Source organism: Oncorhynchus mykiss, chromosome 22 (assembly GCF_057628025.1).
Source record: "Oncorhynchus mykiss isolate SJ-2025 chromosome 22, ASM5762802v1, whole genome shotgun sequence".
In the NCBI taxonomy this organism is placed as follows: domain Eukaryota; kingdom Metazoa; phylum Chordata; class Actinopteri; order Salmoniformes; family Salmonidae; genus Oncorhynchus; species Oncorhynchus mykiss.
Genome location: NC_143043.1, coordinates 51,365,405 through 51,429,013, shown reverse-complemented (window position 1 = coordinate 51,429,013; position 63,609 = coordinate 51,365,405). Strand labels below are relative to the sequence as shown.

The following is a 63,609-nucleotide window of genomic DNA, read 5'->3' as shown; positions in this document are numbered from 1 at the left end:
GGGTACCGGTACATACTCAATGTGGAGGCTATATACAGGGGGTACCGGTACAGAGTCAATGTTTAGGATATATATAGGGGGTACCGGTACAGAGTCAATGTGGAGGCTATATACAGGGGGTACCGGTACAGACTCAATGTGGAGGCTATATACAGGGGGTACCGGTACAGAGTCAATGTGGAGGCTATATAAAGGGGGTACCAGTACAGAGTCCATGTGGAGGCTATATACAGGGGGTACCGGTACAGAGTCAATGTGGAGGCTATATACAGGGGGTACCGGTACAGAGTCAATGTGGAGGCTATATACAGGGTGTACCGGTACAGAGTCAATGTGGAGGCTATATACAGGGGGTACCGGTACAGAGTCAATGTGGAGGCTACATACAGGGGGTACCGGTACAGAGTCAATGTGGAGGCTATATACAGGGGGTACCGGTACAGAGTCAATGTGGAGGCTATATACAGGGTGTACCGGTACAGAGTCAATGTGGAGGATATATACAGGGGGTACCGGTACAGAGTCAATGTGGAGGCTATATACAGGGGGTACCGGTACAGAGTCAATGTGGAGGCTATATACAGGGTTTACTGGTACAGAGTCAATGTGGATGCTATGTACAGGGGTACCAGTACAGAGTCAATGTGGATGCTATATACAGGGGGTACAGGTACAGAGTCAATGTGGAGGCTATATACAGGGGGTACCGGTACAGAGTCAATGTGGATGCTATATACAGGGGGTACCGGTACAGAGTCAATGTGGAGGCTATACACAGGGAGTACCGGTACAGAGTCAATGTGGAGGCTATATAAAGGGGGTATATGTACAGAGTCAATGTGGAGGCTATATACAGGGGGTACCGGTACAGAGTCAATGTGGATGCTATATACAGGGGGTACCGGTACAGAGTCAATGTGGAGGCTATATACAGGGTGTACCGGTACAGAGTCAATGTGGAGGATATATACAGGGGGTACCGGTACAGAGTCAATGTGGAGGATATATACAGGGGGTACCGGTACAGAGTCAATGTGGAGGCTATATACAGGGGGTACCGGTACAGAGTCAATGTGGAGGATATATACAGGGGGTACCGGTACAGAGTCAATGTGGAGGCTATATACAGGGGGTACCGGTACAGAGTCAATGTGGAGGCTATATACAGGGGGTACCGGTACAGAGTCAATGTGGAGGATATATACAGGGGTACCGGTACAGAGTCAATGTGGAGGCTATATACAGGGGGGTACCGGTACAGAGTCAATGTGGAGGATATATACAGGGGGTACCGGTACAGAGTCAATGTGGAGGATATATACAGGGGGTACAGAGTCAATGTGGAGGCTATATACAGGGTATTACGGTACAGAGTCAATGTGGAGGCTATATACAGGGTATTACGGTACAGAGTCAATGTGGAGGCTATATACAGGGGGTACCGGTACAGAGTCAATGTGGAGGCTATATACAGGGTGTACCGGTATAGAGTCAATGTGGAGGATATATACAGGGGGTACCGGTACAGAGTCAATGTGGAGGATATATACAGGGGGTACCGGTACAGAGTCAATGGGGAGGCTATATACAGGGGGTATCGGTACAGAGTCAATGTGGAGGCTATATACAGGGGGTACCGGTACAGAGTCAATGGGGAGGCTATATACAGGGTGTTCCGGTACAGAGTCAATGGGGAGGCTATATACAGGGGGTACCGGTACAGAGTCAATGTGGAGGCTATATACAGGGGGTACCGGTACAGAGTCAATGTGGAGGATATATACAGGGGTACCGGTACAGAGTCAATGTGGAGGCTATATACAGGGGGTACCGGTACAGAGTCAATGTGGAGGATATATACAGGGGGTACCGGTACAGAGTCAATGTGGAGGATATATACAGGGGGTACAGAGTCAATGTGGAGGCTATATACAGGGTATTACGGTACAGAGTCAATGGGGAGGCTATATACAGGGTGTTCCGGTACAGAGTCAATGGGGAGGCTATATACAGGGGGTACCGGTACAGAGTCAATGTGGAGGCTATATACAGGGGGTACCGGTACAGAGTCAATGTGGAGGATATATACAGGGGTACCGGTACAGAGTCAATGTGGAGGATATATACAGGGGGTACCGGTACAGAGTCAATGTGGAGGCTATATACAGGGGGTACCGGTACAGAGTCAATGTGGAGGCTATATACAGGGTTTACTGGTACAGAGTCAATGTGGATGCTATATACAGGGGTACCAGTACAGAGTCAATGTGGATGCTATATACAGGGGGTACCGGTACAGAGTCAATGTGGAGGCTATATACAGGGGGTACCGGTACAGAGTCAATGTGGATGCTATATACAGGGGGTACCGGTACAGAGTCAATGTGGAGGCTATACACAGGGAGTACCGGTACAGAGTCAATGTGGAGGCTATATAAAGGGGGTATATGTACAGAGTCAATGTGGAGGCTATATACAGGGGGTACCGGTACAGAGTCAATGTGGATGCTATATACAGGGGGTACCGGTACAGAGTCAATGTGGAGGCTATATACAGGGTGTACCGGTACAGAGTCAATGTGGAGGATATATACAGGGGGTACCGGTACAGAGTCAATGTGGAGGATATATACAGGGGGTACCGGTACAGAGTCAATGTGGAGGCTATATACAGGGGGTACCGGTACAGAGTCAATGTGGAGGATATATACAGGGGGTACCGGTACAGAGTCAATGTGGAGGCTATATACAGGGTGTTACGGTACAGAGTCAATGTGGAGGCTATATACAGGGGGTACCGGTACAGAGTCAATGTGGAGGCTATATACAGGGGGTACCGGTACAGAGTCAATGTGGAGGCTATATACAGGGTGTACAGGTACAGAGTCAATGTGGAGGCTATATACAGGGGGTACCGGTACAGAGTCAATGTGGAGGCTATATACAGGGAGTACCGGTACAGAGTCAATGTGGAGGCTATATACAGGGGGTACCGGTACAGAGTCAATGTGGAGGCTATATACAGGGGGTATCGGTACAGGAACAACCAAAAACACTTGGCCTGATGGTTCATGCAGATACCGAGGAAGCAATATAGAAATGTATTGATCCCTTAAATTATTTTACTATTAAATGACCCATATCACAACACTCATACCTCTTCACAAAAATGTACCTAAATCAATTTTGGAGAAAGGATTTTACTCACATAATTTTCCAGTTAGAAATAGTAGGCAATGCTACTTTCATCAGAAAAAAAAACCCTCAAATGCACTATTGCATTTTGTAAGTTGTCTGCAGGTAGCTTGTGGTGAATGCACTCAAATATCAGGTTCTGTAAACTGGGTTCTAATATTCAACATAGAAGGATTTGTCTTCATGTACAGTATTATGAAAGTGATGCTATGAAAAGGATTCTTTCACGTTATTAAGCTCACTCGGACTGACAAATTACTGCCTATGACTGTGATTTAAAAAGAGCATATGAAACATTGTTTTTCATGAGGCCTACCTGTGCGCCTTCCTTTAAGTACCTCCGCTTGAACACCTCTCCTGTCCTTGATCCAAACCACATGCAGCCATTTGCGGATCTTTTCAGTGTCCATGTGAAAGATCGTTATTGCGAGGCTGCAACATTTGTTAACTTCAAACATTTTATTTTTATTTTTTTAACACGCATGTAAAATGAAGGTCTGCGACTCTTACAGATTTAAGCATGAGATGAAAGTAGACCGAGTGTGAGATATGAAGGTATAGCCAGTGGACATTCTGAACCTTTGTGGTCAGTAGGTCACATGACTAAGGAGCAATTTTAAATTTGAATGTAAAAGAAGTTTGTACTTTGTCGACGCTCCCTAACTAATTCAACTAGGAATACAAAATGCTGCTCGCATTTCCACATGTTTATTAGCTTTGGAAAGTGTAATGTCCAAATCGTGAAAATAAGACCTGTTGCAATGTTTCCAACATCATGGCACTTATTTGGAGTCTGTGGCTCAAGTGGTATGAAAGCTATTGAGGCTTGAAAGTGTGAATATCTGTCAAATATCCAACTTGAAACTGTCTACCTCGGTAAAATAAACGAGGGGGACAAAGTATGAGAATTTGCTTTGTTTATTGGCTATAGCCATAACATTCCTAATAAAGTTGTCAATTGAAACCTAGGTCCTACTTCTAGAGTGTAGACCTAATGTCCTTTTTTTTTGTTGTTTTTTTGTCTGTCCTCTGCAGGTAGGCTGGTGTCAGGCTGGAGCGGCAGCTGCCACGGCTGTGTGGAGAAATACATGTTCTTCAACATGTCTGTGCTGCAGCCCGTGGAGCAGCTCTCTCTGGCGCAGCTGGAAATAAAGTTCCAGTGGGACATGTTCCGCACACCAAGGTTCCTCCTGGGCCCACAGGCGCTCAGCGTGTCCCTGTACAAGGTGTTGCGTGCGACCCTGAGGGGAGCGAGCCACGAGGCCCACCGCAGGCTGGTGCTGTCCCAGTCGGTGCAGCTGGAACCAGAGGCCGGATCCCTCACCTTGGACCTCACAGCACTGGCACAGAACTGGCGTAAACCGGGTCATAACTACGGCCTGGTGTTGGAGCTGCAGTTACACCCTGTCCACACCCAGGCGACGGACATCTTCATGTCCCAGAACCTGGTGAACGCCGTCCCGTTAGGGCCGACCATAACCCTCCCAGAGTTCCATGCCTCCCTGGTGGTTGTATCCCTGAATCCACTCCAGTGCCGCTCTCGGCAGAAGAGGAGCGCCGTCTATCTGCCGGTTACACCCAGCAACGTGTGTAAGCCGCGCCGCCTCTACATTGAATTCAAGGATGTGGGCTGGCAGGACTGGATCATCGCTCCGCAGGGCTACCTTGCCAACTACTGCCACGGAGAGTGCCCGTTCCCACTGAGCGAGAGCCTGAACGGCACTAACCATGCCATCCTGCAGACTCTGGTGCACTCCCTGGACCCCCACGGCACACCCCAGCCCTGCTGCGTACCCATCCGCCTGTCACCTGTATCCATGCTCTACTACGACAACAATGACAACGTAGTCCTACGTCATTACCAGGACATGGTGGTGGATGAGTGTGGCTGCAGATGAAATGCATTCGGTGTGATGGCTGGTTGGTGGTGTGGATTGTAGAGAAGTTTGAATTGTTGTTTTTTAACATTTTTACCCGTAATAAAACGCTTATTCATTGATTCTCCTGTAATGAAAAGGCTTTGATATTATTCTGACAGATGATCTCTTTTCAGTTTGGCAGAGGCACATTTTCACCAAACACAAAGTTCAGATATAAATTGACTTTATAGAGGAGACCTACTTCTGTCATATACTGATGTAGGATCTTAATTTGTTCACGGGAAATGCATTCTTGTGCATTCACGGTTTACAAAGGCTTCTAAAGTTTGTAATTTCCACAGACTTGATTTGCTAATGAAAAAATGTATCAAACCCCAACAATTAAATGTTCTTGTTATCCACGTAATTCATGTCTTGTTGCTACATGATTAGCTTCTCCCGAGTCCGTAGGGGAGTTGCAGCGATGGAACAATACTATAACTACCAATTGGGAACAAGTGGTAAAAGTACAATGAAATAAAATGTCTCTTGACTCAAACTAGCGTTTTGGATTTGAGCTTAACATTTTCATATGAGGCAATGGTAGAGAATTTCATTTTTTTTTGTGTATTTTTTAAATACATATGTCTTACCATTTTAAAAGGAATACACTTTATGAATTGTTTTATGATGATACCATCTAGCGTTTCATATTTGTGCAAATCTTTCTAAAACAGAAAATGGGACACAATTCAATGGATATCAATCAACGAAGAGGTAAGACTATCTGTACTGGATGCAGATGACTGAACAGCTCACTTTTGTGTCTGTTTTGCAGGTATACAGACAAGGCGTTACAAAGGTATGTTATGCAGATCACATTTACCATCCACCTCTTCAATGAATATCCCATAGGCTATGAGGTGGGCTCTGCTGGGAGTTTAGCTCATAGCCTAAAGTTCAATGGGTATAAGCCCTGCTGACAAAAGCCTAGGCCTCCCCATCAAAATCTCTTTAAGCTAGAGATATCTGTTTTTTGGCACAGGCTGCATTTCAATCCACCGACGTCACATCTGTTGTGGAAGGTGGCAGAGCTACAGCGGTTTGTCAGACCAGGAGACATTCCGAAAATCAGTATTTTCACGACAATGTCTATAGCGTCTCGTCTATGCCCACAAGCTTCACGGGCCTTGTCTGAAGTTGGTACCTCCGATGGGAAAACTTCTGTCTGTAGCATCCGAACGGTTTGCACTACAAACTAATATGACCACACCGTCGACTCTCAAACTCCTACATGTTGGTTGTTTTGTATGATGCCCTCAAGACTCACGAAACTCGCCTCAAGGTAACCCCGAACCAGTTGTAAAAAATGAAGGGAAGTATGGAAATACTTTAGTGCCAACAAATAGATATAGGACAGACATGTATACATGTTTTTACCATGTATACAGTGCGTAGGGAAAGTATTCAGACCCCTTGACCTTTTCCACATTTTGTTACATTACAGCTTTATTTTAAAATGGATTAAGAAAATAGCTAAATGATCCATAGTATGACCATCTTAAAACAATTCCATGTCTCAGCTTAGAATCTTTGGAGGGTTCATTCTAGAACCCTCTATGTAGAGTTCCACCAGCCTTATTACCCCGTATTACCCCTTAATTAGTCCTGATAGACCCAGTCTGAGAACCTGCTCCGGAGCTAAAGTTCACCTTCCAACAGAACAACGACCCTAACACACAGCTAAGACAACGCAGGATTGGCTTCGGGACAAGTCTCAATGTTTTTGTGGTTTTCGATTTAAACCTGATTGGAGAGACCTGAAAATAGCTGTGCAGCGACGCTCCCCAGCCAACCTGACAGCGCTTGAGAGGCTCTGCAGAGAAGAATGGGCCAAACTCCCCAAATATAGGTGTGCCAAGCTTGTAGCGTCATACCCTGGAATCACTGGCAAATGTGCTTCAACAAGGTACTGAGTAAAGGATCTGAATTCTTATGACTCTCCAGAGAGTGGTGTGGTCTGCCCAACGTGTGACCAATAAAATATGATTTTGATTTTATTTTGTAGTGTATTAAAGGTAGAAACCCTTTAAATGTAATGTTCAAGTAATTTATGTATTTAGATATTGGTTCCCTTCCCCTGTAAGCAGTCTTTAAGCTGCTCTTAGTCTGTGCCACTCTGACATTGCTCATCCATATATTAAAACATTCTTAATTCCAGTCCTTTACTTAGATTTGTGTGTATTAGGTATTTTTTGTGAAATTGTTAGATATTGCTTCACTGTCGGAACTAGGTGCATAAACATCTCGCTACATCCGCAATAACATTGGCTAAACAAAAGTTTTTGACAAGTAACATTTTATTTGATTTTTACTGAGTGACTGCAATCCATCACTGCCAAGAAACAAGACTTATGGTTTTCAGACAAAACATATTACTTCCTTCAGCACACCACTGGTCACTGTTCAAAATGGTCACTGTTCACTGTTCAAAACATTTATAAAGAATAGTCTTCACTTCAGGGGAAAACGACTTTACTAATGAGTATTAAATGGTAAAAATACATTTATTTCACATCTTTGGTTTGATCTTATGAATCATTATGTACTATAAAAGTTTTTTATAATTACATGAATTACCAGTTTAATAAAATAAATATTGGATAAATGACAAGTTATGAATAAACAATTTACTTATAAATTATTTAGTGTGATACCCACTCTTTATATTCATTCAGAGTAAACAGCATCTGAGAGAGCTGCTCTGGTGTGACCCCTGACCTGGCAGCAGTGATGTAGTGAGAGTAGTGGTACTGTTCATACCCAGTATGTTGAGGTTGAAGTGTTCTGCTCTGTTGTGTTGAATAATTCATGTATATACTGTAGTAGTTATTTATACATGTCAGAATACCTAGCTGAATAACATTTAGCATATGTGGGCTTAATATTAAAATGTGAGCAGACTAATACATTCTTTACAAATGGTTTATTACTGAATGTTATTATAAAGTGTTACCCATAATTGCATATTCTTACATTTTGCCATCAACTACTTACACAATACAGAAGTTATTTAGACCTGGACGTTATCTGATATCATGCAGTATTGTACATTTCAACTTTACTACACTTGATGAAGAAGTTGTGTCACTATTGAGCCACTAGAGGGAGATGTTAAACAACATGTAGAATGACTCATGACGTCCTCAGAATGTACTATCAGAATACTTAGTATTTATCATTAAGTATCACGGAACAACCACAGCCTTAGGTATTTGGAGTACACAATCCACAATGACTACAATGTCTTTTATAAAAAACAAGCTTATGCCTTCTCCAAGTCATTCCATTCCAATCCAGGCAAATCATTCTTTATCAACACCACATGTACCTATGATGACAACAGTGAGATGAGACATGTCAGTGTATTGTTACGTGAAATAATTACAACACCTGTAGAACAAAACTATATCAAACCTATGTTTGCAGAACTAGGGAATCATATTATTGGACAAATTAACGTCTTAATATAAGTTTAGCTGTCACTTTAAACCATGGATAAAGGAAAGCATAAATTATTGGATTAATTAAGGAATTAACAAATGACAGAAAACGGATGAAATATGATAATAAATTATCAATTAAAACAGAAAAGAAAAAGAAAACAAATAGAGATGGAATCCAAGAAATGAAATAGTTGAAAACAACAATAGAAAGAGTCTTTGTTGCTTTTCTCTCAGACTTATTTGCCTGTATAGTTTTAACACCAGACACACTGACAGCCTCTTTTGAAAATACCTTTCTGGCCTGTGATCTGGCCACAACAAAGATTTTCACATAAAGTGTAATAATAACAGAGCACGGGACAACCATTGTAATAACAAGGTCAGTGATATTAACCCAGACTGACCCTTCAACAGTAGTACATTCTTTCAAACACCTACTTGGTACCTGTACATTTACAAAAAACTGTACATTAGCAGCACGGTATATGATACAACAACCCCAGGTAATGGATATACAACACGTGATTCTTGTTGTTGTTATTTTAGAGTGGTACAATAAGGGATCACACACAGCAACATAGCGGTCAATAGATATCAAGACCAAATTGCCCAGAGATAAAGAAGAACATAAAGAAGTAATGTAGGCTTGAAACACACATAAATATTTCCCAAAACCCCAGCATGATTCCATTGTTGCTACAGTCATTACTGGTATCACAATCAGTCCCACCAGGAGATCTGACGCAGCCAGAGAGAGGATGAGCAGGTTGGTTGTAGTGTGGAGCTGCTTGACGTGAGAGATGGAGATGATCACCAGTAGGTTCAAACATACTGTAACTGCTGAAATCAATGAGAAGAAGATGTACAGTGTTATGTAGATAGATGTCGATAGCAAAGCCTTTCTGCAAGAAGAGTTTCTGTCCTGAAAACAGTATTGAACATCTTCATGTTTCTCCATTTGTAATAAAAAGTTTAAATGCTGAGGTCCTGCTCCTGCTTGGTCCTGTGTGTGACACTGTCAGGTCCGCCTTCTGACAAACTCTGAGCTCTGCCTCTCTATTTATCCCTGAGCTACTGACAGAAACTCCCCTCCCTGGAGTCTCTCTGCACACACACACAAACACCCACCACCACAAACACCAACAAAACATACACAAGTGAACACACAAATGAGCAAATGGTTGGATAAACAAATAATTTGTGATAGCATGATGTAACGTATGACAGGATTGGATGTTGCTGTGACCACCTAGCCTGTCATTCAGCCTTACTGATCGTTAGAGATGAGAGAAAAGGTACATTTACTCAACTGAGCATTTTAATGAGGAAAAAATAGCATGGGTGATGTTTTGGTCTCTCAAAGGCTTTTTTACATTTACAAACTGTGTAAGACTAACTATTTTGGGCGATGTCAGAGCTCAGTTTGGTCCATAATCCACAACCTCAGGACACATGATGGCACGCCACATGTCAGCTGGTCAGTGTATAGGAAAGTTGAAAGTAGGGAAATTGATGAGATGCTAATAGCAAATGCAATCAAAATAGTGGGATTCCATAGGAACATTCCATAGACCATAAAAATGTCGATCTGAACTGAATTATTCATAAATCCCGTGTCTGAGCCGCTGAATTGCGACTCCACTTTGTCTCTCTACTGACATTTTGCCTGTTTGTGTCACACCCTGATCTGTTTCACCTGTCTTTGTGATTGTGTCCAACCCCCTCCAGGTGTCACCCTTTTTCCTTATTATCCTCTGTGTATTTAAAGCTGTGTTTTCTGTCTGTCTGTGCCAGTTCGTCTTGTTTGTTCAAGCCAACCAGCGGTTTGTCTCAGCTCCTGCTTTTCCCCAGTCTCTCTTTTTCTTGCACTCTTGGGTTTGACCCTTGCCTGACCTGTCTCTGAGCCTGCTTGCCTGACGACTCTGCCTGACCCTGAGCCTGCCTGCCATCCTGTACCTTTCCTCCACTTCTCTGGACTATTTACCCCTGCCTGCCTTAACCTGTCTGTTTGCCTGCCCCTTTGGGATTTTTAAACTATTGGTTATCCAACATGGTCTGAATCTGGGTCTTACCTTCATATGTGATAGTAGGAATTTGCCCTGATTGACCCAGCAGACCCGGACCAGCTGTGCAATGACATCTCCTCCCACCTCGCCTTCTAGGCATCCTGGAAGTTCCCGACTGTTCCGTAGCCGAGAGCACCCAAGGTTTCCGACTTTCCTCGAGAGTCACCGAAAAGGGCAGAGGCACTGTTTCCCGACACCATGCAACTAGGCAGAGCTGGGCTGTCGCCAGCAGAATGGCAACACAGGGTCAGCATAAGGAGATGTCTGTATTGTGCAACTTTTGGTCATTTTGTATTATCGTGACCGGTACAGGACCAGGCTCTCCAGGGAGCGAGTACTCTGGTGGGCCATATGGAGAACTTTTCTGCTTCCCTTACTCGCACCCCTTTAAATGTCGCTGTGGGGGAACCAGTCCAAATCTCTTCGGGTTCTCATTGACTCGGGGGCCGATGAGAGCTTTCAGGATGCCACACTGGCTTGCGAGCTGAACATCCCCACTCAGCCCCTCTCCATTCCCATGGATGTTAGAGTGCTGGACGTGCGCTCTCGAGGTCGGGTCACCAATAACACCATTCTACTCATAAACTGTTCTACGGGTGCTATCATGGGCTGGAGTATCTTCTGCCATGCCCATTGTCTGAAGTCGGTGCAGTCTGCCCCGGGACGTCTTCCGGGGCCCTCGGAGGTGGCTCCAGAATTCTCTGCCATTCCCGTGGAGTACCAGGATCTACTGGGAGGTGTTCAGCAAGGCCCAGGCCACTTCCCTTCCGCCGCACCGTCCCTGTGACTGCGGGATTGACCTTCTCCGTGGCACCACGGCGCCCCGGGGACGTTTGTACTCGCTGTCGGGACCAGAGTCCAAGGCTATTGATGACTACATTGGGGACCCCTAGCTACAGGATTTATCTGTCCCTCCTCCTCTCCCATTGGCACAGGGTTCTTCTTTGTGTAGAAGAAGGACAACACCCTGCGGCAGTGCATTGACTACAGGGGACTCAGTGATATCACTGTGAAGAACCGTTATCATCTAACACTCATTTCCTCAGCCTTCGAGCTGCTCCAGGGGGCCACTGTCTTCTCCAAGCTGGATCTATGAAATGCCTACCAAATGTATTGGTCACATACACATGCTTAGCAGATGTTTATGAAAGTGTAGCGAAATGCTTGTGTTTCTAGTTCCGACTATGGAGTAATATATAACAAGTAATCTAACAAATTCACAACAACTACCTGATACACACAAATGTAAAGGGATTGATAAGAGTATGTACATATACAGTATATATATATGTATTTTGCAATTTGCAATGAAATGTGTGGTTTGTGTGTGTGTGTGTGTGTGTGTGTGTTTGTGTGTATATGTTTGTGTTTGTATGTATATATATATATATATATATATATATATTCCATGTCAGATATATATATTTTCCATGTCTGATTATATTTTCAATTTTTTCATTCAAATGAATGGAGTAGAACAGCAAACACAGACATGGCCACTGCTTCTGCTACTCCTCTCCATTTCCATATGAAATAGCCAATTGGGTGCTGTTCAGGGGAGGGCAGGCCCACAACAATGGCCAGAGTTGAATGGAACAGCACTTCACCTTAGTGACTGTTCCCTCTGCTCTATACAATACATATCTGTTTATTTTATGTGATGATAAAAGGCTCATACAATACAAATATTTTTTAAATGTTTTCTTCCACAGTGATAGCGACTCCGACTGGGAGCCCCCGGTGCCAAGCTGCCCGCTCTACCTCTGCCCCAAGTGGTGTTCCTATACCACAGTTCATTACTGCAGGCATGACTGTGCCTCAGGGCCAAAAGGGCACAGCATGGAGGCGTCGTTGTGTTCTGTGTCGCATGAACTGAACCACTTGTTCAGTTTACCTCTGCTTTACATCAGAAAGAGACTGCTATGGGACATGGCACAGGCAGCAAAATATTGTGTTAGAGGACTTCCAAAGGGTGTACTGTTTTTTTTTTAATATTTATTTTCTAATATTTTTTTAACTCAAAAAGCATTGACGCCTCGACACCATCATGTTTCTGGGCTAACAGCCCATTTGGCCAAACCCGTGCTCACCGAGTTTCATCTTTGAAGTATTTTCCATTTAGGAGAAATGGCCATGTCACATTGGTGATGTTTTGTCCATTTGCATTAAGCAGCCTCTCCCCATTTGGAAGAATTTTCCCGAACAGCGGGAAAATAAATTAAAATAATAGAATGGAAATCAAATGTCCGAGAGACTTCATTCGATGACTTCCCTGTAGATCTGGCCCTGGGGCACGGCTCCAGGATGTCAGTCTATTTTAAAAACATTTGCGGACGTCTAGTAAGAGACTGTACGTTTGCGATATGGAGATCCTCATCCATCATAGAGCAAATGCCGAATAGTGCCCTTCATATGTGAAAATACCCTCAAATAAAAGGTGACATTCTATAATGTCGCCTCATATTAAACATTTAAAAAAAAATGTTTTCCTTCAGAGTAAAAAAGAGGACAGGTATTACTTTCAGTATGTACAGTGGCCAGAGTAAGGCAGTATAATTCACAATCTGTGACAGAGGGATATCTTGACTTATTCTATACTGAACAAAAATATAAACGCAAGATTTTACTGAATACAGTCATAAGGAAATCAGTCAATTGAAATGAATTCATTAGATGGATTTCACATGATTGGGAATACAAATATACATATATGGTTACACCCCTTCATATTTATGGATTTGGCTATTTCAGCCACACACGTTGCTGACAGTGGTATAAACTCAAGCACACAGCCATGCAATTTCCATAGACCAACATTGGCAATAGACCAACATTGGCAATAGAATGGGATTACTAAAGAGCTCAGTGACTTTCAACGTGGCACCGTCATAGGATGCCACCTTTCAAACAAGTCAGTTCATCAAATGTCTGCCCTGCTGCCCCTTTCAGCTGTTATTGCTGTTATTGTTTAATGGAAACATCTAGGAGCAACAATGTCTCAGCCGAGAAGTGGTACACAAGCTCAAAGAACGGGAAGGCGGGAGTCCTCTGTCCTCAGTTGCAACACTCACTTCCGAGTTCCAAACTGCCTTTGGAAGCAACGTCAGCATGAGAACTGTTCGTCAGGAGCTTCATGAAATGGGTTTCCATGGCCGTGTAGCTGCACATTGGCCTAAAATCACCATGCGCAATGCCAAGTGTTGGCTCGAGTGGTGTAAAGCACGCCACCGTTGTACTCTGGTGCAGTGAAAAACGTATTCCCTGGAGTGACAAATCTGAATTTGGTGGATGCCATGAGAATGCTATCTGCCCCAATGCATGTTGCTTGTAAAGTTTGGTGGTGGAGGAATAATGGTCTGGGGCCGTTTTTCATGGTTGGAGCTAGACCCCTTAGTTCCAGTGATGGGAAATCTTAACACTACAGCATACATTGACATTCTAGACTTTGTGACAACAGTTTGGGGAAAGCCCTTTCCTGTTCCAGCATGAAAATGCTCCCATGCACAAAGTGAGGTCCATTCATAAATAGGTTTGTTGAGATCTGTGTGGAAGAACCTGACTGGCCTGCACAGAGCTCTGACCTCAACCCCAATGACCACCTTTGGGATGAATTGGAACGCCGACCGCGAGGCAGGCCTAATCATCCAACATCAATGACAAACTTTACTAATGGTCTAGTGGCTAAATGGAAGTCTCAGCAGCAATTAGCCATCATCTATGACAAACTCCGTATTATTGCCCATGATTTTGGAATGAGATTTTCAATGAGCAGCTGTCCACATACTTTTGGCAAAGTAGTGTCTAAGAAAGTTAAGAAAAATCTACGAAACAGAACTAGAGAAACAGGAAGTTGGCATAGAACGCTGGTAATACCTGACAAGACAAGACAAACTGGCAACAGACAAACAGAGAATACAGGTATAAATACGCAGGGAATAACGGAAAGATGGGCGACACCTGGAGGTGGGTGGAAACAAGCACAACGACAGGTGAAACAGATCAGTGTGTGACAATCCCACCTGTAATATCACAAACGGACATGGCAGTTTCACCGATACAAATTCCATCTTTAAAGGGAAATGTCACTCAAAAACAAGAACCAAAGTGTCGACAGCCACATCATCATGATGAAGCAAAAGATTGTATGATGCAAAAGGCATCATCATACTGTGTGATGCTGTGGCCAGTGACACTTTGATTCGTGAAAGTTCAATATCTTGAAAAGTTGACATAAGACATACAAATCATTTTGGGACTGTATCAACAGTGGACTAGTAAACAAAATAACTAAAGATGGTTTTTGAGTTTAATTTCCCTTTAAGGGCATTATTGCTAACCTCTTGGCAACTCCACATTATTAGCCACATCCCAGTCTCCCCCATTATCTGTGGTCAGAACCAGGTCCCAGAACATGTGATTGTGGTGGTGAACAACCCTGTGTCTCTAACCTGTGACATCCCTCTTCCTGTTATCACCTGGCTGAACGATGGAAACACAACAGAGCAGGAGACACTTCAACCTGCTGGGTATGAACACTACCACTACTCTCACTACCACTACTCTCACTACCACTACTCTCACTACCACTACTCTCACTACCACTACTCTCACTACCATTACTCTCACTACCACTACTCTCACCACCACTACTCTCACTACTACTACTCTCACTACCACTACTATCACTACCACTACTCTCACTACCACTACTCTCACTACCACTACTCTCACTACCACTACTCTCACTACCACTACTCTCACTACCACTACTCTCACTACTACTACTCTCACTACCACTACTCTCACTACCACTACTCTCACTACCACTACTCTCACTACCACTACTCTCACTACCACTACTCTCACTACCACTACTCTCACTACCACTACTCTCACTACCACTACTCTCACTACCACTACTCTCACTACTACTACTCTCACTACCACTACTCTCACTACCACTACTCTCACTACCACTACTCTCACTACCACTACTATCACTACCACTATTCTCACTACCACTACTCTCACTACCACTACTCTCACTACCACTACTCTCACTACCACTACTCTCACTACCACTACTCTCACTACTACTAGGCTCTGGAGCAACGAACCGCCCTTGCTGTCTCTGCCTGGCCTGTTCCCCTCTTTCCAATGGGATTCTCTGCCTCTAACCCTATTACAGGGGCTGAGTCACTGGCTTACTGGGGCTCTATCATACCGTCCCTGGGAGGGGTGCGTCACCTGAGTGGTTTGAGTCACTGATGTGATCGTCCTGTCTGGGTTGGTGGTTGAAGGTATCCCTCTAGTGGTGTGGGGGCTGTGCTTTGGCAAAGTGGGTGGGGTTATATCCTTCCTGTTTGGCCCTGTCCGGGGGTGTCCTCGGATGGGGCCACAGTGTCTCCTGACCCCTCCTGTCTCAGCCTCCAGTATTTATGCTGCAGTAGTTTATGTGTCGGGGGGCTAGGGTCAGTTTGTTATATCTGGAGTACTTCTCCTGTCCTATTCGGTGTCCTGTGTGAATTTAAGTGTGCTCTCTCTAATTCTCTCTTTCTCTCTTTCTTTCTCTCTCTGGGAGGACCTGAGCCCTAGGACCATGCCTCAGGACTACCTGACATGATGACTCCTTGCTGTCCCCAGTCCACCTGGCCGTGCTGCTGCTCCAGTTTCAACTGTTCTGCCTTATTATTATTGGACCATGCTGTTCAAATGTTCATAAATTACCATCTTGGCCATGTTCTGTTATAATCTCCACCCGGCACAGCCAGAAGAGGACTGGCCACCCCACATAGCCTGGTTCCTCTCTAGGTTTCTTCCTAGGTTTTGGCCTTTCTAGGGAGTTTTTCCTAGCCACCGTGCTTCTACACCTGCATTGCTTGCTGTTTGGGGTTTTAGGCTGGGTTTCTGTACAGCACTTTGAGATATCAGCTGATGTACAAAGGGCCATATGAAATACATTTGATTTGATTTGATTTGATACTACTCTCACTACCACTACTCTCACTACCACTACTCTCACTACTACTACTCTCACTACCACTACTCTACTCTCACTACCACTACTCTCACTACCACTACTCTCACTACCACTACTCTCACTACCACTACTCTCACTACCACTACTCTCACTACCACTACTCTCACTACCACTACTCTCACTACTACTACTCTCACTACCACTACTCTCACTAACACTACTCTCACTACCACTACTCTCACTACCACTACTCTCACTACCACTACTCTCACTACCACTACTCTCACTACTACTACTCTCACTACCACTGATCTCACTAACACTACTCTCCCTACCACTGATCTCACTACCACTACTCTCCCTACCACTGATCTCACTACCACTGCTCTCCCTACATCACTGCTGCCAGGTCAGGGGTCACACCAGAGTCTTTCGGCATGTTAGATATGTCTATATTGACCCTGGATGTGTCTATATTGGATATGGATATGTCTATATTGACCCTTATATATGTGTTGATCCTGGACCATGCCCAATGAAATCAGGATGTGCCAACTCAGAGAGGCCAGGTAAAACAAATGTAATTTCAGTTCTGTACTTGTGAAAATGTCTTGTTATTTGTCAAAGACACTACAGAGAGGGTGTAGGCTTGAGACTTGAGTGAGTTTAGGGGGAGGTTTAGTCTGAAAACCTACCTCTTCATGAGTATCTTTATCAATGCCACAACCCCCCCCCCCCCCCCCATGTGCTAAATGACTATAATGTAAAATGTGTAGCAGAGGTGAGTCAGACTCATGGTAAACTGATGAGACCTGTTTGGGGTTGAGGGTTGTATTGAGGCTGAGGCCTAATGGAAGTTGTGCTCATGTAACCGGTGTGAAATGGCTAGCTAGTTAGCGGGATGCACGCTAATAGCATTTGAATCGGCGACGTCACCCTCTCTGAGACCTTGAAGTAGTTGTTGCTTGCTCTTCAATGGTCGCGGCTTTTGTGGAGCGATAGGTAACGATGCTTCGAGGGTGATGTGTGCAGAGGGTTCCTGGTTCGAGCCCAGGTAAGGGTGAGGAGAGGTACAGAAGGAACACTGTTACACTCACACAAACGACAATAGAGCTTTACTTAGGTTCACTTTGAATGTTTATGCTGTATTGGGGCCTTATTAGGCCCTGGAGGAAAGCATTTGTGTGTCTCCAACACCTTTAATTGGTAGAATTCCTTAGAGTTTTGGACCTCATTGTACCTGAGCCTTGGATACATTGGATAACAGGACCCTCTGGTGTCAGAAACTTAAAAAAGTAAAACTAACATCATTATAGAGTTGTTCGCTTACCCAGTAGAGACAATATAGTCTCAGTGACATCAGTCACAGAGAACAGATTGAGTTTTGCTGATGCAACATGCTCTTTGAGAATCATGAGAACTAGAGAGGTGAAATGACAGTGTACTAGATGAATGTTTGCATGTGTGTGCGTGTGTGTGTGTTTGTTTGTGTCTGGCTGACTTTGTGTGTGTGTGTGTGTGTGTGTGTGTGTGTGTGTGTGTGTGTGTGTGTGTGTGTGTGTGTGTGTGTGTGTGTGTGTGTGTGTGTGTGTGTGTGTGTGTGTGTGTGTGTGTGTGTGTTCTTGTTCGACACCTTTAATTGGTAGAGTGACGTGTCATTATTACAGAGCCTTGCATATTAGTGCCAACAGGTCCCTCTTGAATCTGAGGTAACTAATTAGACAAAAAATATGATTCGGTCAGAATACTGCAGAGTAATCTCTGGCAAACATTATGTGTCCCAATGATGTAACTGTCTCCCTCAACTTGAATAATTATTTCATAATTCAGTTCAGATGGACATTTGTACAAGTCTATGGAATGTTGCAGTGAAATGTCATTGCAAAAATAATAATTTACCAACTTTTCGACAGCCAAGCTGTCTTCATCAGGGTACAATCACAAACACTGCAGGATGACTCGTTTATATAGTGTCAAGACACACAGGTGTCTGTAATCATGGCCAAGAGTGGCCTAATATCATTGGTTAATTTCTCAAATATTAAAATGGCATAGAAAGAGCAGCATACAAACAACAAATGGAGAGCATACGATCATAGATTCATTTTAGACTACACAAGCTGACAAACAATTACAATGGCAAAGTCACAATCACAAGATCAAAGTCTACGTTGAGACCGAAGGGAGCAAGGGTCTTTAAGTTAAAGATCCAGGCAGCCTCTCGTTTTAACAATAAATTATCAAGGTCACCCCCTATCCTAGGGAGGGTGACATGTTCGATGCCAATATAACGCAGAGACGAAATCGAGGGGCCTGCCTCCAAAAAGTGGGCCGCAACTGGGTAGGTCAAGTTTTTACATCTAATGGTGCTACGATGCTCTGAGATACGTACTTTTAATTCACGCTTTGTTTTACCCACATCATTTTTACCACAAGGACAAGTTATAAGATAAATAACTTCCTTAGTGGAGCACGTAATAACACCTTTGATTGGGATCGATTTCCCTGTTTGTGGGTGTTTGAAGGATCTACATTTATAAGTGTCATTGCATTGAGCACAGCCATTACACTTGTAATTTCCATCCAGTAGGGGCGCGAATAGACATGGTTCAGGAATATCTTGGGGTGGTAAATCAGAGTTGACCAATTGGTCTCTGAGATTTCTGCCCCGCGAGAATACGACCAAGGGAAGGTCCGAAAACACATTACCGAGACTATCATCGGATTTGGCTTCTAACGCTTGCCATTCGTTTTGTATCTTCTGATAGCAGGCTTGTTGGTTTCAACTAGAACCTTACGATCATGTCCCTTCTTGAAACACATGTTGAATTTCCAATAGTTGTTAATTATTTTCAACTTGATGTTTATTTTGGAAATAACCCAACTCTACCAGACAGTTGAGAAGTCAAGAGGGTCATACCAGCGATGCCATTATAGAATAGCAATTTGCATAGCATTTTTACTAATCTCAACAATATTGCAAACATTGCTTTAGGTCTGCTTCCAATGGATTTGACTCTGTATGTAGTTAAGCATGGTTCAAATTGAATGAGGACTGATGTCAAATGTGTATGAATTATGTTAATTGCATATGTGTGAATGAAATGAATCCATGTTCAGGTGGTCTTGGTTTTCTTATATTTCAATGAATCCAGGTCCTTCCACCATGTTTCCACTATGTTACCATATTCCTACGGTTCACGGTCTCTACTTACATTAATGGTGCTATATTCATCCCTCACCAATTGAATTCCTGACTTTTATCCAACATCTTCTGCCCCTGAACACGCAGTTAACCCACTGTTCCTAGGCAGTCATTGAAAATAATATATTTTTCTTAACTGACTTGCCTAGTTAAAGAAAGGTCAAAAATAAATCAATAATAATCTTTGGTGACAGATTTGGATTCTTATAGCCCTCTGAATGGGAAAGGTTCATGTTAATTGATGCAGGAGGGTTAGGGGAGTTGACCAATCAAGTTCACGTGAAGGTTTGTTTCATATCCAATAATAAATCCATTGTCAAAACAGGCCCTACCATCTAGCTGAGAACAGCGTTCAGTAAAGGGTAGAACCTTAACAAAGTGTTCAATAGTTCACCAAAAAGGGATCTGCGATAGTTACGAGATAAAGAACTCTCAATTGGCACCATACAGAACCATCTGTTTTTAGTGTGCAGATACACACTTCAGCTGATCACTGTATCTCTTCTACATCTGAAGAGCTACCCCCTTTGTTTTCTGGAGCTTAGCTGTTTGAACTGATCATTGAGTGGATAGAGGGCCTTCTTGGCCCAAAGCTTATTTTGGCGTGGACAGCACCATTAAGGGCTTTCACCATTTTTTAAAAATGTCTGTCGCCAATTGGATGAAAAACCTTGCTAGTGTCACCCAAAAGTCTCTGGCAAGTGCGCTAGTCTAGTGTCACTTTGATTATGCCTGTACATGACAGTTCACCAGCAGCCCCAAATATCGAAAGAATAAGCTACAGACCAGCCAAAGAGCTTGTAAGAATTGTACTTAAACTCCCTCCCACCTCATTCTCATCTGGAAGTCAAGCATTTTAAGCAGCTAAGCTGGCCATCTGTGGAAAAAAAGAGTAGTATCAATTTAACTTTGTCTGGTCCACATAATTATCACAGACTCAGCCCCCAGGTACCGATATAACTATTTTCCATTTGTAAGAAAGATGTCCACCATCATAAAACCTGAATGACCTACTGAATGAGGACATCTAGTGGAAGACATAGAAAGTGTCCCCAGATCCATAGCTGGTTGGGAAGGGTGGGGGCGATGGCGTCAAAGTTGCCCCAACTTTCATGATCCCAAAACTAGTTTGGGAGATTGCCTGCCCTGTGAGTTCTGCTATACTTACAGACATAATTCCAACGGTTTTAGAAGCTTTAGAATGTTTTATATCCAATAATAACTATACGCATATATTAGCAATTTTTGACAGATTTTGTTTCAGTTTACTATTGGCACGCAATTCCTCCAAAGGGGGCAGTTTTAAAGTTTTAAAGTTTTAAACCTGTTAGGGGGGCAGCCCTAACAGGTTTTAAATGGCTGTGGAGGAGCTAGGAGTCAGCTTACCTTTTCCACGTTTTCCCCAAGGTGTCTGCAGCATTGTGACGTATTTGTAGGCATATCATTGGAAGATTGACCCTATGAGACTACATTTACCAGGTGGTCGCTTGGTGTCCTCCGTCGCAATTATTGCGTAACCTCCAGCTGCAGTATTTTTCAGTTTTCTTCGGATGAGAAGCCAGCTGCCACCACTGATAGATTATCGAATAGATATGTGAAAAACACTTTGAGGATTGATTCTAAACAACATTTGCCATGTTTCTGTCGATATTATGGAGCTAATTTGGAAAAAAGTTTGCCGTTGTAAGTGACTGCATTTTCGTTTTTTTTTCTTAGCCAAACGTGATGAACAAAACGGAGCTATTTCTCTTACACAAATAATATTTTTGGAATAACTGAACATTTGCTATCTAACTGAGAGTCTCGTCATTGAAAACATCTGAAGTTCTTCAAAGGTAAATGATTTTATTTGAATGCTTTTCTTGTTTTTGTGAAAATGTTGCCTGCTGAATGCTAGGCTTAATGCTATGCTAGGCTATCAATACTCTTACACAAATGCTTGTGTAGCTTTGGTTAAAGCATATTTTGAAAATCTGAGATGACAGTGTTGTTAACAAAAGGCTAAGCTTGTGTTTCAATATATTTATTTCATTTCATTTGCGATTTTCATGAATAGGAAACATTGCGTTATGGTAATGAGCTTGAGGCTATGATTACGCTCCCGGATACGGGATTGCTCGACGCTAGAGGTTAAGCCAGTACATGTCCAGGCCCATCTGAAGTTTGCTAGAGAGCCTTTGGATTATCTAGAAGAAGATTGGGAGAATGTCATATGGTCAGATGAAACCAAAATATAACTTTTTGGTAAAAACTCAACTCGTCGTGTTTGGAGGACAAATAAAGCTGAGTTGCATCCAAAGAACACCATACCTACTGTGAAGCATGGGGGTGGAAACATCATGCTTTGGGGCTGTTTTTCTGCAAAGGGACCAGGACGACTGATCCGTGTAAAGGAAAGAATGAATGGGGCCATGTATCGTGAGATTTTGAGTGAAAACCTCCTTCAAGGGCATTGAAGATGAAACGTGGCTGGGTCTTTCAGCATGACAATGATGCCAAACACACCACCCGTGCAACGAAGGAGTGGCTTCGTAAGAAGCATTTCAAGGTCCTGGAGTGGCCTAGCCAGTCTCAAGATCTCAACCCCATAGAAAATCTTTGGAGGGAGTTGAAAGTCCGTGTTGCCCAGCAACAGCCCCAAAACATCACTGCATGGAGGAATGGGCCAAAATACCAGCAACAGTGTGTGAAAACCTTGTGAAGACTTACAGAAAACTTTGATCTCTGTCATTGCCAACAAAGGGTATATAACAAAGTATTGAGATAACTTTTGTTAATGACCAAATGCTTATTTTCCACCATCATTTGCAAATAAATTCATTAAAAATCCTACAAAGTGATTTTTTGTATTTTTTTTATCACTTTGTCTGTCATAGTTGAAGTGTACCTATGATGAAAATTTCATGGCTCTCTCATCTTTTTAAGTGGAAGAACTTGCACAATTGGTGGCTGACTAAATACTTTTTTTCCCCAACTGTATATACACTACCGTTCAAATGTTTTGGGACACTTGTTTTTGAAACAAAACATTGTTAATTTTGTAAATTACTATTGTAGTTGGTAACGGCTGATTTTTTTAATGGAATATCTACACAGACTCATTATCAGCAACAATCACTCCTGTGTAACAATGACACGTTGTGTTAGCTAATTCAAGTTAATCATTTTAAAAGGCTAATTGATCATTAGTAAACCCTTTTCCAATTATGTTAGCACAGCTAAGAACTTCTATTCTGATTAAAGAAGCAATAAAGCTGGCCTTCTTTAGACTAGTTGAGTAATTGGAGCATCAGCATTTGTGGGTCCGATTACATGCTCAAAATGGCCAGAAACAAGTAGCTTTCTTCTGAAACTCGTCAGTCTATTCCTTTTCTGAGAAATGAAGGCTATTCCATGCAAGAAATTGCTAGAAACTGAAGATCTCGTATAACGTGGTGAACTACTCCCTTCACAGTTTCAAGCAGACCACCATAGTCCCTGTGCCCAAGAACACAAAGGCAACCTGCCTAAATGACTACAGACCCGTAGCACTCACGTCTGTAGCAATGAAGTGCTTTGAAAGGCTGGTAATGGCTCACATCAACACCATTATCCCAGAAACCCTACACCCACTCCCAATTTGCATACCGCCCAAATTGATCCACAGATGATGCAATCTCTATTGCACTCCACACTGCGCTTTCCCACCTGGACAAAAGGAACACCTATGTGAGAATGATATTCATTTACTACAGCTCAGCGTTCAACAGCATAGTACCCTCAAAGCTCATCACTAAGCTAAGGAACCTGGGACTAAACACCTCCCTCTGCAACTGGATCCTGGACTTCCTGACCGGCCACCCCAAGGTGGTGAGGGTAGGTAGCAACACATCTGCCACGCTGATCCTCAACACTGGAGCTCCCCAGGGTTGCGTGCTCAGTCCCCTCCTGTACTCCCTGTTCACCCACAACTGCATGGCCAGGCACGACTCCAACACCATAATTAAGTTTGCAGACGACACAGCAGTGGTAGGCCTGATCACCGACAACGATGAGACGGCCTATAGGGAGGAGGTCAGAGACCTGACCGAGTGGTGCCAGAATAACAACCTATCCAACCAAGACAAAGGAGATGATTGTGGACTACAGGAAAAGTAGGACCGAGCACGCCCCCATTCTCATCGACGGGGCTGTAGTGGAGCAGGTTGAGAGCTTCAAGTTCCTTGGTGTCCACATCACCAACAAACTAACATGGTCCAAGCACATGTAGACAGTCGTGAAGAGGGCACGACAAAGCACATTCCCCATCAGGAGACTGAAAAGATTTGGCATGGGCCCTCAGATCCTCAAAAAGTTAAACATCTGCACCATCGAGAGCATCCTGAATGGTTGCTTCACTGCTTGGTATGGCAACTGCTTGACCTCTGACCATAAGGCACTAGAGAGGGTAGTGAGTACGGCCCAGTACATCACTGGGGCCAAGCTTACTGCCATCCAGGACCTCTATATCAGGCTGTGTCAGAGGAAGGCCCTAAAAACTGTCAAATACCCCAGCCACCCAGGTCCTAGACTGTTCTCTCTACCACCGCATGGCAAGCGGTACCGGAGCCCCAAGTCTTGGTCCAAGAGGCTTCGAAAAAGCTTCTACCCCCAAGCCATAAGACTGCTGAACAACTTATCAAATGGTCATTTGCGTTGCCCCCCTCCTCTTTTACGCTGCTGCTACTCTCTGTTTATTATCTATGTATAGTCACTTTAACTCTACCTACATGTACATATTACCTCAGTTACCTCGACTAACCGGTGCCCCGCCCATTGACTCTGTACCGGTACTCCCTGTATATAGCCTCCACATTGACTCTGTACCGGTACTCCCTGTATATAGCCTCCACATTGACTCTGGTATCCCCTGTATATAGCCTCCACATTGACTCTGTACCGGTACTCCCTGTATAAAGCCTCCACATTGACTCTGTACCGGTACTCCCTGTATATAGCCTCCACATTGACTCTGTACCGGTACCCCCTGTATATAGCCTCCACATTGACTCTGTACCGGTACTCCCTGTATATAGCCTAGCTGTTGTTATTTTACTGCTGCTCTTTAATGATTTCTTACTGTTATTTTTTACTTATCTATTTTTTACTTAACACTTGTTTTTTCTTAAAACTGCATTGTTGGTTAACGGCTTGTAAGTACGCAATTCACTGTTCAGCAAAGAATAAAATGTGGTTTCATATGATTTGAATTGGAGAAAATGTACCTTTTCTTTCTATCAGTAACTCAGCGATAAACAGAAAGGCAGAGCTAAGAGTCTGTCAGAAGATGGACCTGACAGGGTCACACACAGGACCAAGCAGGAGCAGGACCTCAGCATTTTTACTTTTTATTACAAATGGAGAAACATGAAGATGTTCAACACTGTTTTCAGGACAGAAACTCTTCTTGCAGAAAGGCTTCGCTATCGACATCTATCTACATAACACTGTACATCTTCTTCTCATTGATTTCAGCAGTGACAGTATTTTTGAACCTACTGGTGATCATCTCCATCTCTCACTTCAAGCAGGACTATATAAATAAATACATTTGATTTAAACAAACAAGACGAACTGGCACAAACAGACAGAAAACACAGGTATAAATACACAGAGCATAATGAGGAAAAAGGGTGACACCTGGAGGGGGGTGGACACAATCACAAAGACAGGTGAAACAGATCAGGGTGTGACACAAACAGGAAACATGTCAGTATAGAGACAAAGTGGAGTCGCAATTCAGCGGCTCCGACACGGGATTTATTAATAATTCAGTTCAGATTGACATTTTTATAGTCTATGGAATGTTCCTATGGAATGCCACTATTTTGATTGCATTTGCTATTAGCATCTCATCAACTTTACTATTGTCAACTTTCCTACACACTGACCATGCCATCATGTGTCCTCAGGATGTAGATTATGGTCCAAACTGAGCTCTGACATCGCACAAAACAGTTAGTCTTACACAGTTTAAAATGTAAAATAGACTTTGAGAGACCAAAACATCACCCATGATATATTTTCCTCATTAAAATACTCAGTTGAGTAAATGTACCTTTTCTCTCATCTCTAACGATCAGTCAGGCTGAAGGACAGGCTAAGAGGGCACAGCATCATCCAATCCTGTCATACGTTACATCATGCTTTCACAAATGATTTGTTTATCCAACCATTTGTTAATTTGTGTGTTCACTTGTGTATGTTTTGTTGTTGGTGGTGGTGGTGGTGATGTGTGTGTGTGTGTGTGTGTGTGTGTGTGCAGAGAGACTCCAGGGAGGGGAGTTTCTGTCAGTAACTCGGGGATAAATAGAGAGGCAGAGCTCAGAGTTTGTCAGAAGGTGGACCTGACAGGGTCACACACAGGACCAAGCATGAGCAGGACCTCAGCATTTTTACTTTTTAATACAAATGGAGAAACATGAAGATGTTCAATACTGTTTTCAGGACAGAAACTCTTCTTGCAGAAAGGCTTTGCTATCGACATCTATCTACATAACACTGTACATCTTCTTCTCAATGTTTTCAGCAGTTACAGTATTTTTGAACCTACTGGTGATCATTTCCATCTCTCACTTCAAGCAGCTCCACACTACAACCAACCTGCTCATCCTCTCTCTGGCTGCGTCAGATCTCCTGGTGGGATTGATTGTGATACCAGTAACGACTGTCGCAATAATGGAATCATGCTGGGGTTTTGGGGAATATTTCTGTGTGTTTCATGGCTACTTTGCTTCTTTAAGTAATTCTTTATCTCTGGGCAATTTGGTCTTGATATCTTTAGACCGCTATGTTGCTGTGTGTGATCCCTTATCGTACCACTCTAAAATAACAACAACAAGAATCACGTGTTGTATATCCATCACCTGGTGTTGTTGTATCATATACCGTGCTGCTAATGTACAGTTTTTTGTAAATGTACAGGTACCAAGTAGGTGTTTGAAAGAATGTTTTACTGTTGAAGGGTCAGTCTGGGTTAATATCACTGACATTGTTATTACAATGGTTGTCCCGTGCTCTGTTATTATAACACTTTACATGAAAATCTTTGTGGTGGCCAGATTACAGGCCAGAAAGGTATTTTCAAAAGAGGCTGCCAGTGTGTCTGGTGTTAAAACTGTACAGACAAATAAGTCTGAGAGAAAAGCAGCAAAAACTCTATCTATTGTTGTTTTCAACTATCTAATTTGTTGGATTCCATCTCTATTTATTTTCGTATTTTCTTCTATTTTAAACGATAAATTTATATCATATTTCATCCATTTTATTGGACTTGTTAATTCCTTAATTAATCCAATCATTTATGCTTTCCTTTATCCATGGTTCAAAGTGACAGCAAAACTTATTTTATCTCTCAATTTAAAGCGTTCATAGTTCAAGTTTTTATTCCCTAGTTTGACAAACATAAGTTTGATATAGTTTTGTTATACAATTGTTGCAAGTATTTATTTCATGTAACAATACACTGACATGACTTAGTGTTGATGTCATGGGTACATGTGGTGTTGATACAGAATTATTTGGCTAGATTGGATTGGAATGACTTGGAGAAGGAATAAGAAGGAATAAGCTTATTTAATAAAATACATTGTAGTCATTTAGGGTTGTATACTCCAAATACCAAAGGCTGTGGTTGTTCCATGTGATTTAATGATAAATAGTTTGTAAGTATTCTAATAGTACATTTTGAGGACGTCATGAGTCATTCTATATGTTGTTGAACATCTCCCTCTAGTGGCTCAATTGGGACACAGCGCCTTCAACAAGTGTAGTAAAATGTAAATGTACAATATGCATGATGTCAGATAACATCCAAGTCTATCTCAATAGTGTATTGTGGAAGTAGTTGATGGTCAAATTTAAGAATATGCAAATATGGGTAAAACTTTATAATAGCATTCAGTAATAAAACATGTGTAAGGAATTTACAGTTTGTTCATTTGTTAATCATTACTCTAAAACTTGTTAAATGCTAGTCAGGTAGGTATTCTCAGATGTATAAATTACTAGTATATGCATTAATAATTATGCACAACAGTGCTGGAAATCACAGTAGACACTTCAAACTCAACATACTCGTTATGAACAGTACCACTTCTCTCACTACATCCACTGCTGCCAGGTCAGGGGTCAAGCCAGATTAGCTCTCTCACATGCTGTGGAGTCAGAATGAATATATAGATTGGTAAAACTTTATAATAACATTTTGTAATGAAGAACGTATAATGGATTATGAAATGGTTTATTCATCATTCATGTATCATTACTCCCACATTTGTTTTAGTTAGCTGGTTATTCACACATTTATTAACAACTTTTATAGACTGTAATAATGATTCATAAGATATTTCATAATATCTTTAATGAATGAACTTATAAACCATTTACTGATCATTAGTATATGCCATAATGAATAAGCACAACAGTGCAGGAGACCACAGTACACACTTCATCCTCAACATACTGGTTATGAACACTATCACTACTCTCACTACCACTACTCTCACTACCACTACTCTCACTACATCACTGCTGCCAGGTCAGGGGTCACACCAGAGCAGCTCTGTCAGATGCTGTTCAGTCTGAATGAATATAGAGATTGGTAAGACTTTGTAATAATGAATGTTTACTGTTTATTTTGACTACATATCATTAATGTCTCATTACTCCCACATTAGTTTTAATAAGCTAGTTATTCACACATTGATAAACAACTTTTATAGTATGTAATAATGATGTATATGATCTCTCATAAGATGTTTAATAAATTAACGTATAAACCATTTACTAATCATTAGTAAAGTAGTTTTGCAGTCTCTAATCTAAAGTGAGGACTATTCATACTTTCTTAATACTGTATACATGTTTTGAACAGTGACCAGTTTAATTAAGTTCTCAAAATGACCTAGAAAATATCAATGGACACAACACAGAGGATGTTATAGGAAATATATTGAACATTTTATTCCAAAACAGTCAAACTGTTGTAGTAGTGTGCTGAAGGAAGTATTGTGTTTTGTCTGAAAATTATAACATTCTTGTTTGTTGGCAGTGACCACCAAAACCAAAGTGTGGATTGCAGTCACTCATTAGAAATCAAATCACATTTCATTTGTCACAAACGTGTGTTTAGCAGATGTTATTGTGGTTGTAGCGAAATGCTTGTGCATCTAGTTCTGACAGTGCAGCAATATCTAACAAGCAATATCTAACAATTTCACAACAAATACCTAATACACACAAATCTAAGTAAAAGACTGGAATTAAGAATATATGAATATATGGATGAGCAATGTCAGAGTGGTATAGACTAAGAGCAGTTTATAGACTGCTTACAGGGTAATGGAACCAGTATCTAAATATATATCTTAACTGAACATTACGTTTCAAGGGTTTTTACCTGTAATGCAGTACAAAATCAAATCAAATCACATTTTATTGGTCAAATACACATGTTTAGCAATGTTATTGCGGGTGTGGTGAAGTACTTTTCTTCCTAGCAGTGCAGTAGTATCTAACAATTCACAACAATACACACACATCTGAAAGTAAAAGAAGGGTATTAAGAAATATATAAATATTTGGACAAGTAATGTCTGAGTGGTTTTGACAAAAAATACAGTAGAATACATATACATATGAGATGGGTAAAGCAGTATGTAAACATTATTAAAGTGACCAGGGATTCCATGTCTATGTACACAGGGCAGCATCCTCTAAGGTGCAAGGTTGAGTAACATGGTGATAGTCGGCTAGTGATGGTTAATTAACAGTCTGATGGCTTTGAGATAGAAGCTGTTTTTCGGTCTCTCGGTCCCAGCTTTGATGCACTTGTATTGACCTCGCCATACGGATGATAGTGGGGTGAACAGGCCGTGGCTCGGGTGGTTGATGTCCTCGATGATATTTTTTGCTTCTCCTGTGACATCGGGTACTGTAGGTGTCCTGGAGGACAGGCATGGTGCCCCCGGTGATGCGTTGGACAGACCGCACCACCCTCTGTAGAGCCCTAAGTATTCAGACCCTTTACTCTGTACCTTGCTGAAGCATCTTAGCCAGCTAATACAGGGTATGATGCTACAAGCTTGGCACACCTGTATTTGGGGATTTTCTCCCATTCTTCTCTGCAGATCCTCTCAAGCTCTGTCAGATTGGATGGGGAGCATTGCTGCACAGCTATTTTCAGGTCTCTCCACAGACGTTCGGTCAGGTTCTAGTCCGAGCTCTTGCTGGGCCATTCAAGCACATTCAGAGACTTTTCCTGAAGCCACTCCTGCATTGTCTTGGCTGTGTGCTTAGGGTCATTTGACCGCGTCTGAGGTCCTGAGTGCTCTGGAACAGGTTTTCATCAATTATTTCTCTTCACTTCGCTCTGTTCATCTTTCCCTTTATCCTGACTAGTCTCTCAGTCGCTTCCACTGAAAAACATCCCGAAAGCATGATGTTGCCACCAGTATGCTTCACCGTAGGGATGGTGTCAGGTTTCCTCCCAACGCCAAAGAGTTCATTTTTGGTTTCCTTTAGGTGCCATTTAGGTGCCAAAAGAGTCCTTTATGTGCTATTTGGCAATCTCCAAGGCCGTTTTGTGCCTTTTACAGTGGTGTGGCTTCAGTCTGGCCACTCTACAATAAAAGCCTGATTGTTGGAGTGCTGCAGAGATGTTTGTCCTTCTGGAAGGTTCTCCCATCTCCACAGAGGAACACTGGAGCTCTCTCAGAGTGACCATCAGGTACTTGGTCACCTCCATGACCAAGGCCCTTCTTCCCGATTGCTCAGTTTGGCCAGGCAGTCAGCTCTAGCCAGTTCAACTTTTGTGGTTCTCGACATTTAAGAATTTAAGAAGAATGTGTTCTTGGGGGCCTTCAATGCTGAAGAAAAGTTTTGGTACCCTTCCATAGATCTCTGCCTCGACACATTCCTGTCTCGGAGCTCTACAGACAATTCCTTCGACTTCATTGGCTTGGATTCTGCTCTGACATGCACTGTCAACTGCGGGGCCTTATATAGACAGGTGTGTGCCTTTCCAAGAAGTAATTTTATTTAACTAGGTAAGTCAGTTAAGAACAAATCATTTTTTACAATGACAGTGTCATGTATTGTCATATTATGTCTTGTTCCTGTTCTTTCTCTTCACTCCGTCTCCCTCTGCTGGTCGTATTAGGTTACCTTCTCTTCCTCTCCTTCCCCCAGCTGTTCCTCATCTTCTCTAACTACCTTGTTCACCCTTTTCCCACCTGTTCCCTTTTTCCCTCTGATTAGGTCTCTATTTCTCTCTCTGTTCCTGCTTCTGTCTTTGTCAGATTCTCGTTTGAGTTTCTCATGCCAGAACCAAACTATCGTCTCGTTTGTCCTGTCCTGTCGGAATCTGCCTGTTCTTCTGATGCTACGTGTGATCAGGTACCTCTGTCCTCTACGACCCGCGCCTACCCAGAGAGACCAGCAGTCTGTCGCCGCTAACCCAGCTATTCTCCTCTGCTGCTAAGAAGGGGACTCTAACCCAGCTATTCTCCTCTGCTACTAAGAAGGGGGACTCTTCTGTGAATATCAGAAGGACTTTATGATTCATTTGTCGCCCTCTCTGCGGGTTGTCTATTTTGCCATTATATACAGCTGAAGAGGATCTATGTCTTCCCTGTGTTTTGACATTAAAGGACTCTGTTTTTGTTAAACCGCTTTTGGGTCCTCACTCACGTGCATAACAGACAGCCTACACCAGCAAAAGCCAGAGGATACTGGGACAATTGTGTGCCGTCCTATTGGACTTCCAATAACAACCAGTTGTGATACAGCTGGATTTGAACCAGGGTGTCTGTGGTGATACGTCTAGTACTGAGATGCGGTGCGTTAGACCGCTCCTCCACTCGGGAGCCCAAATTACATCCAATCAATAGAATCTACCACAGGTGGACTCCAATCAAGTTGTAGAAACATCTCCAGGATGATCAATGGAAACAGGATGCTATTTAGCTCAATTTCGTGTTGCATAACAACGGGTCTGAATACTTATGTAAATAAGGTATTTCTGTTTTTATTTTTAATATATTTGGAAACATTGCTAAAAAACTATTTTGGGGGTTTTGTGTGGAGATTGAAGAGATAAAAAAATATTTAATACATTTTAGAATAAGGCAGTAATGTAGACAAACATTGGCAGTAGAATGGTCTTACTGTAGAGCTAAGTGACTATCAACGTGGCGCCTTCATAGGATTTTGAGGACGTCATGAGTCTTTCTATATGTTGTTTAACATCTCCCTCTAGTGGCTCAATTGAGGCAAGACGTCTTTAACAAGTGTAGTACAGTTGAAATGTACAGTGCTGCATGATATCAGATAACGTCCAAGTCTATCTCAATGGTGTATTGTGTAAGTAGTTAAGGGTCAAATGTAAGAACATCCAACTTTGAGTAACACTTTATAATTTCAGTAATAAACCATTTGTGAGTCATTTCCAGTTTGCTCACTATGTATTAATCATTACTCCACCTTTAATTAAATGTTAATAAACTAGTTATTCTCAAATGTGTAAATACTACTATATCCATTAATGATTCAACGCAACAGCGCAGGAGACCGCAGAAGACACTTGAACATCATCATACTGGTTATGAACACAATAACTACTCTCACTACCACTACTCTCACTACATCACTGCTGCCAGGTCAGGGGTCACTCAAGAGCAGCTCTCTCAGATGTTGTGGAGTCTGAATGAATATAGAGATTGGTAACATTTTGCAATAACACTTGCTAAGTAAATAGTTTATTCATCATTCATGTATCATTACTCCCACATTTGTTTTAGTAAGCTGGTTATTCACACATTTATTAACAACTTTTATAGTCTGTAATAATGATTCAGAAGACTAGGCTACCCTGGGGCGGCAGGGTAGCCTAGTGGTTAGAGCGTTGGACTAGTAACCGGAAGTTTGCGAGTTCAAACCCCCGAGCTTACAAGGTACAAATCTGTCGTTCTGCCCCTGAACAGGCAGAACAGGCCACTGTTCCCAGGCTGTCATTGAAAATAAGAATTTGTTCTTAACTGACTTGCCTGGTTAAATAAAGGTAAAAAATAAAAATAAAATATTCACACAACAGTGCTTAATGAGTGTGTTTAATGAGTGTTGTGTGCTTATCGTTTGTTCTAGATTATTTTGAGATCTTAAGTAGAATCAGGTAGTATTGTCTACCAATAGCATGTCCATCTTTATGTGATAAATGTGATAAATTAAACTGGTCACTGTTCAAAAAATGTATAAAGTATTAGAAAGTGTGAATAGTCCTCCCTTTAGATTCTGCAAAATGACTTTACTAATGATTAGTAAATTGTTTATAAGTTAAGAAAGTGTGAATATTCTTCCCTTTAGATTAGGGACTGCAAAACTACTTTACTAATGATCAGTTAATGGTTTATACGTTCGTTAATTAAACATCTTTTGAATGATCTTATAAAATATTTTTACATACCATAAAAGTTGTTTATCAATGTGTGAATAACTAGCTTACTAAAACAAATGTGAGAGTATTGAGACATTAATGATGTGGAGTCAGAATAAACATTATAAATTATTTATTACATAGTGTTATTATAAAGTGTTGCCAATATCTATATTAATTCAGACTCCACAGCATCTGAGAGAGTTGCTCTGGTGTGACCCCTGACCTGGCAGCAGTGATGTAGTGAGAGAAGTGGTACTGTTCACAACCAGTATGTTGATGTTGAAGTGTCTACTGTGATTTCCAGCACTGTTGTGCATAATCATTAATGCATATACCAGTATTTTACACATTTGAGAATAGAATACCTGAGTAACATTTAACAAGTTTGGGAGTAATGATTAATAAATGGTGAGCAAACTGTACATTCCTTACACATGTTTTATTACTGAATGCTATTATAAAGTGTTACCCATATTTGAATATAATTATAATTTGACCATCAACTACTTCCACAATACACCATTGAGATAGACTTGGATGTTACCTTACATCATGCATATTGTACATTTACATTTTACTTCACTTGATGAAGGCGTTGTGTCCCAATTGAGCCACTAGAGGGAGATGTTGAACAACATATAGAAAGACTCATGACATTCTCAAAATGTACTATTAGAATACTTACAAACTATTTATCATTAAATAACACGGAACAACCACACACACTTTGGTATTTGGAGTATACAACCCAAAATGACTACAATGTATTTTATTAAACAAGCTTTTTTCCTTCTTATGCCTTCTCCAAGTCATCCCAATCCAATCCAGCCAAATCATTCTGTATCAACACCATCCCAATCCAATCCAGCCAAATCATTCTGTATCAACACCATCCCAATCAAATCCAGCCAAATCATTCTGTATCAACACCATCCCAATCCAATCCAGCCAAATCATTCTGTATCAACACCATCCCAATCAAATCCAGCCAAATCATTCTGTATCAACACCATCCCAATCCAATCCAGCCAAATCATTCTGTATCAACACCATCCCAATCAAATCCAGCCAAATCATTCTGTATCAACACCATCCCAATCCAATCCAGCCAAATCATTCTGTATCAACACCATCCCAATCCAATCCAGCCAAATCATTCTGTATCAACACCATCCCAATCCAATCCAGCCAAATCATTCTGTATCAACACCACATGTACCGATGATGAAAACACTGAGTCAACACTAAGTCATGTCAGTGTATTGTTACATGAAAGAAATACTTGCAACAATTGTATAACAAAACTATATAAAACTTATGTTTGTCAAACTAGGGAATAAAAAACATGAACTATGAATGCCTTAAATTCAGAGATAAAATACGTTTTGCTGTCACTTTGAACCATGGATAAAGGATAGCATAAATGATTGGATTAATTAAGGAATTAACAAGTCCCATAAAATGGATGAAATGTGAAATATAATTAGCACTTAAAATAGAAGAAAATACGAAAATAAATACAGTGCCTTGCGAAAGTATTCGCCCCCCTTGAACTTTGCGACCTTTTGCCACATTTCAGGCTTCAAACATAAAGATATAAAACTGTATTTTTTTGTGAAGAATCAACAACAAGTGGGACACAATCATGAAGTGGAACGACAAACTTTTTTAACAAATTAAAAACTGAAAAATTGGGCGTGCAAAATTATTCAGCCCCTTTACTTTCAGTGCAGCAAACTCTCTCCAGAAGTTCAGTGAGGATCTCTGAATGATCCAATGTTGACCTAAATGACTAATGATGATAAATACAATTCACCTGTGTGTAATCAAGTCTCCGTATAAATGCACCTGCACTGTGATAGTCTCAGAGGTCCGTTAAAAGCGCAGAGAGCATCATGAAGAACAAGGAACACACCAGGCAGGTCCGAGATACTGTTGTGAAGAAGTTTAAAGCCGGATTTGGATACAAAAATATTTCCCAAGCTTTAAACATCCCAAGGAGCACTGTGCAAGCGATAATATTGAAATGGAAGGAGTATCAGACCACTGCAAATCTACCAAGACCTGGCCGTCCCTCTAAACTTTCAGCTTATACAAGGAGAAGACTGATCAGAGATGCAGCCAAGAGGCCCATGATCACTCTGGATGAACTGCAGAGATCTACAGCTGAGGTGGGAGACTCTGTCCATATGACAACAATCAGTCGTATATTGCACGAATCTGGCCTTTATGGAAGAGTGGCAAGAAGAAAGCCATTTCTTAAAGATATCCATAAAAAGTGTTGTTTAAAGTTTGCCACAAGCCACCTGGGAGACACACCAAACATGTGGAAGAAGGTGCTCTGGTCAGATGAAACCAAAATTGAACTTTTTGGCAACAATGCAAAACGTTATGTTTGGCGTAAAAGCAACACAGCTCATCACCATGAACACACCATCCCCACTGTCAAACATGGTGGTGGCAGCATCATGGTTTGGGCCTGCTTTTCTTCAGCAGGGACAGGGAAGATGGTTAAAATTGATGGGAAGATGGATGGAGCCAAATACAGGACCATTCTGGAAGAAAACCTGATGGAGTCTGCAAAAGACCTGAGACTGGGACGGAGATTTGTCTTCCAACAAGACAATGATCCGAAACATAAAGCAAAATCTACAATGGAATGGTTCAAAAATAAACATATCCAGGTGTTAGAATGGCCAAGTCAAAGTCCAGACCTGAATCCAATCGAGAATCTGTGGAAAGAACTGAAAACTGCTGTTCACAAATGCTCTCCATCCAACCTCACTGAGCTCGAGCTGTTTTGCAAGAAGGAATGGGAAAAAATGTCAGTCTCTCGATGTGCAAAACTGATAGAGACATACCCCAAGCGACTTACAGCTGTAATCGCAGCAAAAGGTGGCGCTACAAAGTATTAACTTAAGGGGGCTGAATAATTTTGCACGCCCAATTTTTCAGTTTTTGATTTGTTAAAAAAGTTTGAAATATCCAATAAATGTCATTCCACTTCATGATTGTGTCCCACTTGTTGTTGATTCTTCACAAAAAAATACAATTTTATATCTTTATGTTTGAAGCTTGAAATGTGGCAAAAGGTCGCAAAGTTCAAGGGGGCCGAATACTTTCGCAAGGCACTGTAGAGATGGAATCCAACAAATTAGATAGTTGAAAACAACAATAGCTAGAGTTTTTGCTGCTTTTCTCTCAGACTTATTTGCCTGTACAGTTTTAACACCAGACACACTGGGAGCCTCTTTTGAAAATACATTTCTGGCCTGTGATCTGGCCACCACAAAGATTTTCATATAAAGTGTTATAATAACGGAGCACGGGACAACCATTGTAATAACAAGGTCAGTGAAATGAACCCAGGATGACCCTTCAACAGTAGTACATTCTTTCAAACACCTACTTGGTACCTGTACATTTACAAAATAATTAATATTAGCAGCACGGTATATGATACAACAACACCAGGTGATGGATATACAACACGTGATTCTTGTCGTTGTTATTTTAGAGTGGTACAATAAGGGATCACACACAGCAACATAGCGGTCAATAGATATCAAGACCAAATTGCCCAGAGATAAAGATGTACATAAAAAAGTAATGTAGATCTGAAACACACAGAAATATTCCCCAAATCCCCAGCATGATTCCATTATTGCTACAGTCATTACTGGTATCACAATCAGTCCAACCAGGAGATCTGACACAGCCAGAGAGAGGATGAGCAGGTTGGTTGTAGTGTGGAGCTGCTTGAAGTGAGAGATGGAGATGATCACCAGTAGGTTCAAAAATACTGTAACTGCTGAAATCAATGAGTACAGAGTCAATGTGGAGGCTATATATAGGGAGTACCGGTACAGAGTCAATGTGGAGTTTATATACAAGGGGTACCGGTACAGAGTCAATGTGGAGGCTATATACAGGGGGTACCGGTACAGAGTCAATGTGGAGGCTACATACAGGGGGTACCGGTACAGAGTCAATGTGGAGGCTATATACAGGGGGTACCGGTACAGAGTCATAGTGGAGGCTACATACAGGGGGTACCGGTACAGAGTCAATGTGGAGGCTATATATAGGGAGTACCGGTACAGAGTCAATGTGGAGGCTATATACAGGGGGTACCGGTACAGAGTCAATGTGGAGTTTATATACAGGGGGTACCGGTACAGAGTCAATGTGGAGGCTATATACAGGGGGTACCGGTACAGAGTCAATGTGGAGTTTATATACAGGGGGTACCGGTACAGAGTCAATGTGGAGAAAATACAATACATATATATATATATATATATACACACACATATGAGATGAGTAAAGCAGTATGTAAACATTAAAGTGACTAGTGTTCCATTATTAAAGTGACCAGTGTTCCATTATTAAAGTGACCAGTGATTCCATGTCTATGTACATAGGGCAGCATACTCTAAGGTGTAGGGTTGAATAACTGTGTGGTAGTCTGCTTGTGCTGGCTATTTAACAGTTTGAGGGCCTTAAGTGCCAGCTTTGATGCACCTGTACTGACCTCGCCTTCTGGATGACAGCGGGGTGAACAGGGCGTGGATCGGGTGGTTGATGTCCTTGATGATCATTGGGCAGACCACACCACTCTCTGGAGAGTCATAAGAATTCAGATCCTTTACTCAGTACCTTGTTGTAGCACATTTGCCAGTGATTTCAGGGTATGACGCTACAACCTTGGCACACCTATACATTATGTGGGGAGTTTGGCCCATTCTTCTCTGCAGAGCCTCTCAAGCGCTGTCAGGTTGGCTGGGGAGAGTCGCTGCACAGCTATTTTCAGGTCTCTCCAGAAATCTTTGATCGGGTTTAAATCCGGGCCACAAAAACATTGAAACTTGTCCCGAAGCCAATCCTGCGTTGTCTTGGCTGTGTGTTAGGGTCGTTGTTCTGTTGGAAGGTGAATTTTCGACCCAGTCTGAGAACCTGCTCCAGAGCTATCAGGACTAATTAAGGGGTAATAAGGCTGGTGGAACTCTACATAGAGGGTTCTAGGATGAAGCTGAGACATGGAATTGTTTTAAGATGGTCATACTATGGATCATTTAGCTATTTTCTTAATCCATTTTAAAATAAAGCTGTAAAGTAACAAAATGTGGAAAAGCTAAAGGAATCTGAATACTTTCCCAACGCACTGTATACATGGTACAAACAGATAGTTCCTTTTGATTTATTTTTGGACTCTATTTGTTGGCACCTAATTACTTACATACTTCCCTTCATTTTAAAAAACTGGTACGGGGTTACCTTGAGAAGAGTGGTGGTGATGAGCCAGGGAGGCCTAGAGCTGTGGTGGTCAGGAGAGTAGCAGTGGTACCGGTGCTCCAGCAGTGGTGACTCAGGCCAGGAGGGCCTAGAGTACGCACAACTGATCTCTTGCTGCTCGTGATGTAGGTACTCGTATTCCCTCATCAGCTCCCAACGGGTGAGGGTGTGGTCACTCCCTGACCACTGAGGATGCCTGGAACAGGGCTGGTGGTCTCTTAGATGAGAGAGGTGTGTAGGCAACTCATCTTCCTCAGGTGCATGATGGCTTCTTGTGGCGGTGTGGGCTGAGGTGGGTGGTGACAGCAGCCTCAAAACAGAATGCAAATGCATCCACAACACAGTATGTGTTGTACGGAAAACTGTAATGTTACTACACAAGTCACACATTTACATATTCACATATTATTCAAAACATGCAGGGCTCTGTCATAATGACACGTATATCCCTCTACCAATTAAAGGTGTTAAACACAACACATCTAATACATTGTGAACTTTTTAAAATGTATTCATACAGGGTGGGTCACCATTGAGACCAAGGTCTCATTTATAAGGAAGCCTTGTGAACATGAACATAGAATATATACAAGATTAATCAAAGCAAACTCTCAAAATCTGGTGCCAGGTAGCCTAGCTGTTTAATTGTTGGGCCAGTAAAAGAGAGGTAGCAGTGTTTCAAATCCCAGAGCCGACTAGGTGAAAAATCTGTCGATGTGCCCTTGAGCAAGGCACTTAACCCTAATTGTTCTTGTAAGTTGCTCTGACAACAAATACATATTTCACCTCTGAATGATTCTTAGAGAGCATATTACATCAGCATAACTCAACCTGTGCTCTGTGACTGATGTCATTGGGACTATACTGTCTCTACTGTGTAACTCTTTAATGATGTTAGTTTGACTTGGTTAAGTTTCTGACACCAGAGGGTCCTGTTATCACCTGTATGGTTCACCTGTAAGGTTCTGGAACAATGAGGTCCAAAACTCTAAGGAATTCTACTAATTAAAGGTGTTGGAGACACACACATTCCTCCAGGGCCCTAATAAGGCCCCAATACAGCATAAACATTGAAACCTGTAGTGAACCTAAGCACAGCTCTAATGTCTTTTGTGTGAGTACAACTTCCATTAGGCCTCAGCCTCAGTTACAACCCTCACCCCTAAACGAGTCTTCCCTGCACAGGTTAAGAACCCCACCTCTGAATTGAGACTCTGTCACAGGTGGGATCTGAACTGTGGTATCCTGAGTGGAAAACCAACATCTTAACCAATAGTCCAAGAGAAAAGCCCTTCCTGGATTGAGTGTGACACTGATTTTAAAGTACCAGTCAGGGCTACCTTATCATGAGAGCATGAGTCTAACTCACCTCTGATACACATTTTCCATCTAAGTCATTTAGCAGATAGGGGGGTGGCATTAATCAAGGTTTTCAGACTTAACCTCCCCCTAACCTCACTCAAGTCTCAATCCTACACCTTTCTATAGTGTTTTTGAAAAATAACAAGACATTTTCACAAGTACAGAACTGAAATGAAATGTTTTATACATGGCCTCTCTGAGTTGGCACATCCTGATTTCATGGGGCATGGTCCAGGATCAACACATATATAATATGATCCAGGGTCAATATAGACATATCTAACGTGCCAAAAGACTCTGGTGTGACCCCTGACCTGGCTGTGGTGATGTAGTGAGAGTAGTGGTAGTGAGAGTAGTGGTAGTGAGAGTAGTGGTAGTGTTCATAACCAGCATGTTGAGGTTGAAATGTCTGCCGCGGTCTCCTGCTCTGTTGTGTTTCCATCATTCAGCGAGGTGATAACAGGAAGAGGAATGTCTCAGGTTAGAGACACAGGGTTGTTCACCACAACAATCACATGTTCTGGGACCTGGTTCTGAACACAGATACTGGGAGAGACTGGAGGGACAAAACACACATACTGTGTATTAACACACACACACACAGACATACACACACACGCACACACAGACATACACACACACACACACACAGACATACACACACACATACTGTACACCTACATGTTGTAGTATTCTGAGGTTGTTCTTTACGTACCATATACCTCCAGGCTGTACTCCCAGGCTGCGTTGCTGACGTCTGTGTAGATGGCTGTGTTAACTTCTTTAGAGCACGTACATGATGCAGCCCGGGTGGTGCTGCATCACTGACCCTGGGTTGTGGCTAATAGAGTGAAGTGGCCTAGATGTTAGCGATTATGCCCTTAAAGGGAAATTACACTCAAAAACTATCTTTAGTTTTTTTTTTTCCTAGTCCACTGTTGATACAGTCCCAAAATGATTTGAGTGTCTCATGTCAACTTTTCAAGATATTTGACAAGATATCAAAGTCTCACCGGCCACATCATCATTCAGTTTGATGATGCCTTTTGCATCATACAATATTTTGCCGATTAGGCCTGACTTGCAGTCGGCGTTCCAAAGTCCACAAAGTCCAATGGTGGCGTGCTTTACACCACACGAGCCAAAACTAGGCATTGTGCATGGTGATTTTAGGCCTGTGTGCTGCTGCACAGCAATGGAAACCCTTTCATGAAGCTCCTGACGAACAGTTATTTTGCTGACGTTGCTTCCAGAGGCAGTCTGGAACTCGGTAGTGAGTGTTGCAGCCGAGGACAGAGGATTCCTGCCTTCCCAGTTCTGTGAGCTTGTGTGTCCTACCACTTCGTGGCTGTGACATTGTTGCTCCTAGATGTTTCCATTGAACAATAACAGCACTTACAGTTGACCGAGGCAGCTCTAGCAGGGCAGAAATTTGACGAACTGACTTGTTAGAAAGGTGGCAGCCTATGCCGCCAGCCTGTGCCACGTTGAAAGTCACTTCGCTCTTCAGTCAGCCCAATCTACTGCCAATGTTTGTCTATGGAGATTGCATGGCTGTGTGATCGAGTTCATACAACTATCAGCAACGGGTGTGGCTGAAATAGCCAGATCCACTAATTTGAAGGGGTGTCCATATACTTTTGTATGTCTTTGACCAACATATATATATTTGTATATATATATATATATATTTCCCAATCATGTGAAATCCATAGGCCTAATGAATTAGTTTCAATTGACTGTAACTATGTATGTCACGCCCTGACCAGAGAGAGCTGTTTATTCTCTGTTGGTTGGGGCGTGATAGTGACTAGGGTGGGTCATCTAGGTGATTAATGGTTTATGTTGGCCTGGTATGGTTCCCAATCAGAGACAGCTGTTTATCATTGTCTCTTTATTGGGGATCATATTTCGGCAGCCATTTCCTCATTTGTGATTTGTGGGATCTTGTCTATGGATAGTTGCATGTTAGAACTATTATTAGTTTTGTTTGTGTTTTATTGTTTTGTTTGGTGAGTTTAGATTTATTAAAATATGTGGAACTCTATTCACGCTGCACCTTGGTCCAATCATTATGACGATCGTGACACTGTAACCTTACGTTTTATATTTTTGATCAGTAGAGAATCAGTAAAATTATCCCTCTGTCACAGATTGTGAATTATACTGCCTTACTCTGTCCACTGTACATACTGAAAGTAATCCCTGTCCTCTGTTTTTTTCTGCTAGAAAATGTGTAAAATATTTATCTCTTTACTCCAGCACTTTGGAGATGATTTCAAATGTTTAATATGAGGCGACATTTTAGAAATGTCACCTTTCATTTGAGGGTATTTTCATACATACATTGCATTTGGAAAGTGTTCATACCCCTTGACTTTTTCCACATTTTGTTTTGTTACTGCCTATTCGACAATGAATTAACTTATTTTTATTTCTCATCAATCTACACACATTAACCCATAAACCGTTTTCTTTTTGTCAATTTGCAAAGGTATTAAAAATAAAAACAGAAATAATTACATAAGTATTCAGACCCTTTGGAATGAGACACCAAATTGAGCTAAGGTGCATCCTGTTTCCGTTGATGATCCTTGATGTTTCTACAACTTGATTGGAGTCCACATGTGGTATATTCAATTGATTGGACATGAGTTGACAGTTGACAGTGCATGTCAGAGCAGAAACCAAGCCATGAAGTCGAAGAAATTGTCCGTAGTGCTCCGAGACAGGATTGTGTCGAGGCACAGATCTGGGGAAAACCACAAAGACACTTCCTATAGCTGGCCATCGGACCAAACTGAGAAATTGGTGGAGAAGGGCCTTGATCAGGGAGGTGACCAAGAACCCGATGGTCACTCTGAGAGAGCTCCAGAGTTCCTCTGTGGAGATCCAAGAACCTTCCAGAAGGACAACCATCTCTGCAGCACTCCACCAACCAGGCCTTTATTGTAGAGTGGCCAGACGGAGCTCGGGCTTAAAGCCGATAGAATATCTATGGAGAATCCTGAAAATTGCTGTGCAGCGACGCTGCCCATTCAAACTGAATGAGCTTGGGAGGATCTGCAGAGCAAAATGGGATAAACACCCATAATACAGGTGTGCCAAGCATGTAGCGCCATACCCTGTAATCGCTGCCAAAGGTGCTTCAACAAGGTACTCAGTAAAAGATCTGAATACTTACGTAAATTTCAGTTTTAAATGTTTCATAAATTTGCCAAAAAAATAAAACCTGTTTTGTCTTCGTCAGGTTAGAAGTTGATAACACAACTTCAATAACACAGACCAAAAAACACATCATGGGGAGAAAATAGGTTTATTCAAAGAGGACAAATCATAGATGTTGTGCTGAGAGGTAGATGTTCATTCTCCCATGTCCTCAGTGATTCTCTCCACAGAACAAAGAGAGGATGTTGTTTTATAACCCAACCCTAACCTGTGGTTGACCAATTAGAATGTCTTGCAATAAAACTGGGCCAATAGCCAAATAACAGGCATCTAGTTTCAGGCTCAACGCCTAGACAAAATCCTTCCATGTCTCTGACCCAATGATCATTAACTCCCTGTTACAGGAAAACACTATTTCCATTGATCGTTGATTTCCTCTTGACCGTTAGTCCTCTGCGTTGGGTATTATCTTAAAATGTTCTTAGTCATTATGGTGTATTGTGAGTAGATTGATTATGGAGGAAAAAAAATATTCAATTTTTTTTAGAATAGGTCTTTAAGTAAATGTAAGAAAATTGTGAAAAAGTCAAGGGCTCTGAATAATTTCCGAATGCACTGTATCTGTTTTACAGTTTAGAAACAACTTATGTATCTACTCCTGACCCCTCCTGTCTCAGCCTCCAGTATTTATGCTGCAGTAGTTTATGTGTTGGGAGGCTAGGGTCCGTCTGTTAAACCTGGAGTTTTTCTCCTGTCTTATCTGGTGTCCTGTGTGAATTTAAGTATGCTCTCTCTAATGCTATCTTTCTTTCTCTCTCTCTGAGGACCTGAGCCCTATAACCATGCCTCAGGACTACCTGGCATGATGACTCCTTGCTGTCCAAAGTCCACCTGCCGTGCTGCTGCTCCAGTTTCAACTGTTCTGCCTGCGGCTATGGAACCCTGACCTGTTGACTGGACGTGCTACATGTCCCAGACCTGCTGTTTTCAACTCTCTAGAAACAGCAGGAGCGGTAGAGATACTCTCGATGATCGGCTATGAAAAGGCAACTGATATTTACTCCTGAGGTGCTAACTTGTTGCACCCTCGACAACTACAGTGATTATTATTATTTGAGCATGCTGGTCATTTATGAACATTTGAACATCTTGGCCATGTACTGTTATAATCTCTACCCGGCACAGCCAGAAGAGGACTGGACACCCCTCATAGCCTGGTTCCTCTACGTTTCTTCCTATGTTTTGGCATTTCTAGGGAGTTTTCCCTAGCCACCGTGCTTCTCCACCTGCATTGCTTGCTGCTTGGGGTTTTAGGCTGGGTTTCTGTACAGCACTGTACATCAGCTGATGTAAGAAGGGCTTTATAAATAAATACATTTGATTTGAACAAACAAGACGAACTGGAACAGACAGACAGGAAACACCGGTATCAATACACAGAGGATAATGAGGAAGAAGGGAGACACCTGGAGGGGGGTGGACACAATCACAAAGACAGGTGAAACAGATCAGGGTGTGAAACAAACAGGCAAAATGTCAGTATAGAGACAAAGCGGAGTCGCAATTGAGCGGCTCAGACACGGGATGTATTAATAAATCAGTTCAGATCGACATTTTTATGGTCTATGGAATGCCACTATTTTGATTGTATTTGCTATTAGCATGTACACCATAAACTTATACTATCTCATCAACTTCCCTACTGTCAACTTTCCTACACACTGACCAGCTGACATGTGGTGGGCCATCATGTGTCCTGAGCTTGTGGCTTATGGTCCAAAATGAGCTCTGACATCGCCCAAAACATTTAGTCTTACACAGTTTAAAATGTAAAAAAGACTTTGAGTGACCAAAACATCACCCATGCTATAATTTCCATCATCATTTTCTATCATCTCCGACTATCAGTAAGGCTGTAGGGCAGGCTTGGTGGAAACAGCAACATCCAATCCTGTCATACATTACATCATGTTTTCACAAATTATTTGCTTATCTAACCGTTTGTTAGTGTGTGTGTATGTGTATGTGCACAGAGAGGCTCCTGGGAGGGGAGTGTCAGTAGCTCAGGGATAAATAGAGAGGCAGAGCTCAGAGTTAGTCAAAAGGCGGACCTGACAAGGTCACACACAGAACCAAGCAGGAGCAGGACCTCAGCATTTGTTACAAATGGAGAAACATGAAGATGTTCAGTACTGTTTTCAAGACGGAAACTCTTCATGCAGGAAGGCTTTGCTATCGACATCTATCTACATAACACTGTACATCTTCTTCTCATTGATTTCAGCAGTTACAGTATTTTTGAACCTACTGGTGATCATCTCCATCTCTCACTTCAAGCAGCTCCACACTCCAACCAACCTGCTCATCCTCTCTTTGGCTGTGTCAGATCTCCTGGTGGGACTGATTGTGATACCAGTAGTGACTGTAGCATTAATGGAACCATGCTGGGTTTTTGGAGAATATTTCTGTGTGTTTCAGATCTACATTACTTTTTTATGTACTTCTTTATCTCTGGGTAATTTGGTCTTGATATCTATTGACCGCTATGTTGCTGTGTGTGATCCCTTATTGTACCACTCTAAAACAACAACAACAAGAATGATGTGTTGTATATCCATTACCTGGTGTTGTTGTATCATATACCGTGCTGCTATTATAAAAAACTTTGTCAATGTACTGGTACCCGGTAGGTGTTTGAAAGAATGTTTTATTGTTGAAGGAATAACCTGGGGTAATATCATCGATCTTGTAATTACAATGGTTGTCCCGTGCTCTATTATTATAACACTTTATGTGAAAATCTTTGTGGTGGCCAGATCACAGGCCAGAAATGTTTTTTCAAAAGAGGCTGCCAGTGTGTCTGGTGTTAAAACTATACGGGCAAATAAGTCTGAGAGAAAAGCAACAAAAACTCTATCTATTGTTGTTTTCAACTATTTTAATTGTTGGATTCCATTTCTATTTGTTTTCTTTTTTACTTTTGTAATTGACAATTTATTATCAGTTATCATTGGCTTTCTGCCTCTTGTTAATTCCTTAATTAATCCAATAATTTATGCTTTCTTTTATCCATGGTTCAAAGTGACAGCTAAACATATTTTAACTCTGAACTTAAGGCGTTCAGGTGTTAGCTAGGGATGTGGAAAAAGTGTGACACCAATGAGGCCACCGAGGACTGGAATTGCCCTTCTAGTGTCTAGTGGCTCACTTCAACAAGTACAGTAAAAATGAAATGTACAATATGCATGATATCAGATAACATCCAAGTCTATCTCAATGGTGTATTGTGGAAGTAGTTGATGGTCAAATTTAAGAATATGCAACTTTGGGTAACACTTTATGATATCATTCAGTAATAAACCATTTGTAAGGAATTTACAGTTTGTTCACCATTTATTAATCATTACTTCCACATTTGTTATATGTTAGTCAGTTAGGCATTATCACATGTATAAATAACTACTCTATCCACTAATGATTCAACACAACAGCTCAGGAAACCACAGCAGACACTTTAATTAACCTCAACATACTGGGTATGAACACTACCACTACTCTCACAGCCACTACTCTCACTACCACCACTCTCATTACATCACTGCTGCCAGGTCAGGGGTCACACCAGAGCGGCTCTCTCAGATGCTGTGGAGTCAGAATGAATATAGAGATTAGTAAGACTTTATAATAACACTTTGTAATAAAGAATGTATAATGGATTAGTAAATAAGTCAATAGTTTATTAATCATTCATGTATCATTACTCTCATTACAGTAAGTTAGTTATTCACACATTTATAAACAACTTTTATAATCTGTAATAGTGATTCATAAGATCATCCAGAAGATATTTTAATGAATTAACTTATAAACCATGTACTAATCATTAGTAAAGTAGTTTTGCAGTCCCTAATCTAAAGTGAAGACTATTCAGACTTTATTAATACTTTATAAATGTTTTGAACAGTGACCAGTGAAATGTATCACAAAAAGATGGACATACCAGTACTACCTGATGACACATAAGGTCTCAAAACGACCCAGAACAAATCAATGGTTAAACAATAAGCACACAACACAGAGAATGTTAAAGGAAATATATTGAACATTTTATTCCAAAACAGTCACTCTGTTGTAGTAGTGTGCTCAAGGAAGTAACGTGTTTTGTCTAAAAATGATAACATTCTTGTCTGTTGGCAGTGACTACCAAAACCAAGTGTGGATTGCAGTCACTCATTAGAGCAGTTCATAGACTGCTTACAGGGTAATAGAACCAATATCTAAATACATAATTTAACTGAACATTACATTTAAAGGCTTAATACCTTTAATACACTGCAAGTGAAGTTTTCCAAAAACGTATGACTCTCTTCAAATGAGGGGGGCATGTCCAAAATGCTGGAGTAAAAAGCCCAGTTTAAAAACAGTTTTTATGCAGAGCTTTAAACCCACTGGGCACAAACTTGTTTAATCAACTTTGTTTCTTTTTTAACCAACATGGAGTAGACATTGAATTGACGTCTGTGCCCAGTAGGCAGGGATTGTTTTCAGTATGTGCAGTGGCCATAGGATGGCAGTATAGTTCCCAATCTGTGACTGACAGGTATAATATGACTCATTCTATATGAAAGATAAGTATGTCTGTTCTGTAATGTCAATTTCTATCTGAACATTCTGTGTTAGGTGAAAAGTGTTTCTGTATCAAACTGAGAAGAGACCATCTGTCTGAATAATACCAACGCCTTTTCATTACAGGAGACTCACTGAATATAAGGGTTTTATTATGAGTGATACAAAACAAATGAAGCACAAAACATGGCAAACAAACCTTTCCTTAAATATACTCCACCAACCACCCACTTTCTTCAAGTTAACCTTAAAAGTCCTGAGACCCCAGCAAAAAGGTGTCTGCAGGATGGTGTGGTTGGTGCCGCTCAGCGGTAACAGGCACTTTCCGTGGCAGGAGGTGGCCAGGTAGCCTTGTGGTGGGATGATGTAGACCTGCCAGAACCACGTTCTTGAAGTCCATGTAGAGGGGACAGGCCTACACACATGACTGGGCGTCACCGGGAAGTAGACAGCGCTCCTCTAGCGTTGGATAGCTTGCTAGCTACTTCCAGACACATGATGAGAGAGCACCCCACTCTGACCACTTTACTCGGCCTAGCAGAGCTAGTTGGGCTGATTTCATGTTATCCAGAGCATTGGTGACTTCAACTGTGCTGCTGGCAACAATTTCATTATGCTTTTTTGACAATGTTTACTGTCACCGGCCATATTCAATGGGTGTTGAGCATTTGTATATTCGTCAAACAATCTATTGAAATTGTTACTTTCATAGTGGAGTCTATTGTTTAGACATGTAGCAAACTAGCTAAATGAACACTGTATGAATCAGCAGGTAGCTAAACAACCATGTTCAATGTTAACTAGTTAACATAAGGCTATATCTAGCAATGCAAAGGGCTCTGAGATACAAATAATATTACTACACAGATCAAACACGTAACGTTACCAAGCAAGCCAGCCAGCTAACGTTAGCTAGCAAGCAAACAGTACACTATAACTTTGAAATGAAATGACTTTCTGACAAAATTAGAAACGCGTAATATCTGAAAATGTAGCTATCCAGACTATCTTACCCGTCCGTTTACAGTACCGTTCAAATGTTTTAGATATTCATTCAAGGTTTTTTCTATATTTGTACTATTTTCTACGTTGTAAAATAATAGTAAAGACATCAAAGCTATGAAATAACACATAAGGAATCATGAAGTAACCAAAACAGTTTTCAAAAATGAAGATATATATCCCATTGAATATCACTGTAGAATAGGCATAAAATGCATCCTCCAATTGCAACATCTGCCTATGCCAAAGCACAGGCCTTTTGTCTCAAGAAAAATGTATATTTGTAATGCCGTCGCAGACAGTTAGGCATACCTCATTTCAAAATAGGCTGTCAACGGTGAATGATAATTCTTCACGTCCTAACTGCATGCCAATCAATGATGTCAATCCATTTTATGGGAATGTGCTTATAGATCTTCTTGAATTATTTTATTTGAACATTTATTTAGTGTGTCGTTTTCATAGAATTTTGTGGTAATTAAATATAATTAATTTAGAATTTATCAGAAAAACATTTCCAGACATATTTTTACCAGCTCGTTATATTCACCCCCGCACTATGACGGCACAACATCCCTGTACACTCTAAAAATTAGAGGTTCAACAAGGGTTCTTCTAAGATCCTCTAAGTTCTTTCAAGAACATCAGGGTTTTTGGCATCGAAAATGGCCCCCAAAAGGTTCTTCCAAGAACCCCATAGGAGGTGGGGTTCACCGAGGAACCGACTTAGTTGGTGGGGGTTCTTGCTGGAACCTAACTGTCCAACTGAAACATATGGATTTTAATTTGAAAGGACAGCAGTTGCAGCCACTTAACAGAACAATTTAAAGATCTCCTCAGTTTAAGGTAAGGTTTTATCCTTGTATGATCTAAATTGATCCTTTCATCTCTGTACAAATCTTTCTAAAACAGAGACTGGACACAATTCAATGCATATGAATCAACAGAGGTACAAATATGTATGCTATGAGAATTATGTTGAAGGCTAGATGTATTGGGTGCAGATGACTGAACTGCTCAATTTTGTGTCTGTGTTTGAAGGTATAAGGAGGAATACAAAGGTATGTCCATTGGTATGTTATATAGATCACATTCACCATCCTCCTCCATTAAATATTCAATGAATATCCCATAGGCTATGAGGTAAACTCCCAGCAGAGCCCAAAGTCCAATGGGTATATCCTGTGGCGTGTTGATGTTAATGTGTTGACTATTTAAAAATGGTGAACGCCCTCAATGGGGCTGTCCATGACAAAACAGGCCTCCCCATCAAAATCCATCCTTAAGCTAGAGAAGCTTTATTTTTTGGCACAGGCTGCATTTCAATCCATCGCATTCACCGATGTCACATCTGCGGTGGAAGGTGGCAGAGCTACAGTGGTTTTTGTCAGACCAGGAGACATCCGAAAAATCGGTCTTTTCATGACAATGTCTGTAGCGTCTCTTCTATGCCCACAAGCTTCACGGGTCTTGTCTGAAGTTGGTACCTCCGATGGGAAAACTTCTGTCTGTAGCATCCGAACGGTTTGGACTACAAACTAATATGACCACGCCGTCGACTCTCACAAACTCCTACATGTTGGTTGTTTTGTATGATGCCCTCAAGACTCACAAAACTCGCCTCAAGGTAACCCCGTACCAGTTTTAAAAAATGAAGGGAAGTATGGAAATACTTTAGTGCCAACAAATAGATATAGGACAGACAATTCAAAAGATAGTTCCTTTTGAACTATCTGTTTTTACCATGTATTCAGTGCTTTGGGAAAGTATTCAGATCCCTTTAGCTTTTCCACATTTTGTTACATTACAGCTTTATTTTAAAATGGATTAAGAAAATAGCTAAATGATCCATAGTATGACCATCTTAAAACAATTCCTAGTCTCAGTTTAGAATCTTTGGAGGGTTCATCCTAGAACCCTCTATGTAGAGTTCCACCAGCCTTATTACCCTTTAATTACCCACAACCTTCATTCAGAATGATTGCCAGGGTAGAGTAGATTTAATACTGACACTACCTCAATCATCTCAACTGGAACAACCATATCAGTAATGGGTGGAATAAATCCAATTACTAGTAGATTGGATTAGATTGGTTGAAACATTTTATACTACACAATCAATCAAAAGTCATAGATATTGTAGTAAAACAATTCTGCAAAGCTCTCTGCAATAGAGCATGCTGGGAAATATGAGATGGTTCTATGTAGAACCCTTCTTGCCTTCCGAATAATCATTCTTGCTTTCCCAAAAAGGGTTCTTCTGATCCATACGGTTCTTGGTAGAACCCAATCCCTCCATAAATAACTCTTGTGGAACCCTTTTTTGTGTAGTGGGTATGTGAAGAACTCTTTAATAATGTTAGTTTGACTTGTTCAAGTTTCTCACATCAGAGGGTCCTGTTATCACCTGTAGGCAAGGCTCTTGAATAATGAGGTTCAAACTCTCAATTTAAGATCAAGCAATTATTAAGCTACATGGTCCTAGACAATCCATATTTGAACATGTTTGATATTTAAGACCATTTGCATTTTGAAAACAATTGCGTCTGGAGTTCCTTTAAAATGAACCAATGTGACATTAATGAGGGGGACAAAGTCAAAAAGTATTTTGTTTATTGAAGATAAAGGCAGATGTTGACTGTGACCTAAAATGGCTCCGGAGAAGGCTGACGTTCTACGTGTCCCTAACCGATTGGGTTTTTATGTTTATTTGCAACTTATTTTTTTACTTAATTTGTTCATAATTTTGCTGCTACCGTCTCTTATGACCGAAAGTAACTTCTGGACATCAGGACTGCGATTACTCACCACAGACTGGCAGAATCCTTTTATTCCTTTAACGAGTCTGACGAGCCCGACGCGAATGATGTACTGCGTTCCTGGGAACAGGCCCAGGTCCTCCTGATTTGAGTGACAAAGTGGCCAAAGGGCAAGCTACCTTCTGAGAATTTGTACGCGATCGAATAAACCCCCACTTCCTTCCATTCTGCTAGCAAACATGCAATCTTTGGAGAATAAAATCGATGACTTATACGTGAGATTAAACTACCAACAGGCCATTCAAAACTAATCTTATTCTTCACGGAGTCGTGGCTGAACGGCAACACTATCAACATACAGCTAGTAGGTTATACGCTGTACCGGTAGGACAGAACAGCGGCTTCTGCTAAGACAAGGGGTGGCAGGCTATTTTTTTGTATATAAAGGGAAATTACACTCAAAAACTATCTTTTTTTTTTTTTTTCCTAGTCCAGTGTTGATACAGTCCCAAAATGATTTGAGTGTCTCATGTCAACTTTTCAAGATATTTGACTTTCAAGAATCAAAGTCAAAGTCAAAATCAAAGTCTCACCGGCCACATCATCATACAGTTTGATGATTCCTTTTGCATCATACAATATTTTGCCGTTTAGGCCTGACTTGCAGTCGGCGTTCCAATTCATCCCAAAGGTTTTCGATGTGGTCGAGGTCAGGGCTCTGTGCAGGCCAGTCAGGTTCTTCCACACCTATCTTGACAAACCTATTGCTGAATGGACCTCACATTGTGCACAGGAGCATTTTCATGCTGTTACAGGAAATGGCCTCACCCAAACTGTTTAAACAAAGTCTAGAATGTCATTACATGCTGTAGTGTTAAGATTTCCCTTCACTGGATCTAAGGGGTCATGCTCAAACCATGAAAAACAGCCCCAGATCATTTTCCTTCCTCCACCAAACTATACAGTTGCCACTACCTATTGGGGCAGGAAGCGTTCTCATGGCATCCGCCAGGTTTTCTCCAAACGTGAAGCTTGGCATTCAGAGCAAGAGTTCAATCTTGGTATCATCAGACCAGAGAATCTTGTTTCTCGTGGTCTAAGAGTACTTCAGGTGCCTTTTGGCAAACTCCAAAGCTGTCATGTGCCAAATCCAGATTTGTCACTCCAGATGATTAATTTTTCACTGCTCCAAAGTCCAATGGTGGCGTGCTTTACACCACACGAGCCAAAACTAGGCATTGTGCATGGTGATTTTAGGCCTGTGTGGTGCTGCACGACAATGGAAACCCTTTCATGAAGCTCCTGACGAACACTTATTTTGCTGACGTTGCTTCCAGAGGCAGTCTGGAACTCGGTAGTGAGTGTTGCAGCCGAGGACAGAGGATTCCTGCCTTCCCAGTTCTGTGAGCTTGTGTGTCCTACCACTTCGTGGCTGTGACATTGTTGCTCCTAGATGTTTCCATTGAACAAATACAGCACTTACAGTTGAACGGGGTAGCTCTAGAAGGGCAGAAATTTGACGAACTGACTTGTTGGAAAGGTGGCATCCTATGACGTTGCCACGTTGAAAGTCACTTTGCTCTTCAGTTAGACCATTCTACTGCCAATGTTTGTCTATGGAGATTGCATGGCTGTGTGATCGAGTTCATACAAATATCAGCAACGGGTGTGGCTGAAATAGCCAGATCCACTCATTTGAAGGGGTGTCCCTATACTTTCGTATGTCTTTGACCAACATATATATATTTGTATTCCCAATCATGTGAAATCCATAGGCCTAATCAATTAGTTTGAATTGACTGATTTCCAAATGACTGTAACTATGTATGTCACGCCCTGACCAGAGAGAGCTGTTTATTCTCTGTTGGTTGGGGCGTGATAGTGACTAGGGTGGGTCATCTAGGTGATTAATGGTTTATGTTGGCCTGGTATGGTTCCCAATCAGAGACAGCTGTTTATCATTGTCTCTTTATTGGGGATCATATTTCGGCAGCCATTTCCTCATTTGTGATTAGTGGGATCTTGTCTATGGATAGTTGCATGTTAGAACTATTATTAGTTTCGTTTGTGTTTTATTGTTTTGTTTGGTGAGTTTCGATTTATTAAAATATGTGGAACTCTATTCACGCTGCACCTTGGTCCAATCATTATGACGATCGTGACACTGTAACCTTACGTTTTATATTTTTGATCAGTAGAGAATAAGTCAAATTATCCCTCTGTCACAGATTGTGAATTATACTGCCTTACTCTGTCCACTGTACATACTGAAAGTAATCCCTGTCCTCTGTTTTTTTCTGCTGGAAAATGTCTAAAGCATGAAGCTCTTTACTCCAGCACTTTGGATATGAGTTCAAATGTTTTATATGAGGCGACATTTTAGAAATGTCACCTTTCATTTGAGGGTATTTTCATACATACATTGCATTTGGAAAGTGTTCATACCCCTTGACTTTTTCCACATTTTGTTTTGTTACAGCCTTATTCGAAAATGTATTAAATAATTTTTATTTCTCATCAATACCCCATAAACCGTTAATTTTTGAAATTTGCAAAGGTATTAAAAATAAAAACAGAAATAATTACATAAGTATCCAGACCCTTTGCTATGAGACACCAAATTGAGCTGAGGTGCATCCTGTTTCCATTGATGATCCTTGATGTTTCTACAACTTGATTGGAGTCCACATGTGGAATATTCAATTGATTGGACATGAGTTGATAGTTGACAGTGCATGTCAGAGCAGAAATCAAGCCATGAAGTCGAAGGAATTGTCCGTAGTGTGCCGAGACAGGATTGTGTCGAGGCACAGATCTGGGGAAAACCACAAAGACACTTCCTATAGCTGGCCGCCCGGCCAAACTGAGCAATTGGGGGAGAAGGGCCTTGATCAGGGAGGTGACTAAGAACCTGATGCTAACTCTGAGAGAGCTCCAGAGTTCCTCTTTGGAGATGGGAGAACCTTCCCAAAGGACAACCATCTCTGCAGCAGTCCACCAACCAGGCCTTTATTGTAGAGTGGCCAGACGGAAGCAACACCTCAATAAAAGGCACATGACAGACTTGGAGTTTGCCAAAGGACACCTTAAGTACTCTTACACCACAAGAAACAAGATTCTCTGGTCTGATGATACCAAGATTGAAATCTTTGCTCTGAATACCAAGTGTCACGTTTTGAGGAAACCTGGCACCGTCCCTGTGGTGAAGCATGGTGGTGGAGGAATCATGCTGTGCTGATGTTTTTCAGTGGCAAGCACTGGGAGACTAGTCAGGACTGAGGGAAAGATGAATGGAGCAAATTAAAGAGATATCTTTGATTAAACCTGCTCCAGAGCGCTCAGGACCTCAGACTGGGGCGATAGTTCACGTAATATCAGGACAATGACCCTAAGCACATAGCCAAGACAACTCAAGAGTGGCTTCGGGACAGGTCCTTGAATGTCCTTAACTTGTTCTGCCAGAGCTCGGCCTTAAAGCCGATGGAACATCTATGGAGAATCCTGAAAATAGCTGTGCAGCGACGCTGCCCATTCAACCTGAATGAGCTTGGGAGGATCTGCAGAGCAAAATGGGATAAACACCCCTAATACAGGTGTGCCAAGCATGTAGCGTCATACCCTGTAATAGCTTCCGAAGGTGCTTCAACAAGGTACTGAGTAAAGGGTCTGAATACTTATGTAAATTTCAGTTTTAAATGTTTTATAAATTTGCCCAAAAAATAAAAAATTTTTTTTTCTTCGTCAGGTTAGAAGTTGATGTTACTCTTCAATAACACAGACCACAAAACACATCAAGGGGAGAAAACAGGTTTATTCAAAGAGGACAAATCACAGATGTTATGCTGAGAGGGAGATGTTTATTCTCCCCTGTCCTCAGTGATTCTCTCCATAGAACAAAGAGAGGATGTTGTTCTATAACCCAACCCTATCCTGTGGTTGACCAATTAGAATGTCTTGCAATAAAACTGGGCCAATAGCCACATAACAGGTATCCAGTTTCAGGCTCAACACCAAGACAAAATCTTTCCATGTCTCTGACCCAATGATCATTAATTCCCTATTACAGAAAAACACTATTTCCATTGATCGTTGATTTCCTCTTGACCGTTAGTCCTCTGCGTTGTGTATTATCTTAAAATGTTCTTAGTCATTATGGTGTATTGTGAGTAGATTGATTAGGAGGAAAAAAATAATTTAACATTTTTTAGAATAGGGCTTTAATGTAAGAACATGTGGAAAAAGTCAAGGGATATGAATAATTTCCGAATGCAATGTATCTGTTTTACAGTTTAGAAACAACTTATGTATCTACTCCTGACCCCTCCTTTCTCAGCCTCCAGTATTTATGCTACAGTAGTTTATGTGTCGGGAGGCTAGGGTCAGTCTGTTATATCTGAAGTTTTTCTCCTGTCTTAACTAGTGTCCTGTGTGAATTTAGGTATTCTCTAGCTAATTATCTCTTTCTTTCTCTCTTTCTTTCTTTCTCTCTCTCGGAGGACCTGAGCCCTAGGACCATGCCTCATGACTACCTGGCATGATGACTCCTTGCTGTCCCCAGTCCACCTGCCGTAATGCTGCTCCAGTTTCAACTGTTCTGCCTGCGGCTATGAAACCCTGACCTGTTGACTGGACGTGCTACCTGTCCCAGACCTGCTGTTTTCAACTCTCTAGAGACAGCAGGAGTGGTGGAGATACTCTCAATGATCGGCTATGAAAAGCCAACTGACATTTACTCCTGAGGTGTTGACTTGTTGCACCCTCGACAACTACAGTGATTATTATTATTTGACCATGCTGGTCATTCATGAACATTTGAACATCTTGGCCATGTTCTGTTATAATCTCCACCCGGCACAGCCAGAAGAGGACTGGCCACCCCTCATAGCCTGGTTCCTCTCTAGGTTTCTTCCTAGGTTTTGGCCTTTCTAGGGAGTTTTCCCTAGCCACCGTGCTTCTCCACCTGCATTGCTTGCTGTTTGGGGTTTTAGGCTGGGTTTCTGTAAAGCACTTTGTGGCATCAACTGATGTAAGAAGGACTATATAAATAAATACATTTGATTTAAACAAAAAAGACAAACTGGCACAGACAGACAGAAAACACAGGTATAAATACTCAGGGGATAATGAGGAAAAAGGGTGACACCTGGAGGGGGGTGAACACAATCACAAAGACAGGTGAAACAGATCAGGGTGTGACACAAACAGGAAACATGTCAGTAGAGAGACCAAGTGGAGTCGCAATTCAGAGGCTCAGACACAGGATTTATTAATAATTCAGTTCATATCAAAATGTTTATAGTCTATGGAATGTTCCTATGGAATGCCACTATTTTGATTGCATTTGCTATTAGCATCTCATCAACTTTCCTATTGTCAACTTTCCTACAAACTGACCAGCTGAAATGTGGCGTGCCATCATGTGTCCTGAGGTTGTGGATTATGGTCCAAAATGAGCTCTGACATCGCACAAAACAGTTAGTCTTACACAGTTTCCAATGTAAAATAGACTTTGAGAGACCAAAACATCACCCATACTATATTTTCCTCATTAAAATGCTCAGTTGAGTAAATGTACCTTTTCTCTCATCTCTAATGATCAGTAAGGCTGAAGGACAGGCTAGGTGGTCACAGCATCATCCAATCCTGTCATACATTACATCATGCTTTTACAAAGAATTTGTTTATCCAACCATTTGTTCATTTGTGTGTTCACTTGTGTATGTTTCGTTGGTGGTTGTGGTGGTGTGTGTGTGTGTGTGTGTGTGTTTGTGTGTGTGTGTGTGTGCAGAGAGACTCCAGGGAGGGGAGTTCTGTCAGTAACTCAGGGATAAATAGAGAGGCAGAGCTCAGTGTTTGTCAGAAGGCGGACCTGACAGGGTCACACACAGGACCAAGCAGGAGCAGGACCTCAGCATTTTTACTTTTTATTACAAATGGAGAAACATGAAGATGTTCAATACTGTTTTCAGGACAGAAACTCTTCTTGCAGAAAGGCTTTGCTATCGACATCTATCTACATAACAGTGTACATCTTCTTCTCATTGATTTCAGCAGTTACAGTATTTTTGAACCTACTGGTGATCATCTCCATCTCTTACTTCAAGCAGCTCCACACTACAACCAACCTGCTCATCCTCTCTCTGGCTGCGTCAGATCTCCTGGTGGGACTGATTGTGATACCAGTAATGACTGTAGCAATAATGGAATCATGCTGGGGTTTTGGGGAATATTTCTGTGTGTTTCATGGCTACATTGCTTCTTTATGTATATCTTTATCTCTGGGCAATTTGGTCTTGATATCTATTGACCGCTATGTTGCTGTGTGTGATCCCTTATTGTACCACTCTAAAATAACAATAACAAGAATCAGGTGTTGTATATCCATCACCTGGTGTTGTTGTATCATATACCGTGCTGCTAATGTACAGTTTTTTGTAAATGTACAGGTACCAAGTAGGTGTTTGAAAGAATGTTTTACTGTTGAAGGGTCAATCTGGGTTAATATCACTGACATTGTAATTACAATGGTTGTCCCATGCTCTGTTATTATAACACTTTATGTGAAAATCTTTGTGGTGGCCAGATCACAGGCCAGAAAGGTATTTTCAAAAGAGGCTGCCAGTGTGTCTGGTGTTAAAACTGTACAGGCAAATAAGTCTGAGAGAAAAGCAGCAAGAACTCTAGCTATTGTTGTTTTCAACTATCTAATTTGTTGGATTCCATCTCTATTTATTTTCTTATTTTTTTCTATTTTAAGTGATTATTTATTATCATATTTGATCAGTTTTCTGACATTTATTAATTCCTTAATTAATCCAATCATTTATGCTTTCCTTTATCCATGGTTTAAAGTGACAGCTAAACTTATTTTAACTTTAAAGATAAGAAGTTCATAGTTCCTATAATATGATTCCCTAGTTCGGCAAACATCAGTTTGATATGGTTTTGTTCTACAATTGTTGTTATTATTTCATGTAAAAATACACCGACATTTCTTATCTCAGTGTTGTCATCATAGATGCATGTAGTGTTGATACAGAATGATTTGTCTGGATTGGAATGGAATGACTTGGAGAAGGCATAAGAAGGCATAAGCTTATAAAGGACAATGTTGTCATTGTGGATTGTGTACTCCAAATACCTAAGGCTGTGGTTGTTCCATGTTAATGATATATAGCATGTAAGTATTCTGAGGACGTCATGAGTGATTCTATATGTTGTTAAACATCTCCCTCTAGTGGCTCAATTTGTGACAACATCTTCATCAAGTGTATAGTAATTGGAATGTACAGTACTGTATGATATCAGATAACGTCCAGGTCTAAATAAATGCTGTATTGTGTAAGTAGTTGATGGTAAAATTTAAGAACATGCAATTATGGGTAACACTTTATAATAACATTCAGTAATAAACCATTTGTAAGGAATTTACAGTCTGCTCACTTTTTAATATTAAGCCCCCTTTTGTGTAATGTTATTCAGCTAGGTATTCTGACATTTATAAATAACTACCACAGTATATATATTAATTATTGAACACAACAGTGCAGGAGACCACAGCAGACACTTCAATGTCAACATACTGGTGTATGAACAGTACCACTACTCTCACGCCATCACTGCTGCCAGGTCAGGGGTCACACCAGAGTAGCTCTCTGAGATGCTGTTTACACTGAATAAATATAGAGAGTGGGTATCACACAAAATAATTTAGAATGGATTAGGAAATAGTTTATTAATTTGTCATTAATCCCAACATTTATTTTAGTAAACTGGTAATTCACGTAATTATAAACAACTTTTATAGTATATGATTCAATAGATCATTCCAAAGATGTTTAATAAATGTATTTTTACCATTTAATACTCATTAGTAAAGTTGTTTTTCCCCTAATCTAAAGTAAAGACTATTCTTTATAAATGTTTTGAACAGTGACCAGTGTAATTTATCACATAAAGATGGACATGCTATTGGTAGATTTTCCAGCAGTACCTGATGCTCATTAAGTTCTCAAAATGACCTAGAACATATCGATGGTTAAACAATAAGCACACAACACAGAGGACGTTAAAGGAAATATATTGAACATTTTATTAGTAGTAGTGTGCTGAAGGAAGTAACGTGTTTGTCTGAAACTGACAGCATCCTTGTTGGCAGTGACTGATTTCAGTGACTCAGTAGAATCAAATAAAATGTTATTGGTCAAAAACATGTGTTTATTCAATGTTATTGCGGGTGTTACGAAATGTTTATGCACCTAGTTCCGACAGTGCAGCAATATGTAACAATCTCACAACAAATACCTAATACACACAAATCTAAGTAAAGAACTGGAATTAAGAATATATGAATATATGGATGAGCATTGTCAGAGTGACACAGACTAAGAGCAGTTCATAGACTGATTACAGGGTAATTAAACCAATATCTAAATACATAATTCAACTGAACATTACATTTAAAGGGTTACTACCTTTAATACATTTACAAGTGAAGGTGTCCAAATACTTATGACTTCTTTAAATGGGGAGAATAGATACATAAGGTGTTTTCATTTCTAAATGGGACAACAGATATATATGAAAATTCCCTAAAATAAAAAGAGTTTTATACCCACTGGGCAAATACTGGTTGAATCAACGTTGTTTATTTTTCAACCAACATGGTGTAGACATTGAATTGACGTCTGTGCCCAGTTGGCAGGGATTGCTTTCAGTAAGTGCGTTGGCCATAGGATGGTACTGAAGTATACAATCTGTGTCTGAGAGGGATGACTTGACTCATTCCATATGAAAGATAATTATTTATGTTCTATTAAGACAACATATATCTGATCTTTATGTGTTAGGTGAAAGTGTGTCTCTGCCAAACTGAGAAGAGACCATCATACATGTGGCTTAACTGTGTGTCAAATGTGACATAACCCACTAGGCCAAATATGACATAAACCTGTGCTTTATAAAGGGTGTCATAAACAATGCTTAATAAAGGATCTATGAATCATATTACATTGAGGCATCACAAAGCATTTATTACCTTGTCATGCATTTCAGTAGAGCATTGCAATGACAGGATAGATGGTTTGATTGCCGGGACCACCCATAGGTAAAATTGTATGCACGAGTGACTGTAAGTCGCGTTGGATAAAAGCATCTGTTAATTGTATGTATTATATTACTCTAAAACATTTCTAGGATGACCCAACCTCTTTCCCTCTTGGGTGCATAGTCAATATTGGGACCTGACCTCAACTTTCTCCAATATGCTGTGCAGCAGGAAGACACACAACATTAAGTTTTTTTCACCTAATTCTGTTTTCTTGGTTTATTTTTTTCAGATTTCAGATATTTCACTTTTTTCTGATTTCCCCTGTTTTTTAAAATCTTTGTATTTATTTATAGAAAAACAACTACATTGGATTATCTGTGTTCACAACAATGCTTAAACCACATCAGGGGATTACTTTTCAGTTCTGGTATAAATCTGAGAAATTTTTGTTTTTTAGTGTAGTTAACCTTTAATTCAGTGTGCATACTCTGCACTGTTGTTTGGTTAGCATTGCTTCTGTAGTACAGTAAGCCATATGTGATGAGTTGGCTCTGAAAGCATGGAGGCACTGGTTGGAGGGGACCAAACACCCTTTCCTGGTGTGGACGGACCACCGCCACCTGGAGTACATCAGGGCAGCGAAGAGGCTAAACCCGAGACAGGCCAGATGGGCTCTATTCTTCGCCAGGTTCCAATTCACGCTTTCATATAGGCCAGGCTCGAAGAACATGAAGGCGGACGCCTTGCCTCGCGTCTATGACGCAGAGGAGAGGCATGGAGAGGAGACCCCCATCATCCCTCCATCCCGTATAATCATGCCAGTGGTGTGGGACATGCTCGTTGACATACGGCAGGTCCTGCGTATGGAAACAGCACCTGCACATTGCCCGGAGGACTGCGACAACGTGTCCACGGTTGTGCAGGACCGGCTTCTTGTCTGGGCACACACGGTACCTGTGTTGTTGTGGGATAGGTCATACCATTGCCTGCCTAACTGAGAAGTACTGGTGGCCCACCTTGGCTAGAGACGTCAGGGTTTACATTTCTTCCTGCTCCATCTGTGCCCAGTGTAAGACACCCAGACACCTCCCTTATGGAAAGTGCCTTCCCCTGCCGGTTCCACAATGAAACTGGTCTCACCTCTTGGTGGACTTTGTCACTGACCTTCCCCCCTCCAAGGGGAACACCACCGTTCTCATCATTGTGGACCGGTTTTCCAAAGCTTGTCGCCTCCTTCCTCTGCCTGAGCTCCCTTCGGCCACGCAAACCTCAGGACCGGCCAGGGGAGTGGTTCAGATTTTCTACCTTGAGCTGAGTATGCGCAGAATTCCCTTCGTCACTTGTCCACTAACCTCAATCCTTTCCGATGCCTGTTGGGGTATCAGCCGGCCCTGGCACCTTGGCATCCGAGGCAGACCGAGTCCCCTGACGTGGACGAGTGGTTTTGACATGCTGAGGAGATCTGGAACGCTGCATACACTCATCTCCAGCCGTGTGTCGGCACAAGGAACAGGCCGACCGCCATCGCAGTGAGGCGCCTGTTTTCTCTCCTGTTGACCGGGTCTGGCTCTCCACCGGTACTGCTGCTCATTCTGTTCACCAGTTCCGGAGATCTCCATCACCAGCTTTCTAGGCTTCACTGAAATGGGTCATTACCACCAACCCCGGACATTCTTGTCTCATTACACACACCTGGTTCCCATTCCCCCAGATAAGTATGTGTAAACATGTGCCCTCTGTTCCACATTGTCCTTGTCTATTATTGTTCCATTTCTGTTGGTCTTGTGAGGACCTGTGCTCTCTTGTATCGGCTTGCATGTTACCGTGTTAGTGTGCAACTTTTACACCTCGCTCTTTGTTTGGGTTACAACACTGTGTTTAATATACAGTTGAAGTTGGATGTTAACATACATTTAGGTTGGAGTCATTAATACTCGGTTTTCAACCACTCCAGAAATGTCTTGTTAACAAACTATAGTTTTAACAAGTTGTTTAGGACATCTACTTTGTGCATGACACAAGTAATTTTTTCAACAATTGTTGACAGATTATTTCGTTTATAATTCACATTATCACAATTCCAGTGGGTCATAAATGTACATACACTAAGTTGACTGTTCCTTTAAACAGCTTGGACAATTCCAGAAAATGATATCATGGATTTAAAAGCTGCTGATAGGCTAATTGACATCATCTGAGGGGTACCTGTGGATGTATTTCAAGGCCTACCTTCAAACTCTGTGCCTCTTTGCTTGACATCATGGGAAAATCAAAATAAATCATCCCAGACCTCAGAAAAAAATGTGTAGACCACGTTCATCTGTAAAAACAATAGTATGCAAGTATAAACACCATGGGACCACGCAGCAATCATACCGCTCAGGAAGGAGATGCGTTCTATCTCCTAGAGATGAACATACTTTGGTGGCAAAAGTGCAAATCAATCCCAGAACAACAGTAATTGACAAATTCTCACGTTTCATCCGTTTTCTTCCACTTCTATTCCTCAATAAATCCAATAATTCATGCTTTCTTTTATCCATGGTTCAAAGTGACAGCTAATCCCATTTTAACTCTGAAGATCCTATAATTTCATTTCATGGTTTCACAAACATAGGTTTGACATCGTTATAATATACAATTGTTGTAATTGCTTCTTTCATGTAACAATACACTGACATGACTTATCTCATTGTTCTCGTCAAAGATACATGTGGTGTTGATACTGAATGATTTTGGATGAATTGGATTTGAATGACTTGGAGAAGGCATAAGAAGGCATAAGCTTGTTTTATAAAAGACATTGTAGTCATTGTGGATTGTGTACTCCAAATACCTAAGTCTGTGGTTGTTCCATGTTAATGATAAATATTAATTATTCTAATTGTACATTCCAAGGACGTCATGAGTCATTCTATTTGTTGTTAAACATCTCCCTCTAGTGGCTCAATAGTGACACAACATCTTCATCAAGTGTAGTAAAGTTGAAATGTACAATACTGCATGATATCAGATAACGTCCAGGTCTAAATAAATTCTGTATTGTGTAAGTAGTTGATGGTAAAATATAAGAACATGCAATTA

General features: G+C 41.3%; 3 protein-coding genes and 1 pseudogene across 3 annotated transcripts; all 4 read left to right on the top strand.

Annotated features, from left to right (window-relative positions):
- Positions 1–3,970: 3,970 nt before the first annotated feature.
- Positions 3,971–5,260, top strand: LOC118943614 (protein DVR-1 pseudogene; annotated as a pseudogene).
- A 20,980-nt stretch (positions 5,261–26,240) lies between these two features.
- Positions 26,241–27,203, top strand: LOC149972911 (trace amine-associated receptor 13c-like). Its single transcript, XM_090216389.1, has one exon. The coding sequence runs from the start codon at positions 26,241–26,243 to the stop codon at positions 27,201–27,203; it is 963 nt and encodes a 320-aa protein (XP_090072515.1).
- Positions 27,204–45,252: 18,049 nt separating this feature from the next.
- LOC149972910 (trace amine-associated receptor 13c-like) lies at positions 45,253–46,224 on the top strand. Its single transcript, XM_090215090.1, has one exon. It carries the CDS (start codon positions 45,256–45,258, stop codon positions 46,222–46,224), a length of 969 nt encoding a protein of 322 aa, XP_090071216.1. The 5' UTR covers positions 45,253–45,255.
- An 11,182-nt stretch (positions 46,225–57,406) lies between these two features.
- LOC149972909 (trace amine-associated receptor 13c-like) lies at positions 57,407–58,372 on the top strand. Its single transcript, XM_090216388.1, has one exon. The coding sequence runs from the start codon at positions 57,410–57,412 to the stop codon at positions 58,370–58,372; it is 963 nt and encodes a 320-aa protein (XP_090072514.1). The 5' UTR covers positions 57,407–57,409.
- Positions 58,373–63,609: the final 5,237 nt, after the last annotated feature.

Excerpts from the sequence above, each read along its gene's own strand:
- LOC149972911 (XM_090216389.1), top strand. The coding sequence starts at position 26,241 with ATGGAGAAACATGAAGATGTTCAATACTGTTTTCAGGACAGAAACTCT.
- LOC149972909 (XM_090216388.1), top strand. The coding sequence starts at position 57,410 with ATGGAGAAACATGAAGATGTTCAATACTGTTTTCAGGACAGAAACTCT.
- LOC149972910 (XM_090215090.1), top strand. The coding sequence starts at position 45,256 with ATGGAGAAACATGAAGATGTTCAGTACTGTTTTCAAGACGGAAACTCT.